The following is a 72,089-nucleotide window of genomic DNA, read 5'->3' as shown; positions in this document are numbered from 1 at the left end:
AAGAAAAAAATAAAAAATTCGATCATGGGGATGGCTTCACAACTCAGTGAATTTATTACAAATCATTAAATTATGCGCTTAACCCTGGTCAATTTCATGGTCTGTAAATATTATCTCAACAAAATTGCTAATGAAAAAATGAAGTGCACAGAAAACTCAGAAGGGGGGGATCATTTCTGCCTCTGGATATTAAGGAAGGCTTCATGGAAGAGGTGTCACGAATGATGGGCTTCATAAATTGTATTGGCCGTGAGCGCTAAAAAGTGTCTGAATGCCTGCTATGACCCCTTCCTGTGGCGTCTCCCGAATCCCCGGAAGACTTCATGGTAGAAACGAGGTAGCCTAGACCCAGGTGTGGAGGGACTTGCTTAAGAGCACCCAACTCGCATGTGGAGTCCCCATCTCCAGCAAGGCAGCCCCTGCCTGAAACCACCCTGAGTCCCCCCTCCGCCCGCGCTTCTCGATCTCTGGCAACAGGAGAATGGGGTGGTTTTTGCGGACCATCTATCCTAATCTTGTTTGCTGAAAGACGACCTAATTTGCTACTATCTAACCGAATTCAAACTTGATAGCGAGGCGACATAATAAAAACACCCTCCTAATAGTGCGCTGCTTCAAGGCAAATGCCTTGCTCGGAAGGGAAATTAGAGTCGCGCTCTCCAAGCACATATGGAAAAGCTGGAGGAGACGAAGCGCCATAACGTTGATTTCAATTACGTCCTAACCTTCAGCGTGATGATGTGACATTATACCCCTCTGTCCCCCGGCTGCGGATGCGCCCTCACTTTTATTTCTCTTGTTAAAGATGAGCTGTGTTGTGGCCCATCGATCTCTGCAAATATTCTGCTGTTTACAACTTGGATAATCTTTGTGTAATCTGCAGGAGTAATTGGATTCCTACAAACGTGGCTGAATTTTCAACATCCCTGAGATGGGGAGGAAGTGGGGAGTCTGACACGATGAGCCCCCGCCCCGCCCGCCGCCAATTGCAGAAGTCTCTTTTGTTCTCTAGTTAAAGCTGACCTTTTCTCTCCGGTTTGAAAGGTTATGTCCTAATAAGTTTGGCCACTGTAACAGAAAGGATGGGGTTCCTTTCAATGAAACAAGGCTGTAAAAGTCACAGCTCTCTGGCTCCTGAGATGCCATCGCTGCTACGGCCGGTCATTACCTGATTCAAGAAAATAAGGATGAAGGGGTTCTCCTCTGTTGAAAAAAAAAAATTTCTCGCTTCTGGGAACATAGAGACAAGAACGCACGCGCATGCGCGCGCCTTCACACACGCGGGCGCCCCCTATTGACGCCCCTTTTGTCAATGGCTTTCGTTCTTTCCCATCAACGTGGGTACTTGGGACCAAAGAGGATAGTGCTGCCTTCTTATCTTGATTCTGCCACTTGCTAGCCCGCTGACCTTGGGCAAAGGAAACTCTCGGGGCCTCGGTTTCCCCATGCTTTAAATGGGGGGGGGGTCCCGATACAATTTACATTGTAGAGTTGTCACGAAGCTGCATTTGTCACTGCTCCGCACTGGCACGGAGCGGGCATTCGTGTTTGTGACCTCAATTCAGCAAGAGGAGAAAAATGGCACGCAGATGCATTCCTGCCAAAGCGAAGGGTGCGGCTTGCTTGGTGTTTTCAGGTTATTCTCAGAAAGGTAGAAGCTTGAAAAGAAGGAAGCCACGTGAAGGAGGGTGTCTCTGGGCCCCGGGGACAGAGAGGCTTTGGCGCAGATGAGATCCCATGTGCCACAGCATCCCTAACAGCAGGGACTCCACCTCTAAGACCCAAGAGCGTCCAGTGTTGGGTCCCATTGTGAATGGAGTATTTTTACCCTTTTTAAAAATCTTTTTAATTTTATTTCGAGAGAGAGAGAGAGAGACAACCAGCAGGGAAGGGACAGACAGAGAGGGGGACAGAAGATCCAAAGAGGGGCTCAGCTGACAGCACAGAGCCCAATGCAGGGCTCGAACCCACGAACTGTGAGATCATGAGCTGAGCCGAAGTCTAAGGCTTAACCGACTGAGCCACCCAGGCGCCCCTGGATTATTTTTACTCTTAAAGAAGTGAAGGGAGTTACCTTATGATTTGTTCTTATCATAGCGATTTTCAGATAAGAAGGTGTGAAGTTTCAGCGATAAGAAATTGTCGAAGATAATTAAAACAAATCCATTTAATAGAAGTTACTAAGATGAGAGCATAACTTTGGGCATTGTTACGGAAAGATGCTAATGATACATTGTTAGGAGTCTATTTTTGAAAAAGAACCTGTATTTAGGAAAATGGATGGATGGGTATATGACAAGTCGTAGTTTTACTTGGGTTGCAGGATTATGTGTGATTTTGTTCTTTCTTCCTTTTTGCTTTTTCATATATTTCTCGTTTCCTCTCTCATTCCTTAACATTTGTGTAAAAGCTCTTGTTCCATATTTAAAATGTGTTTTCTTTAAAAAATATATTTTTTAAAATTTTATTAGAGAGAGAGTGCAAGTCGGGGAGAGGGGCAGAGCGAGAAAGAGAGAGAATCTTGAGCAGGCTCCTTGCCCAGCGTGGAACCCGACGTGGGGCTCGATCCCACAACCCTGGGATCCTGACCTGAGGGAGGGGAGGGAGGGATCCAAAGGATCCGAAGTGGGCTCTGGGCTGACAGGCTGGCAACAAGGAAGCCAACGTGGGGCTCGAACTCGTGAACCGCGAGGTCATGACCTGAGCGGAAGTCGGATGCTTAACCGACCGAACCTCGCAGGCGCCCGGAGATGGTTCCGCGCCTAAATAGGCAGCTGAGCTTGGAGGTGGTGTAGACGCCACATGCACATGTTTCGAAGTGATGTGTCTCTTGCCGTTAGTGTGCGTTTTGCTGCCCACCAGCTTCTGGGGGTGCGCTGTCAGGGGCTCAGGAACAGCAGTGGGGAGACCGGATGTGAACGAAGACAGGTGATGGGTGTAGTGGCCCCCCCCCATCAGGTGATCCATGCAGCTCACAGGGAACTACAGCTTAGCCCATGCACAGTGACAGCTAATCTGCTTCCTATGCCTTTAATAGTTTCGGTGGCCCCTTTTCCCAAGCATGGTGTTTGTGAGCTTTGCTCTGATTGGCCCGGCTCAATCTAGCTGGCCAGGAGTTGGAAAGACACCAGTTCTCTGTCTCACTCACTTATTCCCATGCTCCAGCCCCTCGCTGACGAGCCAGCAGCCTTTGTGACACCGGGGCTAGTCATCGGTGACTCCTTGGCCATGATAAGACCGGGGGCATAGCGATATCTGCGGTGGGAACTCTGTCACGCTACTGACTGGATCCTCTCTTTTAAGGGGCTCTAACTTTCTACTTGACTTTAGCATCGCAAAGATAAATATGGATTTCGATGGGAGGGTTTGCCTCGTCTGGAGCACACCATTGCAGCCTGGGAGGAATGACGGTGTCCACCATTTCTGTGCTGTGGCATACAGCCTTCTTGGGCACGTACAGACCGAGAGCCCCGAAGTTAAAACCGGTCTCACAGAGGCATGGTCTCGCATTCAGTTCTCCCCTGCAAATGCATTCCGTTTATTAGAGAGCTGGTTCGTCCATTAGCGATCGCGTGAGAAAGCCAGGAGAACACCCAGCTCTGAGGTTGGATTGCCCGGAGAGGTGTGATCGCATTTTATCCTCCAGAATATAGGTTGTTAAGAATCCAACTGTTCATTTTTGCATCGGTGGGATAATCGTCCGAGGCGCTAACTCCGTAGAGCTTGGCGTACTGGTGTATTTGGAAGAGTGCTGATGTGTCTTCTTCACATTCTAGGAATCTTATTTGGGATTTAGCATGCCTACCAATTCAACGGACACATAAGGGAGAAATGGCCTTTGGCATGTGGCCAAATAGAGAATGACTTGGCGGATATAAGTGCTGTCCCCACAGAATTCATACAGGTAGCAAAATATGTTCATTGTGGGGAAAGAAGTCCACAGCACATGGACATTATCTAAAATGGTAGAACCACAGACAGAACCTCGGTCAACATTTTGTTTATTTCCTTGCAGTATCTACCTTCCTCTTTATATCTAGATCTATAGATCTATAGATATAGATATATAGATAGATAGATCTCTAGATAGAGATCTCTAGATAGAGATCTATCTATCTATGTATCTATAGATATATCTATGTATCTATCAATCGAGCGATCGATCGATAGATCTATCTCTAATCTAGATCTATCGATAGATCTAGATAGATCTATCGATCTCTAGATCTAGATCTAGAGATAGATCTATAGAGATAGATTGATAGATAGATAGATAGATAGATAGATAGATATAGGGGCACCTGGGTGGCTCAGCCAGTTAAGCATCCGACTCTTGATATCGGCTCTGGTCATGTTCTCACCATTCATGAGATTGCGCCCTGAGTCAGGCTCTATACAGACAGCATGAAGCCTGCTTGGATTCTCTCTCTCTGCCCCTCCTTTGCTTGCTTTCTCTCTCTCTCTCTCAAAATAAGTAAACATTTAAAAAGTAAAAAAAAAAGAGAAATATACAGATGTAGTTCTCTCTCTCTGTGTCTATACCTGTATTTTGTACTCTGGACAGATAGAGATATAGTTTGAGTATTTACAGACTGAAACTATGCACACACACACACACACACTTCCTGTTTTTTACAAAATGAAGATCATAGAATACACGATATATCTTGGCTTACATTTGGATGATTTTGCGTAATGGAATACCATACGCATTGTCCTGTGATGCTAAGTATTCTCTGCAACATGATTTTAATGGCTTCCTAATATTTCATTATATGGCTGTACCATAATTTGTCACACAAGCCTATTGTGAATATTTATGTTTCTTAAATTTATCACTCTTATAAATAATGTTGTGATAATATCACGTGTGCAGTCTTGAGTATTTCCTTTGGAGGAATTCCTGGAAGTAATTCGGAGAGGATATAAAGACTTTTATAAGCCTTTTGATGTATCTTGCCAAATTACCCTCAAGAAAGGACAAAACAATTTATTTTCCCACCATCAGTGAATGCATCGACAACAGTGTCCCATATATAATTTTATTCTTTGTCAACTTGATAGATGAGTGATGGCATTTTGTTGTTGCTTTAATTTGCATGGAATTTATTACAAAATAGACTGATTCATTTAGCCCTATGTTATCCATACGTTTTTCTTCATTTGTGAACTGTCAGTTCATGTCCCCTAGTTTTTTTGTTTTTTTTTTGTTTTTTTTTTAATGTTTTTAATGTTTAGTTTTGAGAGAGAGAGAGAGAGAAAGAATAAGTGGGGAGGGGCAGAGAGAGAGGGAGACAGAAGATCCGGAGGGATCTCTGTGCCGTCCCTGCAGAGGACGCTATGGGGCGCGAACTCACGAACCGCCAGATCATGATCTGAGCCAGAGTCAGACGCTTAACCGACTGAGCCACCCAGGTGCCCTGGCCTGTACTTTTTTTTCTATTGGATGTTCCTTTTGGTTTTTCTTTGTTGATCCGCTGAGGTTATTTAAATATCAGATATGTTAGCTTTTGAGGGCAAAAGTGGTGATAAGAACGCGCACAGCAAAGATTCGAATAGAATAAACCCAGAACCATTCATAGGCCTCACTCCGTCTCTGGGGATTAGGGCAAGTGGTAAGAGGGGAGTGCTGGTTTATTCTCAGCTTGCCTCTCAACCTGACCCATAGTCCACCCTATTCTGTCTGACTCCATGCCTCAGGAGGCTGACCTCTGTCTATGCGCTGGATTCTTGGGCCCCCTTGCTCTCAGCTTTCCAGTTGGTTTTGGCCCATGGGCATCAGTGACAATCGATCAGAGGGCAGCAAGAGAGAGGCAAATGGGTATTTATATCCTCTCCTCACCCCCTGACTGCCTGGTAGAACCTGCAATAATCACGCGTTCATTTTGTAATTAGCTCTAATCCTTGTACATTTTTTTCCCCAGGCCCCTTGGGTTTGCTCTGGGGATTTGAAAGGCATTGTCCATTTCTTTCTATTGAGTAGTTGGACTCCTTATTGTCAACAGGAAAGAGTTCGTGGACCATTACAGATTTTTAGACATTGCGTGTTATCTCATTATGAATACCCTCTGAATCTATTGTTCTGCCTTCTGATTTTATTTAAAATGTGTTTTGGGGCACCTGGGTGGCTCAGTCGGTTAAGCGTCTTGACTCTTGATTTCAGCACAGGTCATGATCTCATGGTTCATGAGATCGAGCCCCTCGTTGGGCTCTGCGCTGACAGCCACAGAGCCTGCTTGAGATTTTCTCTTCCTCGCTCTCTGCCCCCCCCCTGCTCTCTCTCTCAAAATAAATAAACCTAAAGAAATAAAAGATGTTTTGACATATGTATAGTAAAATTACGTTCAGTCAAATTGCCTGTATATCCTCGTTCAGTCTCTGGGTATCCTGTTCCAATTAATAAGGCTTTATGATCCTAAGAATTTGTAAATGTAGCCGCTTCAATTGTCTTCTAAGATTTTCATTCAAATTCTATTTGTAAGTCGATCGGCTCTCCACCTGATGCGGACTTTTTGAATTTTTGGCTCTTTTGACATATAATGCTAAGGACGTGCAAGTCTCTGGTGGATATGGGATGTATATTTGATATGATGGGAGGTAGGTGTTCAGACTCATTCATAGTCAGACGCTACCACCATTCATTGGTCGGGGTAGCAACAGATTACCACTTTGCTTTCAAGGGTTTGGTCAAAAGAAGCCCCACAAAAATGAAAACTTTTAACACTTACCCCTGGTGGGTATGCGGGGAACAGTCGCGCTCAGAAGTTACTGGAAGGAGGATAAATTTTTACAGGCCTTTTGGAAAGTAACATGGCAGTATCTTTTAAAATTAAAAGTAACACATGCTGTTCAACCCAACGATCCCACTTCTGGGAATTCAACCCCTAGTAATAAAACACATCAATAAATTAAGGCACATGTACCAGGATGTTTATAGCAGCCTTGCTTGTAGCCGGAAAATAAATGTGGATGACAAAGAAAGGTTGAAAAATCTATATAATGGGACATTTTGCAGCCACTTTAAAGAGTGAATTATAGCTGTAACAGAAGGATTTCTATGAGGCATTGTTGAGGAAGAAGAGAAAGGTAAAGAAATGTGTTTCACACGGTAGTATTTTTATTAAGCAAACAATGACCCCGAAACGGATGTGGGTGGGGGTGGTGGTAAATCTGCAAATAATTACATGAGAAGGGCAGAGAAGAGCTTACAGCGGTTTTGGGAGCAAAGGGTATATTGTTGTGTGATTTGTGAGCAGGGCAAGAGAAACATTGTAATAGGAGAGGCAAATTTTCCACTTAAGAGACGATCCCTGTTTGGTTTGTTACAGATCTCTCTATGTATTTGCATAAATAAATGAGAAAAAAAGAATATGACGATTGACTCGTAATGATGTCCACGACAGATTGTCGGGCACCAAGGCCAAGTTGCACTGAAATGTGTTAAGAGGCAATAAAGAAAAGCCCATGTACACACGGTGACGTTTGCTTGTACAACAGCTGAAAAGTCGGTTCTATTCCACATCGTTCATGGTGGGGGGCAGTGGAAGGGGGAAGGGGGTGAAGAGAAGTGATCGCAAGGAGGGGCGCCTGGGTGGCTCAGTCGGCTTGACATCTGACTGTTGATCTCGGCTCGGGTCCCGATCTCACGTTTTGTGAGTTCAAGCCCCACGTCAGGCTCTGTGCTGACAGCTCAGAGCCTGGAGCCTGCTTCAGATTCTGTGTGTGTGTCTCCCTCTCTCTCTGCCCCTCCCCTGTTCGGGCTCTGTCTCTCTGTGTCTCAAAAATAAAGAAAAACATTAAAAAGACGTAAAACATGAAAAAACAATTGACAAGGAAATGACAGATTTGTACCCATAAAATTTTACATTGTATTATTGCGACCAAAGGAGAGAGAGAGAGAGAGAGAAGGGGAGACACAGAATCCGAAGCAGGCTCCAGGCTGAGAGAGAGAGAAGGAGACACAGAATCCGAAGCAGGCTCCAGGCTCCGACCTTGACAGGCTCCGACCTGTCAGCAGAGAGACTGATGCGGGGCTCGAACTCACGAGCCGGGAGATCATGACCTGAGCCCAGGTTGGCGCTTCACCGACGGAGCCACCCCGGCGCCCTGGAGTTTGGGATTTTAGACCGAAGCTTTTTAGGGTATCTCCATCTCAGTCCCGTTGACTTCGGGGCTGGCTAAGTCTTTGCACTAAAGGACATTTAGCGCAGCAGCCCCACCTATACTCATCAGGAGACGGTAGCAACCCCTGCCCTTCCAGTTGTGAAAACCAAAAATCTCTCCAGGCATTGTCACATGTCACCTTGGGGACAAAGTGTCCCCCTCCACTCCCCAAGAACCAGTGCTGGGTGATGGGGAGCGGACAGTCTTTAAGTAGCTGACAATGACTTTGTGGTGGAAGACAGACTGGAGAGGAGGAGGCTGGAGGCAGGGAGACCGCTCAGGAGGCCGCTACTGTGATCCAGACGAGAACCAAGGTCCGCCTGGGAGAAGTCTCTCTCCTAAATTCATCTCTGATCTGCTGCCTGCCCTCCATCCCTGCTGTCCTGGCCCCTGTTCCCATCACCCTTGTTATTTTTTACCTTGTCTACCTGCCTCATCCCCTCTCTCCTTCTCTCTCTCCTCATCCCCTCGTTCTCCTTGTTGCTGCCACAGGGAAATTTCTGATGAGATCGGGCGCGTTCAGGGTGGTGTGGCCACAGACCAGCGGGAACTGTCTTAAAAGCAAAGCGAAACATGTTCATTCCCAGCTTAGGGACCTACAAATGGCCCCTGTCACCGGCAGGATCAAGAACAATCTCTATGAGGACAACGAGGCCCTTTCGGAGCCGGACCCTGCATGCTTCCATTCTTTCCATGTGCCAGGGTCTAGGTCATAACTTCTCATGACCTACTTACCATCTCTTCAATGGCGTCGAATCTTCCTGAACAACTTCTTCTCAGCCTTGTATTCCTCTTCTTTCCGTCTGCCAAGAATCTCCTTAAATGTCACCTCCTCTGAGAAGCCTCCTTTGCTTGGCTGAGGGTAGAGTTGAAGATTCCTTTTCTGGGTTCCAATCCTATGGCACTTACCATAGGAGTCTCTATCTCATAGCACCCTAATTCTTTTGTCGAGCCACCCCACTTGCCTGTGAGTCCTTCAGAATCAAAGTTTGTGTTGAGATCGGGTGCGTTCAGGGTGGTGTGGCCACAGACTCAGTGCCTGGGGCGCATTCAGCACTTAAGTATTTTCTGGAAAAGGAAAGGAAGGAGGAAAGAGCAGACCAACACAAGCATCAATATGGCTCTGCTAAGTTAGTAATCGTGCAAGAAATTTAATTTTTTTTTTACATTTTATTTATTTTTGAGAGACCGAGAGAGACAGACTGAGGGGGGAGGGGCAGAGAGAGAAGGAGACACAGAATCCAAAGGAGGCTCCAGGCTCTGAGCAAGCTGTCAACACTGAGACCAATGCGGGGCTCAAACCCTTGAACCATGAGATCATGACCTGAGCCGCAGTCATATGCTCGACTGACTGAGCCACCCAGGCACTCCCATGCAAGCAATTTAAAAAATAATTTTTTTAATGTTTTATTTATTTTTGAGAAAGAGAGAGACAGAGCATGAACGGGGGAGGGTCAGAGAGAGAGGGAGACACAGAATCTGAAGCAGGCTCCAGGCTCTGAGCTGTCAGCACGGAGCCCGACGCGGGGCTCGAACTCACAGACCGTGAGATCATGACCTGAGCCGAAGTCGGACGCTTAACTAACTGAGCCACCCAGGCGCCCCCCGTGCAAGCAATTTTAAAAGAGACGTGGAAGGATAGAATCGCTCGATAATGAAATTAATCAGGGAACTTGTAAAAGAGATGTTTCAAGAATAGAGAACAGTCTGTAGTCGAAGGGGACATCTCTGGGGTTGTAGGAAGTCTTCTCTCAGAGTTTGGCCTTTGGTACATTTTCTTTGGCCCCACGTTATGCTGTATTTTCTAAAAAGTCAGTAATTACTGTGAAAAATCACTGGGAAGTAGGCTTTATGATAACAACATAAACAAAAAAAAACAGTATCATAAAAATACGGATGTCTGCCTTCGTTTGGCATGAACGGCTGAATAAGAAGCCAAGAGTTGGCCAACTCAAGTGGACTGGGTTGCCCTAGAAGTTAGAAGAGGCAGTCCATGGGCAGGCAGGGATCGGTCACATAGTCCCAATATAGCACTGCAGGGTTTATGGAGACAAGAGATTATAGACACTCCCTGCAGGTGCAGGTAAGTGTCCTATTGCTTTGAATGCCTGTGTAGGGTGGCTGGATATGCAGTTGATTGGGACCAGGAAAGGCAGGGGGCTGATGGTCAAGGAACACCCCCAACAAACTGGAGTCACTCCTAAGTGGTGGGATCGCTGACATCCTCATGCAAGGTGGTGGAATCTGAACGTCTTTTCCAGAACTCTGGCTCACCCAGGGCAGCCACTGGGACCATGTCGTGAGTGAGCCCATGAAGGGGTCTGTAGAATTGTGGCCAGTGAACCGAAAGTGTGCTCTAAGATAGCAAACATGTTTGCTAACGGGTCTCACGCACAGTGTTTTATGAATTAAAGACAAGAGCAATAAAGCCGTGTTAGTCTCAATTCCCTGAGAAAAGCCAATCAACAACCAAACTTGGAATTGATTTTTTTTTTCGGTAGTTCAATACTTAATGTTACATGTTAAGCAACAGGATTTTACAATTCACTAGTCCTTCACTTACAGGGAATTAAGCAACAAAAATCCATTCTCTTCCCCAATGCCAAGAGCCCAGGCTATGCACTAATAAGGGAGTGAACCAATTGAGTGATTCAGTCAGCACATTGATCTCTTGTTTTCCCGAACACCGATTTCTTTGCTATATGTGGGGACTCCTTAATAGACTCCAAGAGCTCTTTCTTCTTGCCTTCTGTAATTCTTCACACTCTCTCCCCATCTCCCCAAGCCAGAGGTTCAGGGAACTGCTGACGTCCGTGTTACTGAAACTTTTGCAGACAAGAGACCTGCTGCCCGAGATCTCGTTCCTGAGCAGCGTTTATAAAAACCTCACATGTGCTCCGTATTTAAGGGACTGTTTTGTTTTGCGTGTTTGTCTGTTTGTTAGATTCCATACGTAGGTGAAATCATACGGTACTTGTCGTGCTCCGTCTGAGTTATTTCACTTAGCCTAAGACGTTCTAGGTCCACCCGTGTAGCAAATGGCAGGGTTTCGGCGGGGGGGGGATGGGGGAAATAGCTGAAGGGGATTAAGATGACAAGCTTCTGGTTATAAAATAAAGAAGTCACAGAGATGAAAAGTACAGCCCAGGAAATAGAACCAAAAATACGGTAGTAGCATTGTGTGTAAACGCACACGTGTGGTGGTCAGAACGGAGTAATGTATAGAATGTTCGATCGCTGTGTTGTATACCTGAAACGAATATAACATTGCATGTCAACTCTACTTCGAGAATACATGAAGAAAGTCAAACATGTAGACGCAAAGGGAACTTGCTTTGGTCCTCAGAGCACCCTTGTGAAATATACACTATTATTCCGTGACAATAATGTGGTCCTTGTTTATACCTGAGGACAACGAGCCACATGGAGGTCGTCATCACCCAGGTATGGAGTGGCTGGGCTACAGCTTGAACCAAATGCTTGGGCTCAGGTCCTTGACCTTAACCTTCACACTCTGCTCCTCTCCGATGTCGATACATTTGGACGCTATTCTCTAGAAAGAGTGGCTACCTTAGGTGAATCGCCACCCATCACTACTTACCTATGAAGAAACTTGAATTTGGTAGGTGCCCGATGATGAGTCGATGCGTGAGCTCATTCAGCGCATTTCGCTCTCCTAATACGGTCTATTGTTTGGCATGTGTGTGGTGCAGAGAGAATGGAGCAGACGTGAGGTGGGGGACAGCCTCCGAGACCCCAGTTTCGAAACTGCTGGTGTTTTATAGAGCTCTAAAAAAACAAGGGCTTATACATCCTCCAGGACCAGACAAGGAAAAGCTTGTCTTGTGCTTAAGGTTTGATGGACACAGGTCAAGTGGTGTCTTCCCATTCTGCCCAATCCTTAGGAGCTCCTCATCCATGAACCAGGATCAGGGGCTACAGCGGATGGACAATTACTTCCTAAATAAGTCCCATCACGAGGCTCGTAGCTAAGCCTCTCTGTCCTAATAGGACAGGAAAGAGGGAAGGACGGCTTTAAGAGACCTCAGGGTCTCCTTGAGCGCATCGCGAAGGCCTCGTTTGTCTCCACGGTTGGTGTTTTAGCTGTCAGCGGAGTCGAGGTAGAAACAGAGGTGCCTCGGGTGGTCCGGTGAAGGAGGCAAGGAGGAACATAGACGCTTGGTATTTTCTTACCTGTAAGTGAACTTGAGTTACGTGTTTATTATGTTTATTACTTCCATAGTGAATCAACACAAGACAGAAACAAAAATACCCACCTCTACCATTATCAACCCCAAACCTACCAATATCAATAACTTCTTTCTTTCTTTCTTTCTCTTCCTTTTTTTCTTTTTCTTTCTCTTTCTTTCTTTTCTTTCTTCTTTCTTTTTCTTTCTTTCTCTTTCTTTCTTTTTTCTTTTTCTTTCTCTTTTTCTCTTTCTTTTTCTTTCTCTTTTTTTCTTTTTCTCTTTCTTTTTCTTTCTTTCTCTCTTTCTTTTCTTTCTTTCTTTCTTTCCTTCTATTTCTTTCTTTCTCTTTCTTTCCTTTCTTTCTTTCTTTCCATTTCTTTCTTTCTCTTTCTTTCTTTTTCTTTCTCTTTCTCTTTCTTTTCTTTCTTTCTTTTTCTTTCTCTTTCTTTTTCTTTCTTTTTCTCTTTCTTTTTCTTTATTTATTTCCCTTTTTTCTCTCTTTCTTTCTTTCCTTCTATTTCTTTCTTTCTCTTTCTTTCATTTCTTTCTTTCTTTCTTTTCTTCCTTCTATTTCTTTCTTTCTCTTTCTTTCTTTTTTCTTTTTCTTTCTCTTTCTCTTTCTTTTCTTTCTTTCTTTTTCTTTCTTTTTCTCTTTCTTTTTCTTTATTTATTTCTCTTTCTTTCTTTCTTTCTTTCTTTCCTTCTTTCTTTCTTTCCTTCTTTTTCTTTCTTTCTTTTTAAAGAAGCATGTACCAGATGTCAGGCTAAATATTGTCAAGCATTATGTGAGTAATCCTTCCAGAACCCTTCAGGGAAGTACAGTTTGAGTGCTGCTCATGGTTTATTGCAGAACCACCCAAGTCCCCAGAGCCAGTAGGGGCCAGAGTGAGGATCTGGATCCCAACCCCGGATGCGAGCTGTTTGGGACGCCACTGAGACCCCCCGAACTCTGTCCTGCTGCTTCCTGTTACCTCTGCCTTCTCTGCTCAGCTCTTCCCTGCGCCCTGAATGGAGTTTGATATGGAATTTCTGTTCCCTTAGGCCCTGGCCACTTGCATCAGTGAGAGTAGTCTCGTTGTGCCCTGCATTGCAGCTGCTGAATCAAGGTAGGAGGTATAGTTTTTCTTTTCACCCATCACAGGAAGGGTTGAGGCTAGAGAGTTATCTGAATGAAAAGCTATCTTTGACTGCCTGGAATATCTTTTTTTTTTCTGTACCCCTCACATGGACACTTGACCTGTTGACTTCTATTTGCTGTTAAAGACTTCACATCTTCCAGAAAGGAATGTAATTCCAACGCACATGTATCGGGCACAGGGTGTGACTCATTGAGTAGCTCACAGATGAGGGAATGAATGAATGAATGAATGAATGAATGTATATGCAGTCAACACAGGTAGAGTGCGCGTGGATGTTTCCCTATAAAACACCAACTTTAATCATTTAAAAAAGAGTAAATTAAAAAAACCGTAAGTTTATTTATTTATTTTGAGAGAGAGAGAGAGAGCGCACAATTGGGGGAGGTACAAAGAGAGAGGGAGACAGAGAGAGAGAATCCCAAGCAGGCTCCACACTGTCAGTGCAGAGCCCAACGTGGGGCTCAAACTCATGGACCGCGAGATCATGACCTGAGCCGAAATCAAGAGTCAGATGCTCAACTGACTGAGCCACCCAGGCGCCCCTAAGAAAGAGTACATTTAATGAAGTTTGAGCTACCCTGTAAGAAAACTCATGAGTCTGGGAAGGATAGTGTTGACAGAGAGTAATCTTCATAAACCTTTTCTTTAGGAAACAAAACCACAAAAAGCATGTGAAATGGTTGAACGATTGGCTCTGAGGGGTGGGGTAGCCTAGTGCACAGCTCCCCACCCAGAGTAGGCATGAGATTAAAACGCAGATTTTCCGGCACTGCTTCCGGAAATTCTGATTTGGCGTTAGACTCGAGATTTTTATCTTTTCTTCATTTAGCAATCTGGTACATTCCACAGATCATGTGCTATTCTAAGTGTTTGCACAAGTTCATGCATCTCGTTTTCATTACAACCACAAAAGGCAAGTAAGTGTTCCTGTTACCTTCATTTCGTATGAATGATGGAATCAGGGCTGGACGTGGGCAGGAGATGTATCCCTCCTCTGACGCACTGTTTTAGGTGTTGGGGCCGCTGTTCTAAAACATGTCCCGACAGCTCTTTCAACTCTGGTGTGAATCAGTCTGCAAGCAGAATGTTCTATCATGGAGCAAGTCAGTGTTGGGCAAAGATAAATTCTCCCTTTGCATAAGAAGTCTCTTGGTCGCCTCCACCACTGTGTGAACACTGATGATCGTCGTATCGTGTGACAAATGTCCAGGGACCCAGTGCCTCCTCTGTGTGTCTTGAGGGCGGGGCCAGCTTTCAGTTCGCGTTTAAACCCCCCATGTAGTAGGTAGGCGGTAGCTGCTGAATAAATGAACAAATAAATGAATGCACTTACTCTTTATCAGAATTCTGTGAAAGAGCTTGCTTATTAAGTGTTAGCAATGTGCACTTAGTGTCCTATTGCTGCTATAACAAATTACCACTGACTTGGTGGCTTAAGATGACATAAACGGAAGTCAGAAATCCAAACTGAGTCTCACCGCGCTGAAATCAAGGCATTCGCAAAGGTGTGTCCCTTCTGGAGGCCCTAGGAGAGAATCTGTGTCCTTGACTTTGCGGCTTCTAGAAGCTGTCAGTTCCTTGGCTCGTGGGCCTCTGCCATCTTTCATCTGCCAGCCATTGTATCGTTTCAACCTCTGCTTCCAGTGTCTCCCGATTTTGCTCATAAGAACCTTGGGATTACATGGGGTCATTATCCCCGATAATCCGGGATAATCTCCCCACCTTGAAACCCTTCATTTAACCACACCTGTAAAGTCCCTTTTGCCATGACCGGTAACATTTTCACAGGTCCTGGGGACTAGGATGGGAACCATTATTCCGTCTACTCTAGGCATCCAGGATGTAATAGGTGTCCCACATCGTTTTCTGTTTAACTAATTAATAATTCTTTCACTCAACATTAGACTTTATAATAAGGTAGAAATACAGATACGTTTAGGGCTGAGTAGAGCATCGTCTTTACATTAAAGAAAGCCCACAGAGGTATTGGACAGAAACTCAACGCCAGCCGTGGAGGAGAAGACAGAAAATGTTCTATAGATTTCATAGGAGAGCAAGACCACTTGTAGCTGAGAGAATACAGGAAGGCTTCCTGGGGGAAGTAGCAGTGGAGCTGGAATGTGACGATCGTGTCGAATTTGGGAATGGGAAGGGAGTGGGGACAGAAGGAGCGAGGGCATGGAGGAAGGAAAGCCTGATACAATCAATACACGTTGAATGTTATCAGATGCCAGACACTGTCGAATATTCCCTCAGGATTCCTACCCTTGCCTTCCAAACAGCAGCCCTGAGATATATACAGAATTATTCCCCCCACATTATAGGTGAAGAAACTGAAGCACAGATGGCCTGAGCAACTTACCCGATGGAAGTGATAGAATGTGATTGGAAACCCAGCTTCTCCCCCAGGAGGAAATAGTTGTGTTTGGATGAAGGGTGTCACGTATACGTAAAAGGGAGTGGAGAATAAGATCGTAAAAGGTAGGGAGAGACCAGACCATTTAAGAATTTGAGCCCCTCCACCAAAAAAAAAAAAAATAATAATAATAAAAAAAATTGAGACCCCAGTTTTGAGTTAGTGCTTCATTTAAAAGGTAATAAGCACTGGGGCAACCTGGGTGGCTCCATCGGTTAAGCGTCCGACTTTGGCTCAGGTCATGATTTCACGGTTCGTGAGTTCGAGCCCCGCGTCGGGCCGTGTGCTGACAGCTCAGAGCCTGGAGCCTGCTTCGGCTTCTGTGTCTCCCCCTCTTTCTCTCTGCCCCTCCCTGGCTCTCACCGTCTCTCTCTCAAAAATAAGTAAACATTAAAAATTTTTTTAAAAAAGTAATAAGCACTTCTACTTTTGAGGAGGTAGAGTAGCCATAATTTCTCCTACGCCTTCCGCTATATACAACCAGAAACCTAGACAGATGGACTGGATACCTTGGCTACATGAGGTCCCAATTTTTGTCTTTTTATTTTATTTTTTTTTGTTATGACGCCTCCATCCCGGGTTTGGAGCTTAAGAAGCCAGCAGCCTTCAGGCATCAAGGAGTGCAGGAAAAGAAAAGCCCCCACAAAAGCTCTCTCTCTAGTCAAAGGGCTATGAAGGGGGCAACCTAGCAAAACGGAAAACTTCCAGACAATAGCTGCTCTATGTCAGCCAGACTCCCCCGGAAAAGCCATAGCCCCACACCCATCTAAGCTGACAAAGGTTGAGTGGGGGGGTCTGCACTTCTGCCCTTGCCAGGCGGTCATGAAGACCCCTCCATGGCTGTGGTGTTCGAGGAGATCGTATTGGGAGCCTGGAATTTCAGCCCACCCAGTAGTAATGAGGAGCCCCTCATTCTTCCCAGGGTGCGGCATCAGGACTTTCGCCATTGCCCAGCAGCGAAGCCACACCCCGTGGTGTCAGTGGAGTATGCATGGGAAGTGGCCACAAGGTACAGTGACCCCTCCCAGCCAGGGAGGTACCAGCAGAGATCTAGTCCTCCCCCACTTGGGTATCCACAGAGACTTGGTGAGGAACGTGGCCTTGAGCCCCAACCCAGTAATGGGGCGGTGAGCCCCTTCCCCTGCCAGAGCCGTGTTTCAGAAATCCAGCTAATGCAGAGAGTTGAAGTAAGATTTCATGTGTCATCACCTAAACCCCAAAACATCCGGGTTTCAATACAAATCACTTGTGACCCCAAGAACAAAGAAAATGTCAACTTGGATGAAAAAAAAAAAAGGACAATCGATCAGTGCCAGCCTGAAAATGACAGAGAGGTTGGAATTCTGTCAAGAATCTTTGTCAAGATTGTAAAGTAGTCCCCCTAAAGTAGTCCTCATAAAATGCTTCAATGAGAAATTACAAATGGGCTGAAAACACATTAAGAAAGAGAAACTCTCAGAAAATAATGGAAGCTCCAAAGAAGAAGTAAATGGAAAAGACAGTAATTGAGAGAAAAAGCCCAATGAATGAACTCAGCAACAGAATGTAGAGGTCAGAAAATGGCATCAGTGAAGTGGAGGGTAGAACAAGGGGAAATACCAAATCTTAGTAACAGAGAAAACATTTAATGAAAAAAATGAGCAGGTCTTCAAGGGCTCGTGGCCTTTTAATAAAGGATCTAACTTACGGTGTCAGGGTCCCAAAAGGAGAAGAGCAAGAGACAGGGCTGAAAAAAATCAAAGAAATAATGGCCGAAAACTTCCTAAATTTGACAAAAGACATAAATGTATAGATTCAAGACGCTGAGTGAGTCCCAAAGAGGACAAATCCAAAGAACTTCACACACCAAGAAATATCACAGTCTGGATTCTGAATGTTAAACAGATCTAACTTCTGAATGTTAAAACAAGACAAAAAAAATCTCAAAAGCAACCGTAGAGAAATGCCTTCTTATTCTGTGGGGGAAAACAATTTGAATCACAGAGGATTTCTCATCGGACAAAGAGACCAGAAAAGGAAATGGCACTTTCTCTTTCAAGCTGGAAGAAAAGGGTTGTCAACTCAGAATCCCATTTAGTGAAAATGCTATTTGGGAATGAAGGAGAAATCCGGACATTCTCAGAGGAAAGAAAGCTAGGAGTGTTGTCAGCAGATTTACCTAAAAAAGAATGGCTAATGGGATTCTCTAAGTAGAAAAGAAAAAAAAAAGACAATCTTGGAACCTCAGGAAGGAAGACAGAAGGTGGCAAGAAAAAAAATATGGGTAAACATAATACATTTTCCTTCACCTCTTGAGTTTCCTAACTTATATTTGATGGTGGAAGAAAGAATTACAACACTGATGTGGTTTTCAACGTATGTGAAGGAAATACTTAAGATGACTGTATTATAAGTGGGAAAGGTAAAGAGATGTAATTAAAGGGGTTAAGGTTTCATTTGAATTTGTAATATAACACCACCAGTAGACTGTGACCATTTATGTGTATAAAAGTTAGTACCTAGAGCAGTCACTAAAAAAGCCACACAAGGGGATACTCTCAAAAGCACAAATACGTCAAAATGCAGTTTGCAAAAGACACTCGAGTAACCACAGAATACGCTTTCCGATCACAAGGGAATCAAGCTGGAAATCAGTAACAGAAAGGAAATAGGAAATTTCCAAATAATTGGAAAGGAAACAGTACAATTCTAACAAGTCGTGGGTCAAAGAGCAAGTGTCGAGAGAAATAAGAAGTAATTGAATAGAATGAGAATTAAAAGACAACACATCAAAGCTTATGGCTAAAGCAGCACCAAGAGGGAAATTTATAGCCTTATGCGTTTGGAAAAAAGAATCTCATCTAAGCTTGGAGGACAGTGGGTGTGGTTATAAAGGAGCAAATTGAGGGATTTGTACGTGATGAAAATGGTCTCTGTCTGGACTGTGACAATGTCAGCAGCCTGGTTGTTTTTATACTATTGTTTTGCAAAATTTTGCATCTGGCAGAAACGGGGCCAAGAATATATGGGATTTTCTTTGTATTATTTTGTAAAGATGTATGTGATTCTGCTATCATCTCAAAAGTTTAATTGAAGAACAGAATATAGGGGCTATCCATCATTACATTTGGCTCAGGCCAAGTGGGTTGAGGGCAGCCAACACTTCTAAGACCAAATAACCACGGGTCAGCATCAGAATGGAGCTTCTGGGATGCCTGACCTTGGATCAGCCGGGAAACCGCGGTGATCCTCAGTTTTCTTACCTCAAAAATGGGAGAGTGCTGCGAGCCTGACTTAGAGGATTCTAGGCTGTGACGAAGCAGCATAGGCTTTGTAGGCTGTAGGTCCTGGAACCCAGAAGAAGGACAGGTTACGGCTTGAATGGACTCAGGGTTGATCTGACCTGAGGTGCAAGGGGGCCTGACCTTAGGAGGTTTAGAGGGTCCCAGGGGAGAGCGCTTCATCAGAGAAGGGATCCCAGCCTCTTTGAATTATGGGGCAAAGCAGCACAGACTAGATCAGCAGGGCTGTGGGAGAGTGTGTGGAGATCAAGTCATTTTCAAGAAAGAAAAAAAAGATTTTGAATGTGAATACCCACTTAAGGGAGCTGTTCCGTTTCCAGCTGAGAAGAAAATGGCAGGTGTGCCCTTGATAGTGAATGACTGAACTCTTTGAATGGATGGCTTTAGTTCCTTGAGTACAAAGGGGGAGCAGGAGGGAAATGACTGGTTTTCTCCCAGAGGGACCAGCCTGCCTTGTGCTTCCCTCTGTCTGCAGTGTGCCAGTTCCGGATGACCCAGCCGTCACGTATGAACTTGGATCAGGCTCTAGTGAGCCATGGGCCTCCTTTCTGACCCTTGGATTTCACGGTTGTCCAGAGGGATGTACATGTGTGCCCCCATCTACGTGATACGGAAATGCATAGACTTGGAAACCGGATACACCTGCCTTAAACTGCTCCAGACGGTTCCTCCACTAACCTTTTCCATGGTAGAAAGCTGGGAGACGACAGTGTTGGTTGGGATTCACATCCCCGGTGTCCCCAGCTGGGCCCGTTGCCATGGCAATGCCCAGGTCGTGGAAGGGGAGACACGCCATGTGGATAGGCCTCACGTTCTGCACTTTCCTGCTGAGCTGATACCTTGTCATTCATGTTCCAGGGATGTTTGGGATAGAGCCAACCCAGGGACCAAACTGAAGCTAGCGGACAGGGCATCTGGAGTCAAGAAGTGAGCTCGATTCCAGTTCTGTTCTTGATCGGCTCTGGGTCCAAAGAGACATTTGCCGACCACCTTCGGGGTGCAAGGCATGTTTCAGGCGCAGGGATCACAGCAGTGAGCCAATGAGGCAAGACCTCTGTCCTCCTGGCTCTAACACTCCTAGAAAGCTATGGGGAATTCTATCATAGGTCTTGGTGCCAGCTAGTCCTTACCGCAGTGTCAACACATAGCTTAGGACCAACAATAGGTAGTGAATATGATTGTGTTGCTGGTTCTGGGCTTTTCTGACCTCAGATAGGCTTCTCGCCCTTCCTGTCCTCTGCTCCCGTGGGTAGAACAGTACACAGATGGTAACAGTCAACACGTAAATGATTAAAACGAGTCCGGATAATGGTAAATACTCTGAAGGGAGTGAGCGGTTCATTTAATCACGTATTGAGCACTTACTATGTGTCAGGAGCTTTCCTAGGTGCTGAAGATACAAAGGATGAAGAAAATAGACCCCATTCTCATAGACCCTTCATCCTAGTGGAAAAGACAGACGAGAAAAGATAAACGTATATTTTGGGAGGTGGTAAGAATCATGATTGGGCGCCTGGGTGGCTCAGTCGGTTAAGCGTCTGACTCTTGGTTTCAGCTCAGGTCATGATCTCGTGGTTTCGTGAGTTCAAGCCCCGCGTCAGGCTCTGTGCTGACGGCGTGGAGGCTGCTTGGGATTCTCTTTCTCTCTCCCTCTCTCTCTCTCTCTCTCTCTGTCCCTCACGCACTTGTGCTGTTTCTGTCTCTTTCAAAATAAAGAAATAAACCTAAAAAAAAAAAGAATCGTGGTAAAAGATAAAGCAGATGAGGTGAAAAGTTGTGTCTGTGGGTGAGTGCACTTTATTTTAGGCAGGGTGGCCAGGGAACTTCTCTTGGATAAGGTGACAGGCATTGGAGCTGCGATGTAATAACTAATCCTAAGATCAGTGTAAAGGGGGAACATGGGATTTAGCTTTCAGGTTGTCATGAGGTTAAACACGAGATGCCGAATTTGAAGGTCGGGTGCCTGGAACAGCGAAACATCGAGGGCTATTACTGTGGTTATGGCAGTGGTTGCGATGGCTCTGATGGTAGGTGCTCAGTGGTTGTGATGGTGAAAAGTCAGAATCAGTACTCCCTCCACGAGAGCCTCGAGGGAACGTCTCTGCGTAAAGAGAAGGATGAACTCGGGAAAGGAAGATCTTCAAGTTCGATGGTTTTTTTTTTTCTTTTATAGTTGTGGTAGTATCTACTGGAAGCTGAAATCTTAATTAACTCAGACAGGGGAGCGTCCCCATTTCTAGGCTTTCCAACTTGCGAGTGATGTTCTTGGGAGACGGCAGGGCTGCTGGCTGTGTTGTGTGCCTCGGGGCGGCGGAGTGAAGGAGCCGGGTCCTCCTGCAGGCGTGGGTCGCTCAGGCTGCAGGACGAGGGTAGGGTCTGAGGATGCTCCTGGCTGTAGGGTCTGAGGATGCTCCTGGCTGTCGGGTCCTCCCCGAGGGACGGGATGACGAGGCTGCCTCCATCTTGCCCATCCACTCAGCTCGGGCTCATTCTCCACAACCTGGCTCCAGCCCAGCTTATTTCATAATCGGCTCACAGCCAGGAGCCCGTGGCAAAGAGAATGCAGGCACGTGTAACTAAGACTAACGCTGAAAACATTCATGCAGGCCTTGGAGAGAGATTTCTAGCACAACGCTGGCCCTCAGTGCCCTCAGTGATCACCACTCTGAACACCTGTGTCTTACAGCTAGGAAAACGGCACCATTTATTGCCCCGGCCAAGACCTCACAGCGGGTCCACGATGAACTGTGGTTCTGAAATCGCGCCCATGTGTTCAGACCGAGGCCCACAGAAATCTCGCGGATGACAGTTTCATCAGTCTGTGTCTGGGCAGGAAATCGAAATGACTTCGAGTATTTAAGTGCGAAGGAATGTCAAGGAGGGTGTTACCTGCCCAGGAGACAGAGGTGCGGAAGCCAAGCGGGCCTAAGGTCCTCTGGATTCCAAGATTGATGGCTGTTAGCCCTTAGAGGAAGAGAATAAGAGACCACAGGCACTCTCCCAACAGGGTTAATGATATGTGTTGGGAAATACATTAAAACACTAGTTTTCTAGTAAAATCAATCTTAAGATATTTACAGAGGAGAATGATCCGTCTCTAAGGTTTATCTTTTCATTTTTTTTTTATTAAGGTATTATTTACACACATTAAATCCAACCTTTTAGGGCATAGTTCTGTGACTTTGGCACACACCTTCCCTTCCAGAATGCCATCCCTCCCCCAAATTTCTCGGCGCCCTTTTGTCCTCAGACCCCCACCCCACCCCCAGCCCCTGGAGAGTCCTGATCCATTTTCTGTCTCCGTGGTTTTGCCACTTCCAGAATAGCAGATAAACGGGATCATTTCAGGCTGCGTGTTTTCAAATATATCCATAAGTTTAAGAAATTCCGAACGGGAAACTTTGGAGGTGTGAGGTGTTTGTTGCAGACTGGGGAGGGATTTGAGCATTCTTTCCTGTCTTTAGAAGAATTAAAAAAAATTGGTTTCAATGTTTATTTACTTTCGAGAGATAGAGACACAGCATGAGCAGGGGAAGGGCAGAGAGAGAGGGAGACACAGACTCTGAAGCAGGCTCCAGGCTCTCAGCCGTCAGCACAGAGCCTGACCTGGGGCTCGAACTCATGAACGATGACATCATTACACGTTTGATCTTTGGTTTCTTGCACAGACCTCCTAAAACCCTTGGAATTTCTTAAGTGGAATTTCTGAAGAGCACTAAAGGTGTCTTTTGATATTCCTAATAAACGGCTTTCATCTACACCCGAATTTATGTTAATGAGGTGACTTTGGGATAGCACTTGTGGCTGGAGGCTGGTTGCCAGGGAAACCAACCAAAGAGTACAGGATTGGAAGTTTCAGCGCCCCCCACCCCGACTTCTGGGGAAGGGAGGGGGGCTGGAAATTGAGATCAATCACCAAGGGCCAGTTTAATCCATCATGCCTCTGCAAGGAAGCCTCCCCCCAAATCCTCCCCAAGCCCCAAATCCCAAAAGGCAGTGGTTTAAGAAGTTTCTGGGTTGGTGAACACATAGAGGTTCTGGAACAACGTAGAAGTTTTGGACTCCTTTCCCCATACCTTATTATGTGCGTCTTCCATCTGGCTATTCCTGAGTTCTACCTGTTTACTTTTTTTATTAAAAAATTTAAAAATGTTTATTTATTTTTGAAAGAGAGAGAGAGAGAGACAGAGCCTGAGCAGGGGAGGAGCAGAGAGAGAGAGGGAGAGAGAGAGAGAGAGAGAGAGGGAGGGAGACACAGAACCCAAAGCAGGATCCAGCCTCATGGGGGGCTCAAACTCACCAGCCTTGAGATCATGACCTGAGCCTAAGTCCAGCCCTTAACAGACAGCCACCCGGGCGCCCCCTGAGTTATATTCTTTTAAAATAAAACAGTGATCTAGGAAATAAGTGGTTTGCCTGAGTTCTCTGAGACATTCTTGCATCAAATCCTAGGAGGGGCGGCCGGAACCTCTGATATATAGCCGGTCAGCCAGAAGCATAGGTGACAGGCTCGACTTGGGATCGGCGTCTGAGCCCCTAACAGGACTGAGCCCTTAACCTCTGCGATCTGGTACCGTTTCCGGGTAGGGTGTGGCAATGGACTTCAACTGTAGGACACTCAGCCAGCATCCACTGAGAACTGGAGAACTGCCTGGGGCGGGAAAACGACCACATACTTGGAGTACAGAAGTGCTCAGAGTATTTAGGTAGGGTTTTCCCTTGACCGAGGGGTAGCGTGCAGGCCACGGGCTTTGAACCTTGTACTCAGAACATGGGCCCTTTTCGGAGAACCCCTTCCTGCACGTGAGCCTTTCTTCTCGGGTTTACATTGCGGGTATCCTTTATTGTCCTTCTGCCGGGCACCCTTGGCCTCTTCGGTCACCCGACGTCACTCCGGACAACCGTTCCCCCTGTGTTTCCGAAGGACTGTCCTGCCTCCGCTCCCCGGTCAGGTGCAAGGCCGGGCCTGGCCAATCAGAGCTCTGCATCCCTTTGACCGCGGGGATCTGGTCGCGCATGGGCACGTGACTCAGGCCAAGCCAATGAGGGTCCTTCCAGGAATTTTGCCGGAAACACCAGGAATAAAGGGCTTTTGTTCTGCTGGTTTCCTTAAACTGCTGGATTATAAACCAGGAGTTTGTGGCGCTGTCTGTGAATGAAATCAAGGCAAGGAAAGCGGGCTTGAAGGGAGGAGGTGGGGATTTTGTTTCCAACAGCCGGTCAGCTGAAGCCTCCGGACCTCTGTGTGTTCCAGGTACGTAAACCAACACATTCTTTGGTTATTGTTGTTTTTCTTTTGCTTAAACCAGTTTGAATTAGATTTCTTGGAACCACATTTATCCTGACTTACAGATCTGTCGATGGCGGACAGTAATCCCTAATTGTGGAGATTAAACGGAATAGCATCTGTACGCACTGATTTGCAAAGCCTCAAACATTTTAGAAATCTTAACAAATGGAACCAATTTGAAACAGCACAGAAAGCTCTTGGGAGTACTTAGGACAGGGACTGAAAGTGAGCTATGCCAGTCACCAATCAAGTGAGGAGCTGGGGTCACACCTCAGGGCGCCCCCCTCCCCCCATTTGATTGGAGAAGATGTGGTTAGGATTTTGTAAGCGTGTTCAGTATAAAAGGACTTCTACGTTCACCGGGGGGATTGAGAAATCCTTCATGGGACGCGAGAGGCATTTGGGTGTAGCGTGAAACGTGTTTGCTCGGTAACTAATGGTACCGTAGCCAGAGGTGTAACTTAATAGTGTGGCTGTAGGTGGTTTCTCGTGTTCTCAGAATCTCCGTGCTGTCGGATGTAGCAAAACTTGGCAATAACTCTTCTGCCCTACTTCGAGATTGCTCTTTGATTAAAGGAGAAAAGTGCCGTGAGAGGGCTTGGGAACAGCAAAGGATCATTACGTGGGGTTAATTACATCTGTTGGTAAATACATTACAAGAGTAGTTCACTAAGATTAATAATCATGTATTTATAGAGGAGAATGACCAGTCTCTAAGGCTTATTTTTTTATGAAGCTATAATGAACATGTGCATATATTAAATTCAACCTTAATATGTGAGCTATTTTCATAGGTTTGTACTTAACGATGATTCTAATCTTTGTAATGTAAATGGTCTGAATGGAAGGATTATGTCCTTTAAAAATGAAAAGTTTTTTTTTTATAATACCCTGTGGTAGATTAAAAAAAAAAAAAAAACTTCACATGCTTCCCTTGTCTGTTTTCATAGCCTTTGCATAGGGGACTGTGCAGTTTCTTCCAACAAGAGGGGGAGGGGTAGAATTTGTATTCCTGTTCTGGAATCCAGGCAGTTCTTATGACTTGCTTTGGCCAATAGAATGTGGCGGAAGTAATGTAATTCCAGCTCGGAGCCTACGCCAAGAGACTTTGCAACTTTTTCCCCATCTTGGATCTCTCCCTGGCATCACTGAGAGCCTAGGTTAGCCTGCTGGAGGAAAAGAGACCATTAGAGATGAACCATCTTAGCTGAGCCCATCTTAGGTCAGCAGCTCCCAGCTGACCCAGTAGCTGCCCACAGATGTCCTGCCCTGTGATCCCAGGTGAGACCCAAAGAGCCGCTCCATTCAGCTCAGCCTAGTTTGCTAATCTATGGTAACCAAAAGACTGCTGGTTTAAGCCACTACGTTTTGGGAATTTTTGTTACACAGCAAAAGCTAACCAATACCCAGTAGAGTCAGCAGCTTGTCATGTGTCTTGCATCATGTCACTTTCCAGGACAATGGTTTGAGTCTCAGCTCTGTCGTTTATGCGGGTGCGACATTGGATAAGTCATTCTTGCGGTCTCCCTCCATCTTGAAAGGAGGGCCAATAATCCAACTTGCCTCTGATGGTTGTGACAGTTAACAGGATACAACCATTGCTGAGGTGGGTGGGATGGGCTGTATTAGAGCTGATGGCCTTCCTTACAAAGTTGAGAGTTTACACGGACTATAAATGTAGATTATTAGTATTACTTAGAGTAGATATGTGACATTGGTGAAGTTAGGGGAGCAAAATTGCCAAGACCTGGAAGTGAATGGAAATCATCTTCTTGGGGCCCATTAACAGAATTTGGACCCATATTCTGGAGACCTGTAGGAAGGAGTCATGGTAGATGGTAGGGTGGACCCCTCTAAACCTGGACCCCAAAACCCTCAGGTCCTTGCATCCTCTTGTCTTCAGAGACTGTTTAGGAGGCAAAGGGAACAATAAAAGAGCCTGGGGGTAAGTCTCTGGCTGTCTGTGCCCACACATCTTCAGAAAGTTAAGGAGCAAGGACTGAGAATCTCCTCGGGAACACTGAATCAGACATGTGGGAAATTCGTTAGCATTTTGTGAATAGCCCAGCCCCAAAGGACCGCGCCCAGTCAAGAACAGTGCAACAACTTTGCAGGAATTGTGATCCATCGCATCACAAGGCGTTGACTTGGCACTAATGGGTCATCTTGTACTCGTGGGTGTGCCTCCCTAGCAAGGTAAAAGGACCCAGAGGCCTTGAAAGCACTTGAGACCTTGAGCTTGGTGTCTGAGCCTCCCCAGGCCAGTTCTTTTTAATGAGTTTTTCCAGCCCCAACAAATGTGGCTGGGAATTCAGGAAAGACCATGTAGGTCCTAGGATGCCCAATTTCCCCTGGGATCATCACTTATTACTAACGACAAGATGACTGGAGATACACATGTGGGCATTAGATACAAGCTTGGGCTCTGGAACCCAACTTCTCGGGGCAGAACTCCAGCTCTGCCATTTAGTAGCAGTATGACTTTAGGCAAGTTATTTAACTGCTCTGAGCCTATTCCCTCATCTGTAAAATTGGGATAATAATAGCAACCATAATAATAATAATAATAAGGAGGAGGAGAAGGAGGAGAGGAAGAGGAGGAGAAAGAAGAAGAGAAAGAAGGAGAAGGGGGAGGAGGGGGAGGGAGAGGCATAGAGTGCTTTACAGATATCTAGGAGTGCAATGAGGGAGGTAGACAGAGAAATGGGATCCAGCAAAACTTGCTTGACAGATGATCAGGGACGGTCTTTAGCTGAGAGCAGAGTCCTAAGGAGCTGACCCTGGAGATGCGGAGAAAAGAGGGATCAAGACAGATGGGAGGAGACACTGAGCCACAGGGGACCTCAATATTCTCAAAGGAAAAAAAGGAAAAACCACATGAATGGAAGTTTAGCAAGAGAAGAGCCGAAGAGTCATGGGTGTCAAGAAGGGGGCAGTGGAATTTGTGACAACGTGGGTGGACCCAGAGGACATTATGCTAAGGGAAATAAGCCAGACGTGGAAGCACAAGTCCTGCATGATCTCATTTATAGAACAATGTTAGAGGGATGCCTGAGTGGCTCAGTTGGTTAAGTGTTGCTTAACTCTTAATTTTGGCTCAGGTCATTGATCTCATGGTTTGTGAGATTGAGCCCCCCGTCAGGCTCAGCACAGAGCGTAGATCCTGCTTGGGATTCTCTCTCTGCTCCTCCCCTGCACCTCTCTCTCTCTCTCTCTCTCTCTCTCTCTCAAAATAAATAAATAAACATTAAACAAAAGCTAGAATCATCAGAGAGCAGAATAGTGGTTCCCAGAGGCTGGAAGGCTTGCAGAATGGGAGGTGAAGGTCGAATGTTACAGGGTTTCAGTTACGCAAGGTGAATAAATTCCAGAGATCTGCACACAGCCCAGTACTTACAGTAAACAGTACTGCATTGTGTACTTAAAGTTTCCTGAGAGGGTATGTTAAGTGTTCTTACCTACGTGCCCGCGCACGAGAACAGAAACAGTAATGATAATGACCATAATGAGAAAGAAGGTGGGAGGGAGCTAGGGGAGGAGACGGCTGTGTTTGCAGCATTGATGGTGGGGATGCTGTCCCAGGGGTACAGTTACCCCCAAACTCTGCGTTGTGTTCATTACATAGGTGCTGCTTTCACATGTCAATCATACCTCAATAACGTCGGGGGTGGGGTTGGGGGAGAAGCAAAGCCAGAACTAGGCACGGGGCTGGCTGTTCATGGAGGCTGTGACAAAAATCTAAGAATAAAAAAGAAGTCACAGGTGAATCAGTTTTTTACATGCATGGGTTGGACATATATCCTCACTTTGTGTGTACTTTTTACTTCACTTAGCTATGTTTTAGTGGGTTTAAGAGAAGCTAAATAACCTTGGCACAGACATATGGTTTTCTGCTCTTGGCCCTTGACTCTGTACCTCCGACCCCTGTTCAGCTCTCTACCTCGTGTATGAATGATTCCCTTAGGTCCACCTGGATTTTATGGCCGTTTTGGATCTCTACGTCCCGTGTTCTCTCTCACTTCTGGACGATTTCATATTTGGACACCGGAAACCATACGCCAGAACCCGGAAGAGCTAGTGTTAGAAATGCTAACCCCTCCCCTCCCCAGATCCTGTTCTAACGTTGGTTCCTAGCAACTTCCCACCTATTGGTGCTTTGGGGGTCCAAGAAAGACATATTTAGCACATTAATAAAGCCCTTCAGATATAAGGAGAGCTTTTTGGTATATTGTATAATAAGAACATACAGATGACCCAGGGACACTGATATCAGTGTTGTTCAAGCAAAGGGTTGATGACATCCGTAAAGAATGAGTGTTGGTGTGTGTGTGTGTGTGTGCACCCCATGTGCGTGCATCATGGCCATGTCACGGGCTGTGAGGAAAACTGGAACAAATCGTGTCCACTTTCTGAGCCTCAGTTACGCATTTGTAAAAAGGAATGGAGAATTGAATCCCGATATTCTAGCCACAGATACGTAGGCACTGTTCCACTGTATGCTCATGGACCTTTCCTACCTTCACGTATATTTTTACCTCTGTGTAAACCCAATGTGTTGGGTACCCTTACTATTCCCATTTTCGAAACGGTGATGTTGAGGATTCAGAGGGTCAGCTTTTCTCAGCCACAGTCACAAAGTTAGGAAGCAGCTGAAGTGGAATTCAAGCCTGGAGCGTCCTACCCCAGAGCCTCTGTTTGTAACGTACGGGAACGGTGTTTGGTGCATAGTATGGGCTTACTGTTTTTGAGAACTTTTCTTCCCATGTCCAAAGGGAATTTGAGTTACTCGTGCAGAATGACTTCTGTGGACCGACTGCAAGGATAAAGGCTTACTTTTGTTGACTCCTTGCCCTTTCTTATGGCAGCCCTTAGACATTGGGGATATATATACATATACATCCCCTGTATACACTGTTTCTGTATGTGTGTGTGTGTGTGTGTGTGTGTGTGTGTGTGTGTATGAAGGAAGGAACGAAAAGAAAGGAAAAGAAAAGAAAAATGAAAACAAAAGAAGAGAAAAGTTGAAGAATGTCATCAGTAGTTTGACGGAGATTGGGGTGCCTCTGTGCAGCTGGATGTGGTTGAACCGGACAGGATGTTAGAGACTCCTCTAGGTCATGGCTAGGCTGTGTAGGAAGAACAAACAGACGTTCTTTTTGCATCTCAACAGTCCTACCAGGACAGCCACAATGCCAGTGATAGCATTCACAGATTCTATACTAGGCTCACCACTTCCGTCCCGACCTTCCCACTCCATCAGGATCAACCAGATTCCTTTTGGCAGCCCGCCTCTCAAATGGTTATTTCAGATGTGGGATGCTTATCATCCTCTGAGACCCAAACACAGGAATTGTTTTCCTCTTTCAGCTACACCGCCTTGTTTTGGGAGACTGGTTTGATAATGCAGAACTTTATTTCCTTCTGGCCAAGTCCTGCTCATCAGTGCAAAGTCAGTCTTTGATTTGTGGTATCTTTTTGGTTATAACATATTCGTATCTAAACACTGCCTGTTAGTATGAAGATAGCTTAAGTCATTTAGAAAGAAAGGGAGGAAGGGAAGAAGGAAGGAAGGAAGGAAGGAAGGAAGGAAGGAAGGAAGGAAGGGAGGGAGGAAGGAAGGGAGGGAGGAAGGAAAGAAGGAAGGGAGGAAGGAAGGAAGGAAAGAAGGAAGAGAGGAAGGAAGGAAAAAAGGGAGGGAGGAAGAGGGAAGGAAGGAAGGGAGGAAGGAAGAAAGGGAGTAGGGAAGGAAAGAAGGAAGGAAGGAAGGGAGGGAGGGAGGAAGGAAAGAAGGAAGAGAGGAAGGAAGGAAAAGAGGGAGGGAGGAAGAGGGAAGAAAGGAAGGGAGGAAGAAAGAAAGGGAGGAGGGAAGGAAAGAAGGAAGGAAAGAGGGAAGGAAGGAAGGAAGGAAGGAAGGAAGGAAGGGAGGAAGGAAGGAAGGAAGGGAGGAAGGAAGGGAGGAAGGAAAGAAGGAAAGAAGGAAGGAAGGAAAGAAGGAAGAGAGGAAGGAAGGAAAAAAGGGAGGGAGGAAGAGGGAAGGAAGGAAGGGAGGAAGAAAGAAAGGGAGGAGGGAAGGAAAGAAGGAAGCAAAGAGGGAAGGGAGGAAGGAAAGAAGGAAGAGAGGAAGGAAGGAAAAAAGGGAGGGAGGAAGAGGGAAGGAAGGGAGGAAGGAAGGAAGGAAGGAAGAGAGAGAGAGAGAGAGAGAAAGAAAGAGAAAAGAGAGAAAGAAAATCTCCAGAGGAAGATTCCTATGAACTTGCTTTATCTTTCCCATCTCAACGTCAGATATCTTCAACATATTTACTCAGTTCAGCAAAATGCTAAAAGTGAGTTCAGAGTTCTAGTTAAAAAAAAGTCCTCATAGCTCCCCCCACCTTTTTATTGAAGTCCCTTAAAAGCATTAGAAGAGACGCAACATTTCAGGGACACTAGAAGCTAAGAACATTATTTATTTATTTATTTATGTCTCCCTCTTGCCCAGAAAGGACCCCGATGGCTTCCAGTTGTGACACACAACACCACAAAGTGGCACAGTGAATGTTAATAGAAAAACGAGACAGGAGAGTCAACAGAACTTGGGGTCAGGCTAGAATGCACACCACCATGACCTGCCTGCCAGAGAAAGAAGCCGATATCTGACTTTGAGTTTCCTCAGGAATTTTTTTACTATTTTTCCATTACTCACAATGCCTATGAAATAAAAACAAGCCAGATTTTCAGGAGGAGTGAAATGTTCTTGGCACAGAGATCAGATTGGAATGTATCTCTGAGATCCTCATGAAGAAGATACTTGTAATATAAAGAACAACCCTTTTTTTTTTGTTCACTGGCTGTTAATAATGAATGTCTTCAGGGTTTGAAGTTATCCCACCAATGCATAATTCTGAAAATTTGTTTCCCCAGGCATCTGCACAGCATTATCAAGCTTCCTAGTAGTCTAGTGATGTAGCTTTGTCCAGAGATACAGCTTGAAATTTCCAAATTCATGGATTGTACCTTTTGGGGAACCTTCTGTATAGAGTTTTTCTTAATTGGTGTTCCGGTTAATGACAGAGTTGAGTTCAAAAGCATATCCTGTGGCATGAAAAAAAAATAGTATAGCTCCTTTTTTTAAAAAAAAAAAACTAGTTGAAATCAACCTGCTGTGATTTAACAGAGTAATATCCAAGACTGGGGAGTGGGTAGCATCCTTTTGTGGATTCAGAGATGGAGAGGGACCTAACAAGGATACGTTTCTGACTATAAGGGTGCCCAGCAGAGTAGAGAAGGTACAGGAATCTGTGTAAAGATTTTCTTTGTTTTGTTTTGTTTTGTTTTTCCCTCTGAAGTGGGGGGTGAGGTTCTCCACGGAGCTGACGGCCGAACACAGAGGGGATAAGATGCGGTCAGGACTTGGTTGGCATGGGCATGATTTGAAAGTTGAGAGATATTTCTTAGTGAAATTAAACAAGGCAAGTTGGATCATAGTGGTTACCCTCTTCACCAAATCGTGAGGTTCACAATCAGAAAACTTTAATGCCCGCAGCGATCCAAGTTTAAGGACCGTTAGTATATAAAGGGATTTCAAAGAAATGATTAAATCTGCAGGGCATTAAAGAACAGGTTGGGAAAGTCTGACCAAGTGGTGAAAGTAGGAAGGAAGGCACGTGACAGTGCAGGAGATAAAAAGCTTTAGGACAACGGAGAGGGACCTAGAGACTGGACATTCAGTGACAATGAAGGGGGTGGTGTTGAAACGGGTTTCAAATGGGACACGTGGGTGACTCGGTCGGTCGAGCATCTGACTCTGGATCTTGGCTCAGGTCATGATCTCACAGTCTGTGAGATTGAGTCCCGAGTTGGGCTCTGCTCTGATAGCACGGAACCTGCTTCGGATTCTCTCTGCTTTTCTCTCAGCCCCTCCCCTGCCCGTGCTGTCTCTCTCCAAATAAATACGTAAACATTAAAAAATTGAGCAAAGAGGGATTTCTAATAAGAGGTTGTACTCAAAATTGATGTGCCACCTCAAAAAATTCAGGTGAATTAACGCTGACGAAAGTTTGCTGTGTATAAAGCTGTATGCATTACAGATTGTCATTCATTATGATGGTATCTGGAATGAAGGTGATGTAGGTGATGGTGATGATGGCGGTGGCCTTGATGATGGTGGGGGTGGTAGGACTGTGATGTTTGTGTTATGATTAAGCTCTTCTTGGTGGCTGGGGAGACAGTAACATTCCCTCAACTGTTTTGTGCCTCCATATTTGTACATGTTTTCCCCCTCCTCCTGGATTCTTCTTGCTATGTCTGGAGAATGCCTTGCCCACCATCTTCTTGTCTCCAGCTTTACTGTCATTTCTGGGTCTAAGGCCCCATGTGAACCACTGCAAGTTCCCAACAGAGCTCTCTCCCCCTAATCTTGACTTTCCTTTCTTTCTTTTGTTCACCTTCATCTACCTCCCATCCTGAATGCCTTCGCCACTTGGCAGCAAAATGATCATGCAAGAGTATACGTCATGTTTTGGTTCTTGGCGGCCTAAATCCCTTCGTCTAGGAAAAATATACTCAAAGCCAACTGCTTAGCAAACCCTACAAAGCCCTTCACGATGGGGCCCCGTTCTTTCTACAACCTCGTTTTATGCCACTTTGCCCTTGACTGCTGAGCTCTAGTGGTCATAGAGAGAACAGCCACAGTGTTACCCCTTCAGATTTCTGAACAATCCAAGTGTTTAGCAGCTCAGGGACCTTTCAGAATAGTGACTTTTCTCTTCTCACTGCTGTAGCATACTCATATATACTGTATATACTCATGATTATACATACATACATATATATACACATATACATGTATACACATACATATATGTATGTATATGTATATATATAATATATACGTATATATATTATTATATATAGGTATATATAATATATATACCTATATATTTTATATACGTATATATATAATATAATATATATTATACGTATATATATATATCTATATATATAATATATATATTATATATATACGTGTATATGTATATACGTATATATAATACATATACATTATATATACGTATATAATTATATATACATTATATATACGTATATATAATATATATATAATTATATATATAATATTTATATAATAATACGTATAATATATAATATATACGTATATATATTATACGTATATATACGTTTATATATATACATATATATATTATACGTATATATATATGTATATATACGTATATATATTACACGTATAATATATATTATACATATATATACATGTATATAATATATATACGTATATATGTAATATATACGTATATATATTATATATAATATACGTATATATGTATTATATACGTATATATAATATATATACATATATATGTGTATATATATAAAATGAATGGGCAGAGTAACAAAGGAAAACAAATATCCCTCATTAATGTATCACCAGTATGTTTCATATCATCTCTATTATTGTATTTATGACAGTTGATTGTAATTCTGTGTGTCTATATCTGTCTCTCCACTAGAAGATCAGCTTCTTCAGGGCTGGGACCATGCCTGACTTATTTCCATTTCTTCAGAACTGAGGGCAGTGTCATAGGAATAGTATGTATCTATAAATACCTGAAAAGTAGTGAAAGCCAGTGTAGTTGTGGGATCAGTGGCCCATGAGATCAGGATGTCACGCGAAGGATCGACGGGGTCATCGTTAAAGATGCTAAGAAGCAACAAGGCAACTCAAGTGGAGGCAACTAACATGGAAATGAACTTTTATTCTTGAGTTGATGAATCCACTTGTATTTACCCCAGATATAAGCATCCTCTGTCTTCCTTGACACTATCTTGTGTATCCTTGTCGGTCTGTTTGAAACTGTCCTTTCCAGAGTGTCTCTGAAGCCAAGGGACAGGCAGAGAAATGACATTTTCTTTGCCAAGATCAATTTGAAGGCCTCAGCAGGATCTCACATTAATCACCTTCTTAGAGGCTCTCTCTTTCTGCTGCTCAGAAAGACTGTTGTCAAAGGCAAAGGGGCCAGGAACTTCATTGATTCCTTTCCCACAGTATCTGAATAGGTCCCCTTTATCTAACTAAACAGGTGTATTGTCAAATATCCCTGTATTCAAACCCTAGTACTTTGAACAGCATGTGGTTCCCTTGACCCAGAACAACAAAAGCATGCAAATCTTGTCTCCAAGCTCATGGAGATAAAGCCAAGGTCACACACTCATTCCCCCATATGGGCCAATTAGCTTTCCTCTATTCACTGGACCAAAGGAGTCCCCATGGCTGACTGTCTACTATGGGAAAAGCCTTGTGATAATCACAGAGAATGAAGAGATGAATGGCGTCGTCTTTTCCTTGGAAAATGTAACAATATATTGGCGTGGCAGAGAAATGAATAAACCATCATAGTAAAAAGCATTAAGGGCTCTGATAGAAGGAAGATATACAAGGGGATCTGAAAGGAAATGAGGAAAGAAGAAAGAGGGAGATTAGTGATGTTGGGGAAGTTTCTTAAGGAGAATTAACATTTGTGCTGGCTTACCATGAATGAGGGTTCTCCACGTAGCCAGCGTTAAGAAGCACCTGCAGGGAAAGGGGGGATGTTCCACGCTGTAAATGTGGGCAAGGGCTTGACCCTGGAGCGGCAGGGAAGCTACCGGAGATAAACCTTGTCCGTCTAACAACCTGCCGGGAACCTCCCCTTCTGGGATTGATGGCGTGCTAGCACAAGAACAAGAAAGGAGGAATGAAATTTTATTTTTCAAAAGCAAGCCACCACCCCCTGGCTCAATTACCTATTCCTGATACAGTTGGTTACTGTCGAGACTAGAGGTGGGGACGATGACCGAGCTGGGAGTGAATGACCAAGGACCCTTTGCTGAGAGTCAGTCTAGAGAGCACACAATCCCCTTTCCTGCACCCCTGACCCTACTCGTGATCTGGTCGAGGGCTGTGACACCCAGACAGAAGCTAGAGAAGTGATCTCTGAAACTGAAACTCTGGGAGTGGAGGGTTTTGGCATCTGACTATATATGTGATGTCATCCTCATATTTGGATGTTTGGAGGTTTATCCCCAGAATGATTTCAGACATAATGTCTGTGGCTACACAGCCTGATTACCACCCATCTGAATTAAGACGCGATATCACTATCTAATACACCATGAGGTTTGAAGATTTAGTCTAAACAACGTAGAGTGTCTCAGTCCTTGTTATATGGATTTCACGCTGAAAAACGACAGAATTTCAGATCGTTGGGTGAAACAAGATTATACTAAAATCCGTTTTTCCTATCCAAATTTTACTTTCACAAATGTGGCTTCCAGAAGAATTTAACTCACCTGCGTGGCTTGCGTTATGCTTCTATTGGAGAACACGGTCTGTGGGATTAAAGGTGTGTGGGCTTTAAGCAACTAAATGTGTGCTAATCTTCCAGCAGCAAGAGGCGATTAACACCCGATCCTGTTTTGCCACATGCCTTCGTCATCCCCCATCACGTGTGGGATCCACGGTTCCCTCACCTGAGCAGGGACAGACTTTTGTGATCGCCTTGACCAGTGGGATGACACTGCAGGCCTTTCCGCCTTCCCTTCCAAGAGGCTGGGACTCGCCTGTGTTAGAGGAAGCCCCCAGCTGATGGTCGGTATCGACCGCCACATGGGTAAGCAAATGAGTCCACAGATGGTCCCAGGCCCTGGCCTTAGAGTCTTCCAGGTGGGGTCCTAGGTGAGACAGTATAAAGACAAGCCCTCCCCAACGTGCCCTGTTCGAATACCTCCGACCCGCTACCTTTCTTTTCAGTGCATTAACGGTGAATTGTTGGTGGTGCCCTAAAACCCTTGGTAAACCACCACTGTAGCGTTAAAAAAAAATCCAAAGTAGGGGCGCCTGGGTGGCGCAGTCGGTTAAGCGTCCGACTTCAGCCAGGTCACGATCTCGCGGTCCGTGAGTTTGAGCCCCGCGTCGGGCTCTGGGCTGATGGCTCGGAGCCTGGAGCCTCTTTCCGATTCTGTGTCTCCCTCTCTCTCTGCCCCTCCCCCGTTCATGCTCTGTCTCTCTCTGTCCCAAAAATAAATAAAAAACGTTGAAAAAAAAAAATTAAAAAAAAAAAAAATCCAAAGTAACTCGTCCACCATTCAAATGTCCAGAAGACTGAAATATTGACTCCTTCTCAGACTCACGAGTCCTAGATAATTCTGATACCTTGTCTTTCTTTATAAAACGATCATTTCTGTCATGGGGCTTCCTCTGGGTTCACCTGCACGAATGAGATGTGCGTGGTCTCTCCCCCTCTCTGCACGTCTAGTCCCCGTGACCTGCCATTTCCTTCGCTCCTTCTCCATGCAGACCATCACTTGACTTACTCACTTAGACTGTCACGTTCACCTGTCATGGTTTTCAGGCTCCCAAAGCCCCGGAACGTGGGGGCTCCAGCATTCACTGTGGGTGGTTTAGTGAAGGGAGGGATGTAGGGAGACCGGAAGAGGGAAACAGACAAACCAGTAGAAGAGGGCACTGCTGAGCTGGCCGTTGCTACGGGCAACTGGGGTCAGATCCAGCTGGACCCTTCCAAGCAGGTAATCGGAGCAGGACAGAGAAGTCACCCATTCGGGGAGAGAAGAGGAAGCATTGACGCTCTGGGCTGAGCATCTTCCATGGGGTGTTAGTTCCCAGAGACTCCCGGGGCGGGCATGCTTGAATGCCAGGCTGGGAGAGAGGGATGTCACCCAGTCAGGCCGTACCTGCCCTAGCTGCACACACCCAAGCCTCTCGTGCCAGGGGCAGCACGAGAGACATCCAGTAGGCCTCGTCACGAGTGTCTTTGTTCCTACCCTGTCGCCTCTCTGGTCGTTTCGCATCCAGTGTCCATACTGATCTCAACGTTCCGAGTTATTTTATTCTTCGGATTAAAACCTTGTGCCGTCTCATTGCTTTGTGGCAGGCCATCGCAGGCAACTGTCTTCCTGACCATCATCACCCTTTCCCTCTTTTTGCAATATTTTATAGCTCTGTGGAGTATAAAGGACATACAATAAACGGCACATATTTAAAGGGTAAACTTTGATCAGGGCGCCTGGGTGGCTCAGTCCATTAAGGGTCCGACTTCAGTTCAGGTCATGATCTCGCGGTCCGTGAGTTCGAGCCCCGCGTCGGGCTCTGTGCTGACAGCTCAGAGCCTGGAGCCTGCTTCCGATTCTGTGTCTCCCTCTCTCTCTGCCCCTCCCCCGCTCACACTTGTCTCTCTCTCTCGAAAATAAATAAAAAAGATTTAAAAATTTTTTTAAAAGTATAAACTTTGATAAACTTCGACATACGGATATACCAAGAAAGAGTCAAGGTAATGGATATATCCATCACCTCGAAAGTGTTCTTGTGCCCTTTTGTAATCTCTCTTTTCTGCTCTTCCTCCCATAAGCAAGCAACCACTCGTCTATCCCTAGAAGTTAGTTCGCATCTTGTAGAAAGTTTTAGAAGTATGATCAGACAGCACGTTATGAGTTTTTTAGCACGGTGGGGGGGGGGAGTGGTTTATCTGGTTATTTCCTGCTTGCTGAAGTTTTCCTTTAGGAATCCCTACTTCTCTCGGGCTCAATCCATGCCACTTGGGTAGGACCGCTCACACTTTCAGGATGCAGGGATAAGATTATGATCTAGGATGGCCCATGAGAATACCATGGCCTCTAGGATCCACTCATTGGCTAAAGAACAGACATGAGACCTAATCTGGGCTACAGATTAGAGCTAACAAACCATGGATCCAAACCGTGGGGCTGCCCATTCTTTCACCTCTGGGGGAGAGCCTGTCTAAAATCAAAACAAATTAGAAGAAATGAAACCAAGATACACAGGAAGACATATTCCTGATGACATCGTTTGAACACCTAGATCCAGCCATACCTGAATCTAGGTTTTCTGATTTTCCAGTTACATGTGCCTCTATAATTTTTTTTAATGTTCAATTCACTACTAATAGTACTTCAGTTGCTACTTACCCCTGAAAAGGCCCAGCAAATACATATCACAGTCTGGCCCCCTCCTGCCTTTTCATACTTCCCTTCTACCATTCCCTGCCATGCAGTTCATCACGTGATCTGTATCAAAATCTTGATCTGTTTTGAAGCGCACTGGGCAATTTTATGCCTCTGTTTCTTTGTACACAATTGTTTATTTCCTGATACGATTTTATCTTCCTCACCAGAAATTCATTTCTGGTAGGGGGAAAAAAACACGTCTTTCCGGATATTTTCATCTAGCTGTTTATTATGTCATTCATTTAACTGATACAGGTGAGCTCCTCCCTTGTGCCAGACACTGTGCTGGTGGGAGAAATCCATGTTGGACAAGATCAACCTTCTCTGCCTTCAGGGAAAGTATATTCAGTCAAGGAGATACTCAAATATCCCTGATTATCTTTCTCATAATATTTAGTTTCACCTTGGAAAGCAACGCATGAACACCTGAATGAATTTAAAAATCAAATGATTAAATAAAACTAAGCAAGGTATTTTGGAAAGACACCCTCCTCGTTTACAATTTATTTCAGCGAGAGAGATTGGTTTCAGACGCCTGTAGATGTACAAGGAAACTAGCTTATTTATTTATTTATTTATTTATTTATTTATTTATTTATTTTTTCAATGTTTATTTATTTTTGAGAGGGAGAGAGAGAGCAAGCGGGAGAGGGGTGGAGAGAGAGGGAGACACAGAATCCAAAGCGGGTTCTAAGTTCTGAGCTGTCAGCACAGAGCCCGACGCGGGGTTCGAACCCATGAACTGGGAGATCGTGACCTGACCTGAAGTCCGATGCTCAACTGACTGAGCCACCCAGGCACCCCACGGAAGCTGGTTTATGTGGCTTGAACCTCAACTCCTACCCTGTGAACTCAAGGTCCCTTTGCCTGGCTGTGCTGTATTGTTTCTTCATGTGAAATCCGGCCCAAAATTATTAGAAGTCATATCAGCATCCTTTGGGGGTCGGGGGAGGGTTGTATTCATTGTATTTATTTGTTTGGCAATTACTGTGCTTAATATCAGGGAACCGTGAGAAGGTGAGTCTGATTCCCTTAATGACAGAAATAGAACTATTCCTTGATATAGGTAAAATCCTGATGGAATCAGCTATTGATTATCTGGCATATAACTTGGAACACTAATCCAATTGTAGACATTTTCTATAAGGCTCAATGATCCTCTCGTGTCAAATTCCGCCCAAATCCGGCACTCTTTAAAACCCAGACGCAGAAGCCTGACGGTAAGCCTTTGGCTGAAAGACTAACATGGTATTTAAAAAGTAAAAGACTTTGGTCTCCTTTGTCCAACAAAGTTCAAATTTCCCCTGCAGCAATGAACACCTTATCTGAGAAGTATGCGGTGTGGGCTAAAATCTTCAACCATGAAATTATATGACTCTGCCTTGACCTGTGGTTTTCTCTGGTTTCGCTCAGAGCATACAAACAGCAGCTCTGGGCTGTTTCTCTCATCCAGTTGGTGGATTGTGTGAATCTTGAGGAAGGCAGACTTCTCCACAAAGGCATCCGGGTAACAGGGACATCTTTATCTGTCCTCGTTTACCCTGAGCAGGACTGAGCAGCCCCAGGGGCTCATGCCGCACGATGTATGTGTCGGACCACCTTTCTGTCCGTGCCTCCAGCAGGCCAGGAAGAGACAGGCTCCCTCTGGCTGGTAGAATGCTGTGTTGAACCAGAACCTTCCTCCCGCCTTGGTCTGCCCACTCACTGCAATTAGGGATGGGTCTCAGCCAGCCTCTGGAATATATGGCCTAATGACTCTCGGGACTCAAAGCGTGGCCCATGGGCCAGCAGTACCAGAATGATCTGGAGTCTATTACAGATGCTGCCTTGCAAGCCCCATCACAGAACTAACGAATCAGAATTTTCGTCTGTGACCAGCCCCCCAGGTGATTCTCGTGCCCGTTAAGGTTTGAGAGGCATGGTGTCACGGAGAGCTGTCATTCCCGTCCCACATCTTAGATCTGAGAGCAATATGCCAAAGTCATTCCTTTTGGGGAGGCAACCCACTCCTCCCTCATGCCTGTGATTGAGAGGATCAGTGTGTTCCATTCTCTGACCTCAGTGATTAGTTCAGGGATGAACATGTGATTGATTGGGGGCAGAGGCATCCAGGCCCGTGACGACTGTTTGAACTGTTAGAGGCTGAGGTACTATTTTACTTTGTACTTGGACTTGGAAGGATGCAAGCCTGGAGCTGCCAAGGGGCACCTTGCAGAGGTTGATGATGAATCTACGATCAGAAATCAGAACCAAGACGTAGGTAAAAATAAATCTTCGTGCCGTCACTTGAGCCCCTGGATCAAGTACTGCCTGAAGCCCACCTTCATGTCGTTAGTAGCACAAAACAAATTCCTCTAAGGTTTTGTTACTGTGTATGTGGGTGTGTAGATAGACAGATATAGATAATGTAGATATAAAAAGAGAGATTTGTTTGAAGGAACCGGCTCACATCATTGCAGAAGCTGGCAAATCTGAAATCCATAATGCGAGCTGGCAGCCTGGGCATCCAGGTAAAAGTTGATGTTGAAGTCTTGAGTCTGAAGGCCGGAAACTAAGGCAGAATTTCTACATTGCAGCCCAGAGTCAGCATTCCTTCTTTTTCAAGAAACCCCCGTCTTTGCTCATAGCCCTCAACTGATTATACCAGGCCCACCTGCTTTATGGAGGCTACTCTGCTTTATTATTTTTTTTTAATTTTTTTAATGTTTTTACTTGTGTTTTTGAGAGAGAGAGATACAGAGGGCCAGCGGGCAAGGGGCAGAGAGAGAGGGAGACACAGAATCCGAAGCAGGCTCTAGGCTCCGAGCTGTCGGCACAGAGCCCGACGCGGGGCTCAAACCCACGAACCGTGAGATCGTGACCTGAGCTGAAGTCAGACGGTTACTGACTGAGCCACCCAGGCGCCCCAAGGCTACTCTGCTTTAAAGTCAGCTGACAGAGAATGTTAATCGCATCTAAACAAATAACTTTACAGCCATATCTGGACTGGCGTTCGGTCAAACGACTGGCTACTATAAGCTAGCCAAGTTGACACGCAACATTAGCCATCACGGTCATGTTTTGCTGAATCTTACAACTGAGAGAGGGTAGCTAGTAGGGCTAAAAATCCCTTGCGGAAGACGTTTCCCCTCAACTGGAATATATCCCCGGATCCTGCCTGTCTGCTTTCTTTCTTTCTTTTTTTTTTTTTAATTTTTTTTAACGTTTATTTATTTTTGGGACAGAGAGAGACAGAGCATGAATGGGGGAGGGGCAGAGAGAGAGGGAGACACAGAATCGGAAGCAGGCTCCAGGCTCTGAGCCGTCAGCCCAGAGCCCGACGCGGGGCTCGAACCCACGGACCGCGAGATCGTGACCTGAGCTGAAGTCGGATGCTTCACCGACTGAGCCACCCAGGCGCCCCCGTCTGCTTTCTTTAAAAGAGTTGACTTTGTCCAAGAGAATCAGCAAAGCAATTTTTTTTTTTAATTTTTTTTTCAACGTTTTTTATTTATTTTTGGGACAGAGAGAGACAGAGCATGAACGGGGGAGGGGCAGAGAGAGAGGGAGACACAGAATCGGAAACAGGCTCCAGGCTCCGAGCCATCAGCCCAGAGCCTGACGCGGGGCTCGAACTCACGGACCGCGAGATCGTGACCTGGCTGAAGTCGGACGCTTAACTGACTGCGCCACCCAGGCGCCCCCAGCAAAGCAATTTAAATCCCATTTGGTTCTGTGGAATCTAAAGTGCTCGGGATTGGAAGACTTTAAGGTCTAACCAGGGCTTTCCAATTGTCAGAGTATTTGCCTGGCACTATAATGATTTTTTTCTCCATAGTAATGGCCCACAGGGTATACCATCCACGCCCACATGCATGATATTTTCCTTCAAGTCCACGTGACTCTTTAACACTATAATTTATCGAGAAGGGTCGGCTTTACATTATCGCCACAAATATAGATCCCACGGCAATCACCGTACATATTTACATAGATAAATATAATGAGAGCAAAATAATGTTTTAAGCGCCTTGCAAGATACTGTTACCTGGGGAAGAGTCGTCTGAGCATTGATTTCCCTTTTTAAGACAGGGACCCAAAGCAAGTGTTAGGTGTTAAAGACAAAGGAGATGCTCCTCTTGACAGAATTTAAGAAACAAAACAAATGAACAAAGGAAAAAAAAAAAGAGACAAACCCCCAAACAGATTCTGAACGATAGAGAATAAACGGGTGGTCGCCAGAGGGGAGGTTTGGGGGGGGGAGGTGATGGGCGACACGGGCGACCGGGATGAAGGCATGCACCTGTCACGATGAGCCCCGGGTGACGAATGGAAGTGCCTGAAGCTAACAGAACACTGTATCTTAACTATAACTGAGTAAAATAGAGAAGAAAAGGTGCTCCGTTAAAAAATCGCAAGAATTGACGGGATGTTGAAAAACAATAGCGTCTGTGCTGCTTTATCGGATGTTGCTTTCCTGGCTGTCTCCGTAACATCTGCCGTGGCAGCTGGACATATGCCCTCTCCTTTGGGAAACGCTGATTTTGGTCTAACGCCCGTTGTGTGATTACCACTGTAACCTCAAGTCAGTATCCAGACGTCACCCGGACTTTTCCTGGGATGGGAAGGTCATTACCTACCAGGACAGATCACGTCCTTGGATGTGGATACAAATGAGGAGACTCTGCTTTTTGCCGAGCTGAACAATCCCTGTCGTTTCTACTGACTGATACAATGTCGCTTCTTGGGGACACAGAAACCCTGACCCTACGCCACCCAGATTCCACTTGCCGGCCTTCCAGAGAGCTGAAGCTCGCTTCTGTGAGAGCTGGATTCATCTCTCGTTGTATCTTCTATGTACACGAACCATACTAGTGAAGCACCGAACCTGACTTCCGACGCTGGCAGGGAAATGACACTTTGGGGACAGTGGCATGCCATTTAACCTCGGGTGATCTGCCCGTCTGGTTCATCTTCACTTACACCACTCTCTCTGTGTCATGATGTCCCAGCCACGCTGGTTTTTTCCTCTATGTTTTTAATGTTTGTTTATTTTTGAGAGAGACAGAGACAGAGCATGAGCGGGGGTGGGGCGGAGAGAGAGGGAGACACAGAGTCGGAAGCAGGCTCCGGGCTCCGAGCCGTCGGCACAGAGCCCGACGCGGGGCTCGAACCCACACACCGTGAGACCGTGACCCGAGCCGAAGCTGGACGCTTAACTCGCTGAGCCACCCGGGCGCCCCTCTACTGTTTCTCATGCCAACTTGTCCCTGCTGTGAGATGCTTCCACATCTGCCTCTGCTGCCTGGAAAGAGGCTTCTCAATTCTTTCGCGTAACTTCCTTCTTACTGGTGAAATTCCATTTTCAGTGTCATTTCTTTGGAGACGCTTTCTTTGAATAACCAAAACCAAGGCTTTTCGATCCCACAAGGCTTTGTACCCCGTCGACCCTGTTTATTTGCTTCACGACCCTTTCTTTCCCCGAATAATCTTGCTGGCTTACTTGGTTTTATCTAAAATGCAAGCTTCTAGCCGGAAGGGAGCTCACTGCTGTCTTCCTAATACTTGCAAAACATAGTGGGAACTCAGTATCCGTTTAGCAATTACTTTGTTGGCTGCACGGATGAAATCAAGGCGTAGCCTGGCCGTTTGCAGATTTGAAACCCTTACTCCCTTAGCCATTCACCTACGCCTCTATACACGCATTAACTCAATGTACTTTATAAATTGAAAGTAATGCGTGAATTCTTGAGTACTGTGGACTGTCCCGCCCCTCCCCTTCCCCAACGTACTCCACTTCGTTGATTTCACTTTTTTGCCCGGTGCTTTGGGCAGAGCCGAATCTTCTACGTGGTCTGACCCCGTTACAGGAAGTGGCTAGCCTTCCTATCCTGGGTACTTTACTTCTATTAATAGAGTCCACAGCCACATGAGGTTTTTTGGCAGCCTCGTTCTTCTTGCAATACTTATAAGCTTAATGCAAAAAGAAAAAAAAAAAGGCCGAGTTAATAAATGTATGTTTCTGTTAAGCCACATGTCCTTGGGCACCTGGCTTTTTAATACAGATTCAGAGCCTCGTATCCATCCTTGTTACATTTCATCACATCCTCTGACAGGTGTTCGTGTCATCCTCGCGTCTCCCAGTCTGTGACTTTGTTTGGCTGTGCGAGAGATGATTTGCAGAGTTGCTCCTCTGCAAGCAAAGGTTGACCAAGAACTGAACATAACAAACTCCCTTTCTCCACTGGATCCGGTGGCGGCCTGAGCCCCAGGAAGGTGAGAACGTAACACCAGGGAAATACAGAGATGAAAAAAAAAATCACAGCGGGGACTCAGTCAGTTAAGCATCTGACTCCTGGTTTCGGCTCAGCTCATGAACTCGCGGTTCGTGAGTTCGAGCCCCAGATCAGACTCTGCACTGACCGTGCGGGGCCTGCTTGGGATTCTCTCGCTTTCCATTGTTCTTTGCCCCTCCCCAGCTCTGTCTGTCTGTCTGTCTGTCTCTCTCAAAATAAAAATAAACTTTAAAAAATTTTAAAATCACAGTAAAAAAATAAGCATGCACCATTTTGGTCATCCATTATGGGGCAACAAACGACAGCAAAATACAGTTGCACGCATAGTAATTCTGAAATCCAGGACATATGCCGTCAATTCTCTCTGCCCTGTGGGTAGAGGGTGCGTATTGATTTGGGCCCGTTTCTACCCTCGGGGACCTTTCTCAGGCGAATTTGGCTCTGCAGTCCAGACTCCGGAATTTCCTTTCTGGGTGATTTTTTTTTTTCTTTTCCATTAGAAATGGCTTATAAAGATAAGGCTTATAAAGATAGCTGGTGCTGAGTTGTTCTTTATGCCTTACCCCCAAGTCGTAGGAATTTGGGGGTCCAGAGATCTTTTCATTTTGAAATGTCTCCGTCTCTTTTTTTTTTTAATTACATTTTTTAAATTTCTTTAATTTTTCTTCATGTTTTTATTTATTTTTTGGGGGAGAGAGAAAGAGACAGTGCAAGCAGGAGAGAGGCAGAGAGAGAGAGAGAGAGAGAGAGAGAGAGAGAGAATCCCAAGCAGGCTCCGTGTTGCAAATGCAGAGCCCGAGCCGGGGCTCAGTCCCACGAGCCACGAGACCATGACCTGAGTGGAGATCAATAGTAGGATGCTTAACCGACGGAGCCACCCAGGCGGCCCTGATTAAAAATTCTTTAAATGGCAGTACAGCCGACACACAGTGTTACATCCGTTTCAGGTGTACCACGCACTGATTCAAAAGCTCCGGGGGTGCCTGGGTGCCTCAGTCGGCCGGTTAAGCGTCTGACTCCGGCTCAGGTCACGAAACTCATGGCTCGTGAGTTCAAGCTTCGTGAGTTCAAGCCCCGCGTCAGGCTCTGTGCTGACGGCTCAGAGCCCGGAGCCTGCTTCGGATTCTGTGCCTCCCTCTCTCTCTGTTCCTCCCCTGCTCATGCTCCCTCTCTCTCAAAAATAAATAAAGATTTAAAAATTAAAAAAAAAAAAAGACCTCTGTACCTTGGGCTATGCTCACCGCCAATGGAACTACCGCCTGTCCCCATGCAACCCACGGTGTTATGATACCGCTGACTGTATTCCCTATGTGGTAACTTTCATACCGCCTGCTCCTTTCACCCATTTTTCCCAGCCCATCTCTGTCTCCTTTAGTTCAGGCTGAGGTCACTCCCGTTTGTACGATTTTCTTTAAAACGTAGGTGGTGGCTATGAATCTTGTCGAGGTTCGCACTCCTGGACAAAAAAACCCACATCCACAGATCTCTACAGGAAAGATGTCTCTACTTTGGGGTGTAGCCACGATCCTGCGGCTCAATACTCGACGTTTTTTGAAGTCATTTTGTCTAGTGCTGAGATCTAGGAGGCACCTCTTTCTATTTTTCCGAGGCCCTAACAAAGAATGGTAACACCCATACTCTTTGCTTGATCTTGACCCGAGGCTATGTTTTGGTGGAACTGCCCCCGATGTATCTTTGTTTCAAGTTTTTCTTCACTTTGATGCCCTAGTACTCCGTAGAGAGGCTGTGTAATAGGAACAATTTTATTTTCTAAACCGGCACGTTGAAAATATTTTCTCTAATTCTTGCTTGAGTATTGAACGTTTCCTTCTTTAGACCATCTTTCTTTCCCCCATTTATCACAGGCAGCTAAACACACGCACACACACACACACACACACACACATTTGGCACTTTCTACATTCTTCTGGAAATCTCCTTAATCAGATCCATAAATGTATCAGGAATACTTTTTGTCTGTCACCTTAGTAAGATAGAGTGATGCCTAACAAAGTGCCATTACGCAACACGGGTCCCCTTTTGTCAAACCTCCAACAACCCATTTTCTCACTGCTTTTCCAGCTTCTGTTAACAGCCCCCTTGCTACTCCTCAGCCTGTGCTGTGTCCCAAGGTGGCCACAGCTGGTGACATGGGTTTTAGGCTTTTGTTACGCAGGACACAACTTCTGGTTCTGACTTCTGTTTTGGTTCTCGCTCGCTGTGTAAACTCCACCCAAATTTTTATGTCTTAAGCCAACAGCTTATTATTTTGCGGGTTTGCAGGTGGCATTCATTTTTTAAGTTTATATCTTTATTTTGACAGAGAGAGAGAGAGAGAGGGAGAGAGAGAGAATCCCAAGTAGGCTCTAGGCCGTCAGCCCAGACCCTGACACAGGGGCTCGAACACACGAGCCACGAGGTCGTGACCCGAGCCGAAGTCAAGAGTCAGATTCTTCACCGACTGAGCCACCCAGGTGTCCCTGCCGAGGTAGCATTCCTGGGTCACATTATCAGCGTATGTTCCGGGAAAGCCGAGGCAGCATGGCGGCGGTTGGTTTTGGGTGCTGTTGGGAGCTCATCCGGGGGTGTGGGTTGGAATCTTGGCTTTTCTTCCATTTGGGGCTCCTTGTGGCCGATTCAGCTTCCCCCCAGCATGAAGGCTGGGTTCCAACAAGTCATGTGCCAAGAGGCAAAGATGAGAGCTGTTCTGGTCTCCATCTTTGGAAACGCAGCCTGGTTCGTGCATATGGCTCATACCGTGTCCCAGGCTCTTGTTCTGAGGCCTTCCCGTGTAATGATCAGCCATTAAAATTCTCAAAACCCGATGAGATAAATGAATGTAATCTTCGTCATAACGATGAGGAAACGGAGGCACAGGGAGAATAATTAATATGACAAACTTTACGGGATTAGGAAATTGGCAGAGGTGGGGACTGACGTCAGGGCAGATCTGATTTCTGAGCCTGTGTACTTAACCTCTACGGCCTTTGTATTCATCTTCTTGGGGTACTACAGCAGAATAACACACACTTGGGTGGCTTACACGATAGAAACTTACTTTCTCAAAATTCTGGAGGCTGGGACGCCAAGATCAAGGTGCTGGCCGGTGCAGACTCTGGCGAGAGCTCCCTTCCTGGCTCGTAGACGGCTGCCTTCTCACCGTGTCCTCACATGGTGGAGAGAGTGAGCTGTCCGGTGTCTCTTCTTATAAATCCACGAATCCTATAGGATCGGACCTCATTTGCCCCAAATTATGACCTCACTCAACCTAAATTACCTCCATAAAGGCCCTGTCTCTAAACACAGTCACTTTGGGGATTAGGGCTTGAAGACAGGAATTCCGGGAGTACACGATTTCGCCCATATTACTCTCCTGTTTATTCTGATAGAATTTTGTCTGTAAGTGATCAGCCCTCCCAAAGGTTGTAAGAGACCATCCTAAGGACAGCACACCTCTTATTTACATGGTACTAATTTATCCATGTGCTTATTCATCACGCATTTTTTGAAAGTCTGCTAATTGCCAGGCATTGTTGTAGATGTCGGCCATATAATGATGAGTAAATCAGGAATTATTCTGGCTGTCAAGCAGCTTATCATACTTATTAGGAAAAGGGCTGTTGTGTATTGTAAATGATCGTTATCAGGGTTTTCCTGTGTGCTCCGAAGAGGCAATAAAATACACTACTATGTGAGCTTTTAAAGAGTGAGGTGGTTAGGGATTTGGCCCAGGGTCCCCTCCCCCAAATTTAAGTATGTGCCACCTAAAATAACGATTTAAAAGACGGTACAAATGTCGTGGCCTTTCTTCCTCAGTAAACTCCTTCCTCACAAGCACCCAAGTCTGTTACTTCACCAGCCATCAGAGCAATCGGGCACCTGTCCAGGCTGAGCCCCTCTGACAGCAGGCAGGGGAAGGAGTGTCCACCCTCTTGGCCAAGGACACGGTGTCCACTGGCCCGTGGCAGCAGAGGAGACACCCTGTCTTGATTCCCTTCTCATGACTAAATCTCCATTTCTTTCTGATTGGCCTGAGTTCACATTGTTTGTGATTCTGATGACGGGCAGATTGAATTAGGTTTGAGGATCCACGGGAGTCTTCCTGGGGGAAATGCCATTTAAGAAAAAAGACGAGAAACTCCACCCATGTGCTGGGCATCTGGGCACGAGTGCTATGCCAGTTGTCTCCGTTCGGTGCCTGTATTAGTAAATGGAGGGGCAGTGGGGGTGATTATAGCCCAGCCTTTGTCGTTCAGAAGCTTGACTTGGACCCTCTCCCTGAGCACAGTCCACGGTAGGTGTGTGACATTGAACAGATTACTCGATGTCTTGGGGCTTGGGTTCATTTTCTGTAAAAGAAGAAACAAGTGACACCGTTGAGAATCGTCGTAAGGTCGAATGGGTAACTCTGAACACAGTGCTTGGCACAGATATGGAGCTCGGTGCCACTGGGTTTTTGCTAGATTGTTGGTAACCTCGTTTGAGGCAGGAAAAGGGAGGGCTTGGGGGAGAGAAACAAGCCTTTACTTATAGCGATAGGCATTGTGTGGAAAGGGTTAACTCAGCCGGTCTGGCATGCCCAAACCCAGCACATTCCAAGGTCTTCAGGACTGGCCCTTGATCGGCTCCTGGGAGATGACCTGTGTGGCCTTGGAATATCTTGTCCGATGAGAGCATCTTGGTGTATATTAACAATGTGATACCAGCAATGAGATGTATGGCCGATTGTTTTTTTAAAATTTTTTTAATGTTTATCTATTTTTGAGAGACAGATCATGAGTAAGAGAGGGGCAGTGAGGGAGGGAGACACAGAACCCAAAGCAGGCTCCAAGCTGTCAGCACAGAGCCCGATGTGGGGTTCAAACCCACGAACCTGTGAGATCATGACCTGAGCTGAAGTCGGACGCTTAACCGACTGAGCCACCCAGGTGCTCCTGATTGTTTTTTTTTAATAATTTTTTAATGTTTATTTATTTTTGAGAGAGAGAGAGAGACAGACAGACAGGGTGTAAGTGGGGGAGGGTCAGAAAGAGGGAGACACAGAATCCAGAGCAGGCTCCAGGCTCTGAGCTGTCAGTACAGAGCCCGACACGGGGCTCGAACTCACAGACCTGGAGATCATGACGTGAGCCCAAGTCCGATGCCCAACTGACTGAGTCACCCAGGCGCCCCAAAATGATCGTTTTTGACCATGCTGGTTCACCAATTTGACATCAGGGTTGAGGGGGTGGCCCACGCGTATGTGACTGACCCCTGATAAAGACCCTGGGCACCAAGGCTTGGGTGAAATTCCGCGGTTAACGATATTTCACCCATGTTGCTACCTAGCATGTTGCTGGGAGAATTCTGTGCCCTCCATAAGCACAGAACAACCACAGGGATCCCACCCCCTGTGTCTGTTTCCTCTGCTGAGTTTAATATGTATCCTTTTCACCGGAATAAGCTGTAAGTGTGCTCTTCTGAATTTTTCTAGAGAATCTTGAAATCTAAGGGTGGTCTTGGGGATCTCTGACACAGACACTGTGCTAAGTGCTTTTTTTTAAATGTCATCTCATTTAATTTAGTCTGGGGGGCTCAGTCAGTTAAGCCTCTGACTTTTGGTTTCGGCTCAGGTCATGATCTCAAGGTTTGGGAGTTCTCACCCCACATCGGGCTCCACACTGACGGTGTGGAGACTGCTTGGGATTCTCTCTCTCTCTCTCTCTCTCTCTCTCTCTCTCTCTCTCCCCCCCCCGCCCCTTCCTCTGGTTGCACCCTCTCTCTCTCTGGAAAGAAATAGAATGGAATAAAATAAAAAAAATAAAATCTTTACAAAAGTAATTAAAAAAGAATAAACAAAGATGTACCATACATGTTCTTTGTGTAAAACAAAGCAGATACATATACGTACCTATCTACATATACCTATGTACATATACTCTTATCTTTTATAACTTATATATATGACACATAAATCACGTATTTACCTATGTATTTATATACCCATCTCTCTCTACATCTATCACATCTATCATATATGTGTGTGTGTATGTGTGTGTGTGTGTGTGTGTGTATGGGTGTGTATATACTATTTCTAGAAGAAGATAAAGAGCAGGGAGGAGCCATTGCCTCTGGGAAGGGAGACAGAAAAGTCAGAGGTCATATTAGTTTCCCATTGCTGCTTTAAAAAAATTACTACTCACACGCTGGCTTACACCAGCCCCATTAGCTTACAGTTCTGGATGTTGGATATCCTAAAATGGGTCGGCGGGGCCACATTCCTTCTGGAGGCTCTGTTAGAAAAGAAACTTCCAGCTTCTCAAGGGTGCTGCATTGCCTGGCTCACGGCCCTGTGCTCTCTGTTTTCCTTGTCCCATCTCCTTCCCTGACTCACTGCCACTCTCCTTCTTCCCCCTTAAAAGGACACTTGTGAACAGTCCGGATTCATCTGGATCGTACAGGGTCACCTTCCCATCTCAAAATCCCGTGTCTCATCATAGCAGTAAGGTCCCTTTTGAAATGTAAGGTAACATATTACAGGTTGTGGGACGTAGGACTTGAGCATCTCTGGGGACCATTTTTCCTGCACCCACAAGGGTGGACGGGAAGCTTCGTGGTCACAGGAGATGGTTGTCCTTTTGAAATGTTTTGCCATGTGTTGTGGTACATCACATAAAGTCACATGTTTAAAATTTTGACTTTAATTCCAGAGTAAACCACAGTGTTCTATTCATTTCAGGTGTACAATACAGTGATTCAACAATCCCATGCATTGCTCTGTGCTCTTCAAGATAAGTATGAAGAGGTGAAAGGGAGTCAGATCTTCAGATTTTATTTTATTTTATTTTATTTTATTTTATTTTATTTTACTTTATTTTACTTTATTTTATTTTATTTTATTTTATTTTACTTTATTTTATTTTACTTTATTTTATTTTACTTTATTTTATTTTGTTTTACTTTACTTTATTTTATTTTATTTTATTTTACTTCACTTTATTTTATTTTACTTTATTTTATTTTATTTTATTTTACTTTATTTTATTTTATTTTATTTTATTTTACTTTATTTTATTTTACTTTATTTTATTTTATTTTACTTTACTTTATTTTATTTTACTTTATTTTATTTTATTTTACTTTACTTTATTTTATTTTACTTTACTTTATTTTATTTTATTTTACTTTACTTTATTTTATTTTACTTTACTTTACTTTATTTTATTTTATTTTACTTTATTTTATTTAGGGAGTCGGATCTTCAGATTCTATTTTATTTTATTTTATTTTACTTTATTTTATTTTACTTTACTTTTATTTATTTTACTTTATTTTGTTTTATTTTACTTTATTTTATTTTATTTTACTTTATTTTATTTTATTTTATTTTACTTTACTTTATTTTACTTTACTTTATTTTATTTTATTTTACTTTACTTTATTTTATTTTATTTTTTTATTTTATTAAATATCTATTTCTTTATTTAGAGAGGGAGGGGCAGAGAAAGGGAGACAGAGAATCTCACCTGAGCCGAAACCAAGAGTCAGATGCTCAACCAACTGAGCCACCCAGGCACGGCTCCTTTTTTTATTGTAAGTAGACTCCATACCCAGTGCAAAGCCCAAGGCGGGGCTGGAACTCAAGACCCTAAGATCAAGACCTGAGCTGAGATCAAGAGTCAATGATTAACCGACTGAGCCACCCAAGCACCCCATCCTCAGCTTTTAAAGTCATATTCGTATTTGATAGGACGATCCCTAGATATGAGTTTTCAAAATCAAAGATGATTTTCATCTAGGTGAAAGTAAGCCTCCTCTCCACCCCAGATGATCCCCAGCTCCTCCCCGAAGCCATTATACTTACTTCTTGTGTATCATTCTGGGGTGTGTGTGTGTGTGTGTGTGTGTTTTGAGGACAAAAAAGGAGAGGAAAGGGAGGTGGGCACCGCTCTGGGTAAGCATGGTGTGGGGCGGCTGCCGGAAAGTCTTCTGCCTTTGAATCGAGACCTCCTTCTGCTTCTTCGCACGGGTCTGGATCTTTTATTTCCCTTATTTTCCTTGATGGTGTAACCAGCGTCACCGTCACATTAGATGCTGGCGTGGAAACCAGGCCGCGCCGTCCCGCGGGCCCCGGATCTGGGGGGAAGCAGGCGGTACCGATGCGGCAGGGGTTAACGGGGGAGGAGGTATGGCCTCAGCGGGCACGGTCCCCTCTGCCTCTCGGCCGGGCCGAGCCTGGTGGCCTGGTGCCACTGCGAATGCAGCCGGGTGCTGGAGGTGGGGTGGGGAAGGAGACTCGTGGCTGGCCGCTGGCCTCAGGAACATACTGCGCAGCTTCCAGGAGGGCGCAGTATTTATGCCTAGGCTCGTGTTCCAAGAAAATCCGATGACCAGCCAAAGCGGGATTTCCCTGGGAACCGGAGGGGCCTGAGGCCGTCAGCCTGGCTGATGTAGGGACCTCCCTGGGCTGTTTTCTAAGCAACCCACAGCCACGAGGCGGGAAAACACAGATGATCCATAGCTCTCTGGCTTTCTCTCCCTTCCGACATTCTTATTTCCAGTCTGTGGATTCAGCTCCTCCTCACACCAGGAGAGACCTTTCCAGAATGGGGAGACCCCCACCTGCCCCTTGAATGAGCGAGGCTTCCCACTTCCAAAGCCCGGCAGGAAAGCAGTCTGAGACGCCACGATCGCAGTACGTGTGCGAGAAAGATGCCGGCACGCGGAGCAGAAGGCTGTGTTGTCACACAATCCATTTTCATGGGGGGTTTGTCTGTCCCCCAGGCACGCAGCAGAGGGAAGCGACTGTGGAACTGTAATCACAGAGGGAAATCCTCATCTCGCCAACCCCCTTTGTTTTAGAGCTGAGGAACGTCCCCAGCGGCAAGGTGGCTCCCACGATGTCATGTGTCCCGTTCAGGAACCAGGGTGGGCACGAGACGTTTCTGGTCGTGTTTCGGGTCTCGGAACACTGGGATCCGGCCTCACCATTTGACGTAGCGTCTTCCTCTGCTGTGGGGGGTGGGGGTGGGGGGGGGGAAGGTGGCGGATCCCAGCTTTGTCAAGCATTATGAAGCGAATTGGGTACTCTGAGTGGCACTTTTAAAGGTGATCATAATTATTTCCCTGTCTTTGATGGATCACAAAGGGGGTTCCCCATCCAATACTCCCACGAGATGTTGGAACAAAAGGGATGAATAGAGTACAAGTTTGGCTCCTTGCTGGCATTTGAAAGCCCTCGTTTGGGAGTAGGATTTATTAAATATTGTAATCAGTGCACTGTCGCCTGTTGAAACATTTGCTTTAATGGGCTTGTTAAATTTAGATTATGTTAAAAAGAGAAAAAGAGAGAGAGAGAGAGGGAGAAAGACATTTCCCTGTCTCTGAACTCTAGGGCTGCCACATCATGATAGTATATGAATTCAAGAAATAGCTCCCAGCCGTGATAATTACCCCCATTGTGGAGAAAAGAGGATGACATTTCGGGATGATTCGAGATGATTCAAGAGGACGTTTCGTTTTGTAAACAGTCTTCTGATCAAAGCTTGTTCTTACTTTGGAGAGAGCAACATAAACTTTTTCCTTCCTTCCTTCCTTCCTTCCTTTATTTCCTGAATGATACTTTAAGTTGATTTTAATTATCCAAGTAACATATGATATTAACATGTGTTATATTAACATGACATTAACAGCTTCTATTTGTTGATGGCTTACTATGTGCTAGGCATCTTTGTAAGCATTTTACTTGCATTCGTGCTTTAAACCTCTACAGTGCTCAGCAAAGCAGATAGTATTATTATCGCAAGTTCCACGTGAGGAAAGGGGGGCACAGCGAGGTTGAGCAGTGTGCCTAAGGTCACACAGCTAGTTATCGGCAAAGCCGGGATTCGAATTCAGGTGTCGGCCACTCAAGATTATGCACCTCCCTGACCATTAGGCTACATTGCATGTGTACCCATTCTCCCATAAAATTAAAACATTTTTCATGTTAGCCTTATGCTGACCTCTCTTTTGATCACCAGTCCAATCTCGGTCTCTTCTCCCCATACCCAGAGGTAGCAATTATCAGCTAGGGAAGTATTTATCACATGTATGAAAACAAATAGAGTCCCTGTGCATCTTATTATTAATATTAAAAAACACTCCATTCTGGGGGCACCTGGGTGGCTCAGTCTGTTGACCATCTGACTTCGAATCAGGTCACGATCTCACAGCTCGTGAGTTCGAGCCCCGCGTCAGGCTCTGTGCTGACAGCTCGGAGCCTGGAACCTGCTTCGGATTCTGTGCCTCCCTCTCTCTCTGCCCCTAACCCACTCACATTCTGTCTCTGTCTCTCTCAAAAATGAATAAACATTAAACAATTTTTTTAAAATATTCCATTCTGTTTTGCTTAGCTATTCCCCTCCTAATGGGTATTAAGGTGGTCCCTAGTTTTTCATGAAAGTAAATAATGCTGCGGTAATGTGCAGGCGTATCCCTAGGGCAGCTCCCAACAATGGAGATCGCTTAGTGTTCGCAGAAATTGCCAACTTACATTCTTACCCGCTGTACCTGCAAGTCATGGATTCTTCAGAGCTTTGCCATCAGTTTTCCTAATTAAAACTGGAAGGGGAGGGCTTTCCAACCTCAGGGTAAAGACGCGAATGCTTGTCTCTCTCCTGCCATAACAGTTAACCACCCAGTCTGGTTCTCTCTGCACCTGCCGTCTTCAGTGTCATCCAGCTGAGCCTCCTAAAGACCGAGTTGAGGTTTCCTTTCATTCTCAGGAAAATGTAGCCAAAATAGGATGTTCAAGTTTGTTCTCCATGTTGAGGCCTGGAGACAGGAGCCAAGGTGTAGCTGTTGAGATTTCCAGGATGTGGGACGCCGCCCCGCCTCCCGGTACCTCCCCCTTCACCCCCGCCCTGCCATCCAGATAGAAACTGTGTGCCTTTGAGAAACAAAGTCAAAACCTTCTTTTGTTTTATTTATTTCTTCCGATATCTGGTCCTTCGTTTAAGAAATAATGAATGAGAGCTTTCTTTCTTTTTTTTTTTAATACATGAAATTTATTGTCAGATTGGTTTCCATACGACACCCAGTGCTCATCCCAACAGGTGCCCAATGAGAGCTTTCTATATGCAGACACAGTACAGGGTCTGGGGACACAAAATGAGCAAGGTAACCCTCCTGCACCCCCCTCCCCGCCCCCCGGCTTCATAGAGCTTCATAGCTTCGTATCACTGCGATTTTCCCCGGTCACAGACTCAAATGTTCACTCTACTTTGTATTAATTGTTGCCCCCCTGCCTCCCAAGAATTTCACCTTGATCCTAGGCTATGTGTCTGGGGGCCTGTTGCTTTACAGACCACCAGTTCCCATCTCTGGGAGTTGGACAGGGCCTCCAACCTCCAAACCTGGGAATTCTCCAGGACATGTAAGACTATTTTAGAAAAACTCGAGGTCTGGAGTCACTGTTACTGTGTCACTTCTGTTTAAACAGTAGTTCAGGATAGACTGGCCCTAATTCTCTTTTTTTAATGTTTATTTACTTTTGAGAGAGAGAGAGAGAGCATGAGCAGGGGAAGAAGGGCAGAGAGAGGGGAGACACAGAAACCAAAGCAGGTTCCGGGCTCTGAGCTGTCAGCACAGGCTTAAACTTAGGACCCGCGAGATCACGACCTGAGCCGAAGTCGGACTTAACCCACGGAGCCACCCAGGCGCCCCTTTCCTGATCGTCTTGTATTGCTGTTGCTGTGAGTAATAAACTCTCCTTGATTTCTGGCCCAGAAGTCTTGTGTCTTCTACCACCATGCATGGCAGGCTAACTTATTAGCTTGCAAGGAGGGAATATCTCAGACATTTCCGAGTTATTGATACATTTATTTATCCATCCAATAAATATTTATTGGGTGTATTACCTGTCAGATGGTAGGGATACAGAGATGGAGCAGGTCCCTGCTCTCAGGGAGCTTCAATCTGGCGAAGCAGTGTCATCAAAGAGGAGCATTTACAGCTGGCGAAATGTGCGAGGAAGGGAATGAATACTGTGCATTGGCATCAACGGGTTTCCAAAGGAGAGGGTTGTGACGGGGGGCCCGCCTGCGGAGCTGGCCACATAGGTGGGAATTGAGAGATGACACGGTGGCCGTCGTTCAAACACTCAAAGAAACGCAAGTACGAGGACATGGAGTTGGGAGCGAGCGGGAGCGGAGGGTCGCAAGTGAGAAGGGGCCGATATGAGACACGAGGCCAGAGGAGTAGCGGCGAAAGCAGGAAATACAGGTCCTCGAGGCCACGGTGTGGAGGTTCTGTTTTATTCAAAGTGAAAGTGAAAATCACGGAAGAGTTAGAGGAGGCAGGGGGCAGGGAGGGGCTGGGGTCTGAGTTACATAATCAGATTGTATGTATTACATACAATAATAATAATATAAAAAAATCCCCGATTTACATCTTATAATAATAAGACAGGAGCCGGAGGGCTTCCTGGAAGGTGTCTGGACCGTCCATCGGTATGTGTGGGCCCCTTGTGAATTTCCCCCAGTCCCCTCCTGCACCCTGTGAGCGTGTTTCTGACCGGTCTGGCACACTGTCCCCTTCTCCTCTCTCACTGCCCCTATGTTGCCAGGCAACCCACAGTGCCTCTCGCCCCAGTGCACAGGGGACAATGGGTTTGCAGCTTAGGGCTTGAGAAGGGCGAAGAGTGAATCCCAAACCAGAAATGTGGGCAACCCTTCAGAAAGTGCCTTTGTTCCACGGGGAACAGAAAAGGATTTACAACAGACAAAAAGGGAAGATATACGCTTTGTCGGGGAGGGATCGCAAAACCATCCATAAACACTGTAGCCTGAAGCATTAAAATCAACAGCACAGACATGTGTGATGGAACAAGACGGCGAGGCATACGGAAACGAGAATGCGGCAAAAGGAATATCTATCGAGAAAAGAGTGATTGACTGAGCAGGGGCTTATGCATACGGCGATGGGACATGATGCAGCCACATGAGGAGGACTAGTAAAATAGTGTGTTCAGTATGGGTCAGCTTAGAGCAAACATTGGAAGTATGTGTTCGTGTGTTTGCATACATGTACTCGTGGAGGCTGGTGCGGAAGACTGCATTCTCAAATGTTGATGGGGGGGAGGGGTGGTTCTCAGCCCCGGCTGAAAGCTGAAATCCACTGGCAAAATCCCCCCCGCCCCCAATGCCACATAGTTTAATCCTGGGAAATTACATATTAAAAAAAAAATTTTTTTTTAATTTATTAATTTTTGAGAGACAGAGTGTGAGTGAGGGAGGGGCAGAGAGAGAGGGATCCCAAGCAGGCTCCAGGCTCCAGGCTGTCAGCACTGAGCCTGACTCGGGGCTGGAACTCGTGGACCGCAAGATCATCACCTGAGCTGAAGTCAGCCGCTTAGCTGACTGAGCCAGCCAGGTGCCCCTGGAATTACATATTTTAAATAAAATCTTTACTTTGGAACAAGGTTAGGTTTTACAGAAAGGTTTTTGCAGAGATAACGTAGACTATCTGACCCTATTGTTAATATCTCGTGTAACCACTTGTCAAAACTAAAGAACTGACATTAGTACATTACTATTAATTAACTCCAGACTTCATTGGTATTTTGTTAGTTGCGGTTTGTTTGTTCCGTTTTTGGGGACTAACGTCCGTTTGTTGTTCCAGGATCCAGTTCAGGGTGCCATGTTGTTTTTTTGTCATCAGGCATCCTGAGCCTTCTCTGGTCTATGTCAGTTGCCCTGTCTTTCCTGGGTTTTCCCGACCTTGATAATTTTGAAGAGTACTGGTCAAGTATTTTGTTTGATGTCACTCGATTTGGGTTTGTCCCATGTTTTTCTTGGATGACAACAAGACCGTGGACGTTGGGGAATAAGACCAGAGGTGATGTGCCCTTCTCTTTCCATCGCTGGGATGTATGTATATGGTGCCAACACTCACTGGCGACGTTAACTCTGATCGCCTGGTTAAGCGAGTGTCTCCCAGGTTTCTCCAGTAGAAGTTACTGTGTTTCCTTTTCTGTCCTCTGTTCTTTGGAAGTGAATCGCTGAGTGCAGCCCACATTTGAGGACGGGGAGGTTTAAGCTTGATCTCCTGGACGGCGGAATATATACCTATGTTATTTGGAATTCTTCTGCGGAGAAGATTTGTCTCTTCTCTCTCATTTTTAAAACACTTATTTGTATCGGTCACTTATTTATTTCAGTCACTTATTTATATCAGTATGAACTTGTGTATATTTATTTTTACTTCGGGTTATAATCTACCACCGGATTATTTTGTCACCCAAATTGTTCTAGCCCCGGCCGTTGGGCATTCTCTCCGGTTGGCTTCTGTATCCCTGTGGCATGTCCCTGTTACTGTTTTTTGTTTGTTCGGTTTTTTGTTTATTTTTTTTTAGCGCTTCCTTGCTTTCTGGAACCATAAGATATTACAATCTCATCTTGTATATTTCCTGCCCCAGCCATAGAATCGGTCTCTTCTCTAAGAAGGATACTTTAGAAACCAAGATCTGGGCAGGGGTTTGTCCTTGCTACAGGACTGTCACTGTTTCTGGGACTTCTCTGAAGACAGAACTAGGGAAGATATGCATAGAACCCATGTATGCACATATATCATAATTATTTCTCTTTATGTCTTTATCATCTATCTACTACTTAGTCTATATTCTCTCTATGTGTATATGCATACAGATATATTCTCTATATACACTGTCTATATATACACACATATATGTTCATAATAGGTATACATATATATTTATAATTTATAAAAAATATATAATTAGATATATGTAATTTTTAAAATTTAGGGGTGCCTGGGTGGCTCAGTCGGTTGCCTCAGGGCATCATCTCATGGCTTGTGAGATCGAGCTCTGCATCAGGCGTTGTGCTGACAGAGCAGAAACTCCTTGGGATCTTCTGTCTCCCTCGCTCTCTGCCCCTCCCCTGCTTGCATGAGTGTGTGTTCTCTCTCTCTCTCAAAATAAATAAATAAACATTAAAAAAAAAGACTTTAAAAATTAAACACAAGGGGCGCCTGGGTGCTCAGTCGGTTAAGCGTCCGACTTTGGCTCAGGTCACGATCTCACGGTTCGGGGGTTCAAGCCCCGTGTCGGGCTCTATGCTGACAGCTCGGAGCCTGGAGCCTGCTTCCGATTCTGTCTCCGGCTCTCTCTGCCCCTCCCCGCCTATGCTCTGTCTCTCTGTCTCTAAAATAAATAAACACTAAAAGTAAACTTAAAAACACGATTAGTATCTAGGTGAAAGTCTTCAAACGTAATCAGACCTCTAGCTAAGGGCTCTCACCCTTGGCACTGTTGTTATTTGGGGCTGAATAGTTCTTGGTTTGAAGGCTCTAGAGTGCAGGATAGGATGGTTAGCCACATTTGGGCAATCTTGGTCCACTGGATGCCAAAAGCAGCCCCTCCCCCAGCACGACAGCAGCAGAATGTCTCGCATATTGCCAGGTGTTCTTCGGGGACCAAGTAGCCCCTGACTGAGAACCGTTACAAAATTAACAGTTTGTAACTAACAAAATGCTACATGCTGGTTTCGGTGTATGAAGGAAATTGTGATGGATTTTTCAAAAAATACCCCAACTCATAGTTCTTGTAGTCACTGGATGGCCATGAACGGGTCTGATGAAGATGTAGGGTGAGCAGGTATAGGTCTAGGGAGAGTGTTCCAAACCGATCCAATATTTTGATAATGGATTAAGAAAACGCGGGGCGCCTGGGTGGCTCAGTCGGTTGAGCATCCGACTTCGGCCCAGGTCACGGTCTCGCAGTCTGTGGGTTCAAGCCCCGCATCGGGCTCTGTGCTGACGGCTCGGAGCCCGGAGCCTGTTTCAGATTCTGTGTCTCCCTCTCTCTCTGACCCTCCCCCGTTCATGCTCTGTCTCTCTCTGTCTCAAAAATAAACATTAAAAAAAAAAAGAAAACGGTTTCCTATTCTTATATAAGACAGCTGCCACTGCAAACCATACTCTCGTCTTCTAATGCCTTATGAAGTGGTGAAGAATACCCAGAAGGGGGTAGTTTTTGCTGCCAACATACCAGTTTTTAGGTACATTCTTTTCAGGTTTAAAACAGTTTTTTAATTTTTATTTATTTTTGAGAGAGAGAGAGAGAGCACATGAACAGGAGATGGACAGAGAGAGAGGGGGAGGCACAGAATCCAAGGCAGGCTCCAGGTTCTGAGCTGTCCGCACACAGCCCGATGCGGGGCTTGGACTCACGAACGGTGAGATCACGACCTGCGCCAAAGCCGGATGTTTAACTGACCGAGCCACCCAGGCGCCCCTCTTTTCAGGTTTTAGATCGGTTTCCATATTGTCGTGGGGTAAACCTGAACCACCTTCCGAGTACCAGCTACTTTAGGGAAGTCCCATTCGATTCCAAGTGGAAGAAGACTCCACCCAAACTGGCTTGTGCAAAATCCAAATCGGCTCACATCCTAGAAAATCCATGGGGGATGTGTTCAGGCATGGCTGGATCCAGGGGCCAAGCAAAGAATCCAGGGTTTTGCTTTGTCTCCATCTTTCGGTTTTATTATTGTGTCGGTTTCATTCTCAGGCTCAGTGACTCCAGGCTCCCCCTCAGAAAGCAAGATGAATACAGCAGCTCCTCTTTATATGCGATTACGTTCAGAGACTATGTGTGTGCATGTGAGTGGGGGAGGGGCAGAGAGAGAGAGAGAGAGAGAGAGAGAGAGAGAGAAGCACTCTCTGTGCTATCAGCACAGAGCCCAATGCAGGGCTCAAACTCACGAACCATGAGATCATGACCTGAGCTGAAACCAAGAGTCGGACACTTAACCGACTGAGCCACCCAGGCACCCCCCCATCAGTAATTTCTTTTTTAAAAAAAAAACACGGTTTCCAGGTGATTCCAATGTACAGCCAAGGTTGAGAACCATAGTTATAAGAGGAAGAGTTTGCTCTCAGAAGGCCCCTCAGGTTAAATTTCAGCTGCAACATTTATTAGCTCTGTGACTTTGGAGAAGCTATTTAACACCCTAGCTTAACTCATCTGTAAAATAGACCTATATCTAAAATACTATTTCTAGGCAAATGGGGTAAATGGAGCTCCCGGTGGTTTGGGTATCTCGTGTCTTATTTTCTGGAAAGAGCTGTTCTGCGAGTTGCAGTTAAAAAACCTGCTTGCCAAACGGAGCTAAGGAAGCCAAGAGCAAAAACTCAGTTTTTATTAAGTAAAACACTGGCCAAGAGGATTTCATTTGCTGAGGATCCTGGGTCCCACTTGCTCCTGAGTCTGGTAAGGCCAGCTTTTTTTTTTTTTTAACATTTATTCATATTTGAGAGACAGAGAGAGACAAGGCACGAGTGGGGGAGGGAGACACAGAACCCAAAGCAGGCTCCAGGCTCTGAGCCGTCAGCACAGAGCCCGACTCCAACCCACGAAACGTGAGATCATGACCTGAGCTGAAGTCGGACGCTTCACCCACTGAGCCACCCAGGCGTCCCAAGGCAGCTTTCTAAAGCAGAGTCTGGTCGGGTTGCTTCCACTCCTAGATCCCGCAGCGGCTCAAACACCAGCTTTCCTTTCTGTGGGTAAATCGGATGGGGCTTTATGCAACAGCGAGCGTGGATGCCAAGTTAGAGGGAGGTACCCTTCTTCCATGAACGTTTCCTGAGTCTTACTCCTCATTAGGTGCACACAGTGATGAGGCCAGCGCGACAAGCCTAATGGGCAAGGGAAACTGTTGGCTTTCAAGCTGGATTGTCAATAGGCCTGTTTGATACGGCTGCGTTTCTGACCTAATCAGCTGCAGGCGGCCTCTCCGTGGGGCTCCCTGGGGGCATCGGAGCAAGCAATATTTCACAATCTAACAGTTGAAATCAGCTCAGAGCTCACAGAGCCGAAGCCTGAAGAAAAAATAACGTTGGAAGAGGCTTGCACGTGCAGAGAAGAACCTTCTGGATGGTGGTCAAGTGTGTTTGCGGAAGCAGGCCGCTGCCTGTCGGGCAGTGCCGGGGTGATGTTTGTGAGGACGGGTGCATCTAAATTCGAATGACACCTTCAGGCCACTCAGCCTTCGGTTATTTTCCTGGAGAACGGTCACGTGGAGAGCTTTTGCCCAAGCATGGCGGGAAACGCCCGCTTGGCTCATGCCTCGCCAGGCTGAGATGCTCTGCTGTGGCTGTGTTTGACTTGGGCACCGAAGGGGCCGCGTCAAATATTTTTGTCGTGGTGAGGATGTTTTCCGGTGCAATCTCCTGAAAACCTAAACCCACTGGATTAGCTATGGAGTTGAGGGGCTCCCATAAGAAGCGTGGAGTCGTTAGGTTGCAGGCATTGTTTGATGAGGATTCTTTTTCAGTCTTTGTCATCCTGCAGGCTTGTGCTCCTGACTGTGTCCTCAAGGATAAGGCCAGGGAGTCGAAGCAGGTCTAGACTTCATACCCGAGCCTGCGAGAGCCTCTCTTTTCCCAAGCGTAAAGAGTCCCAAGTGTCACTCTGATCGGTATAACTTAGTTTGCTCTCCTGACTCTAAGGCAGTTATGTCCAGAGGGGATGGCATTATGCTGATCAACCCAAGTAGGGTCAATTTCGCCCAAACCACATAGCAACTTTTCGATAAGATAAACGGCCATTGGGGAGGAAGCCAACATTTACTATATAGTTATTTTCTCTCAAGGCCCTAATAGATTGTTGTTGTTGTTTTTTTAATTGGAGAGAACTTGAGCAGGTACAAGTTAGATTTCGAAAGAGGTTTAATACTGACTCGGCGTACCTTAGAATCGCCTCTCAAACTGAGGCACATGAATATCCAGGTGAATCCCTGATGATTATCTCATGCTGGCAAAAAGCTCTTTTATTTTTTATTGAAATTTTTAATGTTTATTTCTGTTGAGAGAGAGAGAGAGAGAGAGAGTCGGGGGGAGGGGCAGAGAGAGAGAGGGAGACACAGGATCCGAAGCAGGCTCCGGGCTCCGAGCTGTCAGCACAGAGCCTGACGGCGGGGCTCGAACTCACAGACTTCTCCAGTAAGACCACTTCCTCTACTGTGGATGACTGTTTCAGAATTTCCCTTCCTTTCCATTCCACGTGCCTCTTAGTCTCAAGTGATGTTACAGCTTCATATGTCTTGGGCAAATTAGACATCAATACACGAAGGTTTTCATTAACTCCCCACAAATCTACTCCTACCTGTTTTCTCTTGTTAGACTTTCTTCTTGTTAGGGTGGAGGAAATAGAGGAGAAGCAAGAAATGGGGAACCACTGGTTAATGGGCGTACAGTTTCAGTTTGGGATGAGGCACATTTCCGGCAGGTGGATGGCGGTAATGGTCGCACAGCAGGGTGAATGTCCTTAGTGCCATAGAACTCAATACTTGGAAGTAGTTAAAATGGGGGCACCCGGGTGGCTCAGTCACTTGAGCAGCCGACTCCTGGTTTCGGCTCAGGTCACGATCTCATGGTTCGTGGGTTCTAGCCCCGCGCCAGGCTCTGTGCTGACAGCACGGAGCCCGCTTAGGGTTCTCTCTCTCCCTCTCTCTTTGCCCCTGCCCTGCTCATGCTCTCTCTTTCTCTCAAACGAAGTAAACTAACTTCGGAAAATAAAGTAAGATAAAATAGTTAAAACGGTTAAAACGTTGTGTGATAGATCTGTGGACCACAATAAACATCTTTATTAATTACAAGGGGAAAAGTGGTAAATTTATACCAAAGAAAATGGATAGAAACCATGGCCACAGAAAGAAAAAGAAAAAAAAAGGTGGAGTGAACATGCTTATTTCACGTTCTCACTTTTAGAGTAATTCTTTATGCGCCGGGTTTTATTTCCTCCTGTTTTACTAAAGACCTTGTAGCAGGGCGCCTGGGTGGCTCAGTCGGTTCAGTGCCCAACTTGGGCTCAGGTCATGATCTTGCGGTTCGTGAGTTCTAGCCCAGCATCAGGCTCTGTGCTGACGGCTCGGAGCCTGGAGCCTGCATCAGATTCTGTGTCTCCCTTTCTCTCTGCCCCTCCCCCACTCACTCTCTGTCTCTTAAAAAAATGAATAAACATTTAAAAAAACCAATAACAATTTAAAACAAGAACTTATCGGGGCTCTACTTCTGGACCTGGCAACACAACAAATATGTACTATCTGTCCCTTTAAAGAGGTGTTGTGGACTCCGGACCCAATTAAACATGCATGTCTGGACCTCGGCTTTCAGGTCTGAATTGGAGACATGAACGTAGAAAAGAGCGTGGAGTACAAATGACATGAGGACAGGGTTCTGAGGTGTCCTGACATGGAGAGGTCACGCAGAGAAGTGCGAGTGGAGAAAGCAATTTGACCAGAGGCAGCCAGCGTGACTGGGGGAAACCCAGAAGAATATAGCATTCCAACAGCTCAGAGAGGCACTGCAGAGTCAGCTGGGACCTCTGTGCCCCCTGGATTTGGCAACATGGCGAGGTGGGGAGAGCCTCGGTGATTTTAAATCATGTCAGTGACGTTGCGAAAATCTAACTGGATTGAAGTAAAATGAAAAGAAAAAGAGACGTGTGGAAGTTGATCCACACATCTATCCAGCAAGAATAGACAATGTGTTCAAGAAGCTTTGCTCTGAAGCCGGGGCACCTGGGTGGCTCGGTAGGTTGAGCATCCGACTTCTGCTCAGGTCATGATCTCGCAGTGCGTGGGTTCGAGCCCCGCATCCGGCTTGCTGCTATCAGCCTGTCAGTGCAGAGCCCGCCTTGGATCCTCTGTCCCCCTCTCTCTGCCCTTCCCCCACTTGTGCTCTCTCTCCCTCTCAAAATCAATAATTACGTACATAACATTTAAAAAAAGAAGGTTTGCTCTGAAGTAAAGACATAACATGTTACAGGAAGGGATCGTGGATATGTAACCAAACATTTTTGTAGAATTATAACACACACAGATGAAAGCAGGAATCATAGGGGTGTAAATCAAACATCTTACACAGAGTGAACATACCTGCGTAAGCACTCCACAAATCATAAAAGAGAACACTGCCAGTATCTCGGAAGCCCATTATAGACTCTATGTTTGCATTCTGATATTAACAAGTTTGAACAATTTCTCCCTTCTGATGGTAAATTTTATAGGTCAACCTGGCTCAGCCAGGGTACAGAGATAGTTGGCCAAACATTATTCTAGTTGTTTTTGTGAGGGTGTTTTGAGATGAAATGAACATTGAAATCAGTGGGCTTTGAGTAAAGCAGATAACCCTCCGTTATGTGGGTGGCCATAATCCAATCTCTGAAGACCTTCATAGGAACCAAGACTGACTTCCCCGGGGGAGAAGAGAATTCTGCTCGCAGAATGCTTGTGGATTCCAGCTGTGACTTTTCCCCGGGTCTTTAGTCTGCTGGTCTACCTTACAGATTTTGTTTTGTTTTGTTTTGTTTTGGACTTGCCAGCCTCCACAATTGTATAAGTGAGATGATCCCTTTAAAAATCTCCCTCTCCCATATTTGTGTCTGTGTTTACATTTACTTTTCTTGATCTCTACCATCGTCATGATACAAACCACCATCACTTCCCGCCAAAACGTTGGTAGCCATGTAGTAAGTATTCTTTCAACCCTTCCTCCCTAGACAAATCAGAGATCTTTGTAAAGATAAGACCACGTCCCCCTCCTGCTTAAAATAAAGACTCAAAATAAAATGCAGGTGTCCTGCCAAGGCTTGCTAGGATGTGGAAGAGGAAGACACACACTGCTTGCCGTTCTCCGTAGGGCACCTGTTTATTCTTCGGCCCCAAGTTACACAGCAGTGTGGGCCCCTGTTGCCCGATCGTCACTACTGTTTTCTAAAGAAAGCCAGACGCCGAGGTTCTTTGGTCTTCATACTCCTCATCAGGGTTTTCAAGGGTCTCTCAGGTTTTGCTCCTCTTTCTCTCTTCCCTTCACTCCTATCTGCATTTCACCCGCCAGCCTTGGTAATCTAACTCGATTTAATTTCCAGTGTGCATCAGGCTATTTCCCACCTTCATGCGTTTGCATCTGCTACGCCTTCTGCTCAGACTTCCCTGCACCTCCCACCCCTTCCTTCCCCTGGCTGAGATGATAGCATACCACTGACTCCGGGAAAACTTCTTCGACACCCCCCGCCCCCATCAAGAGGAGTTGGTTGCCTCTCCATGGGGCTCCATGCTTCCCCATGATAGCTATCGCCCGTCATGGTGCACTTCAATTATCCGCCAGTAGACTGTGAACTAACTTCCCAAGGACACAGATGGCATCTTTGATCCCTTTGTCCTCACTCAGTACAGAAATTGCCCTGAGAGTGCTTGAGCCCTGGCCCTAGGTTCTGCCAGGCTCCCCCCATGGATTTCACCAGGCTTCTGCCACTGTCCAAGGTGCTGGCCCCTTGCTCTGCCTGCCTCCAGCCAGCCTTCCTTACCAGAGCTACAGGCTGATGCTCTGCCTCCCTTCCCAGTGCCAGGTCCCCAGATGGGGCTCCCTGCTCACTTGGTCTTTATGTTACTAGGACCTGCTACTATCTTGGCTATTGGGATTAGGTTTATGCCTCAGCATCAGGCCTCAGTTGTTTACTTGTACCTCTAGGGTCAGTATCTGCAACCAGATCAGGGTTGTTTGGTTTGGTTTGGGTTGGTTTGGTTTTTTTGGTATCTGCTCTGACCTGAGTGTAAGTCTCCTGTCTGATCCTGGTCAGTGCACTTCTCCCTGCTTCCTGCATCAACCCATTTGCCAATCCTTACACCTTTCTCCACCTCTTTTGATGTGTGATACCTGTTCTCAGCCCCGAGAATGTGCGAGAAATAGTCCCTTCATTTCTTTCCTTATTAGGGGCAGGTCTTTGAATGGGATCAAGTTCAGGTTAAAAGCACAGACTGTATATTCCCTCAAGCCTACGTTTAAACCCTACCTCCATCATTAACTAGCAATGCAAAGTTGGGCAAGCTGCTAAGGCCTCTGAAGCTTGATTTCCCCATCTAAAATTAGGAATTCTCCTAGGGTTATTAGGAAAACTGAAGCGAATGTGTTGAAAAGCACTTGGTTACGTATCACTTATAGGTAATAAGTTATGCATTAGTATTGTTTCTTTTATTAGTAGGAAACAATAGTGTGGCAGTAACGTCACTCATTGTCCCAGTCTGAGCTCTGCCTATCGTTCTCCCCACAGAGCATCCCCCAGCTTCTCCTATTCTCTCCTGACAGATGCTTTTGCTGCTAATAAATCCTGCCTGTGATATCACAGTTCACTGCAGCATCTGGCTTAGAATCGAGACATCAACACATGAATCAGACAGGATGAGAGGAGGAGGAGGCTGAAGACGTAGGCTCCAACTACCTTGGTGACAAGGAACCGAAGAGAGAAAGAACAGAGGATTTTAATAAGATCTGGAGGTTTTGCTTTTCTGCTAAGTGGGGTGGGTTTAAACTTCTCCCTATGTTCACCGCCCACTCAAGGTTAGGTAGACAGCTTCTGGGAGGGGCAGCCAGTTGGGAGTTTGGTACCCCAGAGGGAAAAGTTTGCAAATGCGCTGTGCCGTCTGACGTCCAGGCTGAAGAAGGGAGGAAAGAAGGAAGGAAGGCGAAAGTAAAAAGGAAGAGGGAACGAAATCCCATTAGCCTCTCTGATACACCTGTCTTGGACACATTTCCAGCGTGGTAGGAACAGGCTTCCCAAGACTCTCACAATTGAGAATTAGTTGCATAAAATGTGATATTCCTAAGATTAAGTTCAATTCTACAGTGTAGCCTTGATGGTCATTCCAAGTCGGGTCCCTTCTGAACTGTCTCTCTCCACCTTCCACCACCTCTCCCCATGTGCACATAGAAGGGTAAACACAGAAAAAGTTTATTGAGTGTTTGCCAGCTACCAAGTACTGTGCCTGTGTTCTCATGTGGTCTTCTCAACAGCCCTTCGAAGTAGGTTCTATTATTACCTTTATTTTCTAGATAATAAAACTGAGGCTTAGCATTATTTCCCATAGTCGGAGACTAACACAAAGTTGAGCCATGGCAGGCTGATAAACAGACCACGATGACGATTTTTCCATGAATTTTTATCTTGTTTTATTATTTTATTTTATTTTTAGAGTTTCTTTATTTATTTTTGAGAGAAAGGGATCAGGCGAGGGTCAGAGAGAGAGGGAGAGAGAGAATCCCAAGCAGGCTCTTCACTGTCAGTGCAGAACCTGACTTCCAGGGCTCGGTCCCGCAAAACGGGAGATTGTGACCTGAACCGAAATCAGCAATCGGATGCTTAACCAACTGAGCCATCCAGGCACCCCTCAATGACTTTTTATTTTTATTTAAAAATTTTTTTGTGTGTGTTTATTCATTTCTGAAAGACAGAAACAGAGCATAAGCAGGGGTGGGGCGGAGAGAGAGGGAGGCACAGAATCCAAAGGAGGCTCCAGACTCTGAGCTGTCAGCACAGAGCCCGACGCGGGGCTCGAACTCACGAACTGTGAGATCATGACCTGAGCCGAAGCCGGACACTAGACCGACTGAGCCACCCAGGTGCCGCTCCTCCCCACCCCCCGCAATTACTTTTTAAAAGAATGAGTTATATTTGAACGTGGGGAGATGTCCCCTGATATGTGCCAGGCTCTCCCGTCGACACCCAGGATACCGTGGTGAGCGGCACAGGCTTGGAGAGATGAACCCAGCTCCTCAAGATCAAACACGCAGGCGGCAGAACCGGAATCCCAACCGTAGTCGTCGACTCTCAAGTTCATTTCTCTATTACACTCAGCTGCTTCCCAATTCACACATCGTCATATTCAAAGAAGCTATTAACCTACTACCTCATCACCACCTGGGGCCTGCCAGGCAACGCAAATGGAGTTAGCATCTTCGTAAATAAGGATGACCGGGGTTGGTACTCCTGGGTCCCAGAGAAATGCCAACCCCCTGTATTTCAAAGAGAGGGTAAGTGGCATCGCCATCCTGCACAGACTATGGAGCGGAGGGTATAATGACTGAGGGGCCAGCTCTGGCGTGGCGTGATCCCGGCAAGGTGACTTCCCTCCCGGGTCCTCCCCTGTAAATCGAGGGGGATGTATTAGCTGGTTCTGAGGTCTGGTCATCTTGGGAAGGGATCTATGTGCAGTGGTTTCCCCCATACAGACTTCAAAAATTTTGGAGACTGGGGATTCAATGAAAAGAAATTAAAGAGGCACGATTTGACTAGTTGATGCATAATTTTTTGAAACTCCTCCTGTTCTTTCAGTCTGTGAATATGCTAGATCTCACCCTCAGGTCTAATTAGCTGCAAGATTCTCCTGAAGGCTTTAAAATCCAGAAGCCCAAGCTTTATCAGGAGAGAACATTCATGGGTAATTATGTCAGGGCTTTCCTGGGGCTCCATACAAGACACACATGCGCTTAGGAAAAGTTATCCTTTACTCTTTCTGTTCTTCATCATCCGAGTTCAGAGCTTGAACTCAGAAACCAGACGGGGAAAGTCTGCATTTGACTCCTGTCCCTTAACTTCTCTTACCCTGCTCCCTCTTCTATAAAACGGGGGCAGTTATGGTACTTCTCTCCTCGCGCGTGACCCGTGTAAAGCTTCGCCCCATGCCTGAAAGATAGTGAGATGTGCAACTGACCGAGAATGAGGCCCCCAGGGCCATCAACGTGCCCATCAACATTCTTCAGAATGTTACTATACTGGCTTGGGTAGGGAAGGCAGAGGGACTTTGTGACTCCTAAGTAACATAATTTCATAATTTACTACTTTGTGTTGGATATTTTCCAACTTGGAAAGGAGCAAGGACGAGAGAGAGAGAGAGAGGGAGGGAGAGAGGAAGCTTCCGGAAAGGATGCTTCGTCGGAGAGCCAGCCACGGGTTTTCACAAGCGTTGTTGATAATGGCCGCCTTCGCCCTCCTTTCTGTTTGACACCCCACTTTGCTGAGGGCTGGGTTGCTCCTATAAAAAAAACTATCTTGGCCTTGTAGTAGGAGACAGGTTTACTCCCCAAAAGACAAAACCTGGTGCTTGTGAGTCTAGTAGCCCGCCCCTCCCCTGCCCAACACCCCAGTTTCAACTCAGCGTTTGTTTGCAACATCTGAGCTCTTGCAGAGATCTGAAGCTTGAGGGAGACGCAAGGGACTTGGAGAACCAGCCCACATCACTTATTTATTTCCCCCCAACCATTATTGAAGAGTATTTAGCAAGCATATTTGCTGAAGGCCGTCCTCCTTGTAAGAAGCCCCGTCGGTGGTTTAATTAAGTTTACATAAATACTAAATGGGATCCGACCAGAATGGGGTTTGCTGATTTGTTGTGTGGCGATAAATCCTTGCTCTGTTCTAACTGGATAGATTGAACACAGACTGTATTTGTTCTTATCCTGAAGCCACTTTCGTGGGAGTGATAAACTGGAAATGTTAACGGGCTTGATGTGCCAGGTTTTCTGGGAAAATCACGCTGCCCGTGGTGAGGGAACAGAGGAGCTAAAAAGGTCTTTGTTTTCAAAGTCATATGTCACAAGCCAAGGAGACTCAAAACAAAACAAAAACCAGGGCCACTTTCTGGTAAGGACATGGTGAAACAGGTGCCTTGTGTGGCCAGGAATGTTGCAAATTAAAATAACCATCTTGAGAAACCAATTTGGAAATGTTAAAAGACAACTTGAAGATCGCGATAATGCTTCGTGGTTCCATCTAGGAGTTCCACACATGGGAATCAAATCCAAGGAAATGGCCCCAACCTGGAAAAAATGATATGCATGAAGATGTTCATCGTGGTGTTAGCTATGGCAGCAAAACAAACAAAAAACCACAAAGAAATTTTGCAACAAACCAGATTGAGAAATGATTACGTTGGTTATGACACTTTCCCAATGGAATATTACGCAGCATTTAACGAGAGGATTACAAAGATTACATGGAAAACTACTTGTTGGGGCGCCTGGGTGGCTCAGTCGGTCGGGCGTCCGACTTCGGCTCAGGTCATGATCTCGCGGTCCGTGAGTTCGAGCCCCACGTCGGGCTCCGTGCTGACAGCTCGGAGCCCGGAACTGCTTCTGATTCTGTGTCTCGCTCTCTCTCGGCCCCTTCCCCTGCTCATGCTCTGTCTCTCTCTGTCTGAAAAATAAATAAAACATTGAAAAAAAAAAGAAGAAAACTACTTGAAGTAGAAAAAAAATAAATCTAGATACACGTATACACTGTAGGTGAATTTAGCTTTAAAAAATATGCTGCTGGGGCGCCTGGGTGGCGCAGTTGGTTAAGCGTCCGACTTCAGCCAGGTCACGATCTCGCGGTCCGTGAGTTCGAGCCCCGCGTCAGGCTCTGGGCTGATGGCTCGGAGCCTGGAGCCTGTTTCCGATTCTGTGTCTCCCTCTCTCTCTGACCCTCCCCGTTCATGCTCTG

General features: G+C 45.7%; 1 long non-coding RNA gene across 1 annotated transcript; it reads left to right on the top strand.

The window, feature by feature from the left end:
• The first annotated feature begins 25,538 nt into the window (after positions 1-25,538).
• On the top strand, positions 25,539-31,182 carry LOC122234637. The gene is made up of 3 exons (XR_006212492.1): positions 25,539-25,760; positions 29,847-29,928; positions 30,958-31,182. It is a non-coding gene; the product is annotated as an uncharacterized LOC122234637 (long non-coding RNA).
• Positions 31,183-72,089: the final 40,907 nt, after the last annotated feature.

The sequence above is a fragment of the Panthera tigris genome, chromosome E3 (genome assembly GCF_018350195.1).
Source record: "Panthera tigris isolate Pti1 chromosome E3, P.tigris_Pti1_mat1.1, whole genome shotgun sequence".
In the NCBI taxonomy this organism is placed as follows: domain Eukaryota; kingdom Metazoa; phylum Chordata; class Mammalia; order Carnivora; family Felidae; genus Panthera; species Panthera tigris.
This window is presented reverse-complemented; position numbering and strand designations above follow the sequence as displayed.